This window comes from Myotis myotis, unplaced genomic scaffold (genome assembly GCF_014108235.1).
Source record: "Myotis myotis isolate mMyoMyo1 unplaced genomic scaffold, mMyoMyo1.p scaffold_m19_p_12, whole genome shotgun sequence".
Lineage (NCBI taxonomy): Eukaryota > Metazoa > Chordata > Mammalia > Chiroptera > Vespertilionidae > Myotis > Myotis myotis.
The window spans coordinates 33,977,886-34,049,974 of record NW_023416316.1 but is presented as its reverse complement, the minus strand read 5'-3'; the positions used below and the strand labels follow the sequence as shown (position 1 = coordinate 34,049,974).

The 72,089-nt window shown below is 37.2% G+C and overlaps 1 pseudogene; it reads left to right on the top strand.

Moving 5' to 3' along the window:
- The first annotated feature begins 29,626 nt into the window (after positions 1–29,626).
- On the top strand, positions 29,627–63,238 carry LOC118667725 (annotated as a pseudogene).
- Positions 63,239–72,089: the final 8,851 nt, after the last annotated feature.

The window sequence follows — 72,089 nt, the reverse complement described above, 5'->3', positions numbered from 1 at the left end:
GGCTGCCTAGTTTTATAAATATGGTTTTACAGGAACACAGCCACACCCATTCATTAATGTATTGCATATGAGCTTTGACACAATAACAAGCTAGGGTAGTCGCAACAAAAACAGACTCCATAGCCAATAAGCCTTAAATATTTATTATTTGACCTTTTACTGAAAAGTTTGTCGATCCATGGTCTAGACCCGTGGTCAGCAAACTGCGGCTCTCGAGCCACATGCGGCTCTTTGGCCCCTTGAGTGAGGCTCTTCCTAAGCCTTAGAAGTGTCCTTAATTGGTATAAGCTGGCTCCAATATACCATTTCTTATATACCATCAAATATGAGCTTTGGTTTTGAGCTCCCTATATAAACAAATCCACTGCCATACTGGTAGTATATTTTATTGGCTAACAAGTTACCTATGAATTAATAGCCTCAAACATTAAGCCTTACATAGAAATAATTTTTTAAAACCAAATACTTTAGTATGATTACATTATAAGACTATACATCTATGCTAATAATCTATACTAATAAAAGGGTAATATGCTAATTAGACAAGAGACTAGCCAGGGAGGGCAGTTGGGGGCCATGAGGTCAGCAGGGGAGGGCAGTTGGGGGCGAGTAGGCCGGCAGGCAGACACCCCCCGAGGGGTCCCAGAATGGAGAGGGTGCAGGCCCGGCTGAGGGACACCCCCCATGCATTAATTTTGTGCACCGCTCCACTAGTATATACATAAAGGTGCTTCTTGCAGAAAAAAAAGAACAATTTGGCTCTATCTAAAGGATCTGTGGGACTTGAGAAGACTTGTTTGAAAGGAGATATTAATGAATTTAGAAAAACCAACATTTATTTAAACTTTGAAATGCTGTTTTTACCAGCTGGTTATCATATGCAAATCACCACAGGTTCAATCATAAGTGGTTTTCTAGGGTCAGAGAGTAGGCTTGTGGAGCATAAGTTTGATATTTCCACCTTGTGCCCACTGACAAACATTTACGAGTTTTCAAATAAGTTAAGCATTCAAAGATTGGACACAGCCTCTCTCCATCCTGTTCAACATGGAGCTCCAAGCAAGTCACTAGTACTTGATTATTACTGAATATGAGATTAAGCCCTCAAGCTATCTCTGTGAAATATATCTCAGACTACATAATTTTCCCTGTTTTTATATAATTCAGATTTTCTAAAGAATTATGTATACTCCCAGAATAACTTTTCAAGAATCTTGAGTTTCTCTTGAGAGAAATAGAATAATGCTTAGCATTCCTAAATTTCAACATCAGGCAGGTAGAGACTCTGAGAACATTCAGTAAGTGCACCTAATATTAGAGAAATGCAGAATATAATTGGAGCTTGCAGTGGGAAGCCTCATTTAAATTTATCATAGGCTTGACTTAGTGTAGGCATCCTTGAGTCTACCTATATATTCTTTTACCTGTTAAAAGTATTAAACCAAAAATTATGACTGAGAGAAAGAATTAGAGAGGTCATACAGACTACCAGTATATGGCTAGTAATATTCATCAGACAAAATATGAGAAACCTTTTCACATTACGATTTGTGACCTCGGAAAAACCCAAGCAGCAGCACCTGCATTGAGAAGACTTGACAAAGTGGTTTTCTTTGATCAAAAACATGAACATACTAAAATATGGTCATAGAAGAACTTAAGGCACGGACATGCTCAAATCTGCCCAGTCTGGCATTCAGTCCAGCACCTGAAAAGAAATTATTCAAATACAAAGGAATTACCATGTGAATGATGTTCCTGCACAATTTCTGCATATGTTGCCTTGCATTTTTATCAAGACGACAAACATAAACCAGCGTGAGAAAGCAGGTGCCTTTTTCCCCCAAATCTTTTGAACGTCAGTATTTCCCAGCAGTTAACTGCATGTGATAATGACCAGAGCACAGAAACATTTTGATTTGGATCCAAACTCTTCACCCAGAAGCAGCTTTTTGTTGTTATTTTAAGCCTGGAGCTTTTGATCCAGATTTCATTATATGGCAGATCATTTAAATAAGAAGGCAAGGAGGTTGATTGAGTGGGGGGTGGGGGTGGGGGGGTGCTTCGCAAGATGTTGGAGTCTCAATGGGTATTTCTGCTCAGAGGGATTTCTTTTTTGGAGCCAAATTCAGATCCCACCTACTGAGTTAAAGCAATTAATTATTAACCACAGACATATTAAAATTACAAGATATCAGGCTGACAGCACATTACAACAAGCCTCCAAATTGTGACTTCCCAACCTAATGATGATGATAAGCTAGGACTGAAGGGCAAATTGCTATTGCTTTCAGCTGAAAATTTGAAAGTGCTGTGGCCTGATTACTTGTTATAGAGAACTGCTATTCATTCAGCAGCATTCCTAGCAGAAATAAACGCGGGGTCTGGTATGGGAGCAGCTGAGATGTTAATTCACAAGACCGGGAGCAGAGAGAAGCTGCTAAGTGGCACCGTGGGTCAATGACGCACTACAGCGCTTCACCGTGGGAGACATATGGGTTGATTCTGGCACTGTTCACAAGTGAAAATTGGTTCACCAGTCTTAGCTTGGTCCCTAGTGGACAGTTGTCCTTGTACTAGACCTCCTCAGATGCTGTCCTAATTTTCTGCACAGGAGAGGCTCTTATGTGGAAGAGCGGGAGGATTTACTTGTAAGAGTGCAAACTGGCTTGGCAGAGTCAGAGGAGGAAATGGGCCTGATACCCTCCCTTTCATTCCGGTCCTGCCAGTATCTCATTTTCACAAGCATGAAAATCCATTAAGAACAGCAAAAACAGAAAGGCAATAAACAAGGCCAATTTCCTTTCTAATAAAACGACATCTCCAAAGAGCTAAAAGGTTTGGCATTAATTTATTAAAAAAGGGATACTTTTTTGCAATGGGCTTTGCCCTTAGTACAAGATCCATGAGACAAAAAGCTTAAGATTGGAATAGCTTAGCCACAAATGTTCATTTGCTAGAGTAGTTATATAAGATATGATTATATGTAACTTACCATTATAATACTCATGATTTTATATCAAGAGAATATGTGGAATAATATTTATAATTTTATAATGTATTTATATATTTTAGAAGACAATATTTTTTCACATGAAATCAAAGCCTTCCCTTTATAGACAGTTACTTCATTTACTCCCCCATTAGAGAAAAATCACCAAGAATAAACATTTAAAATTGCAAATAAAATCAAATAATGAGAAAAAAGTTTAACAAAAACTTTATACATAAGGAACTCAAAGGGAAATAGGAGGAAATTATAGAAGTGGATAATACTAGTTTATTTTCCTAATTCAGAAATTATCAAAAGCTATAATACAAATAATGCATTGATGGAAGAATGAAACATAAAAAAGAGTAAGGAGATATATCTATTATAAAAATAGAAGATTTAACATTTAATGAAACTTAGAGGCAAATATCTATAAAAAGACTTTATAAACTGACAAAAAATGAAAACTAAAATATTAAAATAGTTTGTGAATTTCAGGCTGTTCAGATATTTCCAACCTCTATATTATTATTTTTTGAAATTTTTAAATATACCCCCATTAATTCTTCAACTATCATTCCTTCTCAATCTTTTCTTTTCTTTTAACTGATTTGGGGAATGGTTCATTGATTCAATATTAAAAATATATACTCAGTAGGGAGATACTTCAGAGAGAAGAATCTATCTCTACATTAAAATTATAAAAAATAAAACAAACAAAAACTTTCGGAAGAAATATAGATAATATAAATATGAAAACCAAAGCATTTTTTTTTCTTTCTGTATTCTGCTAGAGTCATCATTCACAATGCTATCTACAGCTAGTGCTACAGGGGCCAACTTGTGATCAATGGGGAAAGCCACTAGCTTTGTCTTTCATAACGGTCTCTCTCAGGGCTGTGGTCCTGCCCAGCATACAGCCAACTCTCTGAAAATGACAGACATTTAGAGGCAAAATTTAGCTGGCTATTCTCCCACCAAGTTTTGACAAGAGGGACACAAAGGGAATCTTAAGAAGAGTATAAAATTATCTAAATAGATGCTATAGAGAGATAATTGGAGAGTGGAATTTCAATAAACAAAGAAAGATAGTTAGGCAGCAATGAAGTTGGACACCACTGTGTGGATTCTTAAACACTACTCAGAAACCTAGTAACAGGAATAAAGAGGAAGGGCTCCTGGGTTTCTCAGTATTGCTGGGTCTCCAGGCAATTGTAACAGATAGACAGTAGGTAAATAGACATAGGATGTTGGCAAGAAAAACATGGTTGATGCTATGAGTTTTCATAGAAGCAATATTGCTTCCCAAAGGACATTTGATGATGTCTTGAGGCATTTTTATTGTCACAACTTGAGGGGGAACTACTAATGGAATCTGGTGGACAAAGGTCAAGGGAGTCTAAACATCTTATAAGGCACAGAACAACTCTTCACAACAAATAATTTTCTTGGGTTAGAAAATATAAATTGATTTGGGAATCAAGGGGAGGCAGAGGAGGGCTTACAGGGAAAATTAGAGAATCAAAGCACAGAGTGTCCTGTGAGAGTGTCCTGTGAGAGCAGAAGCATATCACGTGAAGATGGGTAGAAAGGGAGAGAAGGAGGGAGGGGCAACTGAAAGGTGAGAGGGAAGGAGAAGAGAGAAAAGACACAACAAGAATGAAATAACGAGAATGAGAGGTTATGTCCTTAAGTGGTTTATTGTTGTTCTTCTTTCATTATGTAACATTTTAGAGTTGGACCAGTTTGAGGTGTTGACAAATGTGTGACCACAGGAGTAAAAGGCAAATGGTGAAGTTTCACTAGAGACTAGTAATCCAAAGATAATTTACATCACCCAGGATAATGGCCAGGCTAGGGCGGGTGAGAAAGATAGTAGCACAAGTGCTCAAACCTTTAATGAAGGAGAGCTGTAGAGAAAACACTCCGACCCAGCAAACCTACTTTTTTATGTATGGAGTCAACATAAATAAAACACAGTTAACATAAATAAAACACAAGTCATCTTTGAAAGGGAGAATGAAAAGGAAACAGCAAAACAAGTTATTTGCAAATGAAGAATGACAGTGAGTTTTTACTGAGTGGCATTTTCCTAGACTTTATAAAATGAACATTTTTATATCCTAAGAATAAAATCAGTAAGCATGAAAGAAAAAGAAAATAACTGGAAAATGAAATAAACTGTGAAACATTGGGATGTAGTTACTTCACATAGCCCATGAACTAGAACCCAAGTAGTTTCCGAATTTAAAAATTATTTGGTATCATGTGCAAAGTTTGATGTCAATTAGTTTATTAGCATCGATGTCATAAATATTACTTCCAGAGAATGAATGCATTTCTGATCAACCCCTCCAAAAATACTTTGAAGTTTTATTTCATAATTATTTGCACCACACTGATTTCCACATATTATTTGTAATAATAAATCTAAATTTACCTTCACTTACTTTAAGAAACTTGTAAGATGTGCATCTTGTTCTTCCTGACCCTCATGAAGGCCAGGTTGAAAAGATAGTACGATAGAATGATACTGTTCTTAAACTGGTAATTGCAACATCTGGATGTGCCAAATTTCTCAGGCATGGAACACTCTAAATTATGAGTCAAGTCCTGCCCTAAACAATACTATCTAAATTTAATGGAATAAATTCTTCACACCAAATGACATATTTCTATTTGTAGCTTAATCTGCCATATTTTGTATTTGCTTATATACATCACATACAGGAATATCACCTTCTGCTCTTTAAGGCAATCATTACAAACAAAAGTCCTTTTTTAGTCTGGTTAATAGCTGGCAAGTATAGGTAGGTGATATAGTATCCTCAGGCTTATAGAGAGTGAAGGGCTCCTCAGCCCTTTTATGGGGCCAATTGGGTATGTGATGCACCTTTTATGGGGCTAATTGGGTATGAGAATTCAATATATCAGAGGATTCATCCAAATTACAATTTGGTAAAAATAATAATTATTTCATGTCCAACACAACTGGTAACATGGAATCACTCATTACATTGACCAAAATTATATAAACACATATTTTCAAAATAGTACGTAATTAAGGCTATGTTAGCTAAGGGGAATGGTTTGTGCATGTCAAGGGCAATATAGGTTTGTGTTTTTTTATTCGCGTGTTTATCTTTTTGTTGTTGTTGTTAATCCTCACGAGAGAATATGTTTTTCCATTGATTTTTCAGAGAGAGTGGAAGGGAGTGGGAGAGACAGAGAGAGGAAAAAAAAAAATACCGATGTGAAAGAGACACATTGATTGATGGCTTCCTGCATATGTCCCAACTGGGGCCGGGGATCAAGCCTGCAACCCAGATACACGCCCTGGACCAGAATTAAACCTGCAACCCTTCAGTCTGCAGGCTGATGCTCTAACCACTTAGCAACCTGGCTAGGGCTCCTGTGTTTATCTTTTAACCATAACTGAGAATATCAGAGATTTGTTTTTTGAAATAATTCACTAGAATCTTCTTCATCTCTTCCTTTATACTGTTACATAGCATTACCCATACTCTTTCTTGTGCAACATTTTAAAAGAATATGTATACAAATTATGTAAGTGAAAGTTATTCTGCTCTAACTAATGGAATATTACTTTCTAGTGAAAGAAAACTAAAAAAGTAAATATTAATAATATGAGAACCAAACTCCATATATTGCAAAGCAACATGTTAATAACAATTATAATGAAATATGACTAGGTAGAGTTGATACACTAATTTCTCAACCAGAGTGTTTTTGGTCAGTTTTGTATTTTTCCCCTTATATATTACTAGATATATACTTAGTGCTTAATAAATGCTTATTAGAGCAGATTAATTATAGACATTTTAGGTAGAGCTATAATGGTAGTAAATGAATAAAATTTGAGCCAATTGCTTCATTATCACATATGTTTTTTAATAGCAGACCTATTTTTAAAGAACTCTTAGATCATTGCAGCAAACAATTTATCAGGATTATTATTTCCTCAAAGAGATAATTTTTTTAAGATCTAGTATCACCCTGTTGTATAGAAATAATCCTTGAGTGAAGGACATGAGAGTGGATAGCTTGCAAACTGGTGCCTGGAAAATTCTTACAAATATTCTGAGTCAATGCCATTTTAAATTATGGGAAATAAAGAATTGCTAAATTTCCTTTGATTTCTGCCTTAGAGATAGGAGACTGTATCAGGGACTCTAACACTCCAAGATTTCAAAAATTATCTTTCCATTATGCACTATAATAGGGAAGATGATAAGCTTAAGCTAGATGTTGTTATGATTGTTCTTAACTCAATTTTAGTGAAATAATAAATTATTCATGTCATGAAGTAACTGTAGACATTACTTGTATTGGCTATACAGAATGTCAGAAATAGGAATGTTATTTAAAACTGTAGCCTGAATATTAATTTTAGTACAAAAAAAATGATCACTGGTGACAGAATTGCCGAAGGGCATGAGGTATTCCATCTAAGTTCAGGCTTGCCCTAACATTCAAACGAGGTTCCTTAGCTAAAAGAGATATTGGACCTTCAAAAACAAGTCTTAAAAGTAGTTAAAAAAGAAAGAAAGATAAGCCCACTTATAGTTCCCCTACTCTCTAGACCAGGGGGTCCTCAAACTATAGCCTGCGGGCCACATGCGGCCCGCCGAAAACATGCCGCTGCCTGTCCTGCTTAGCAGCCGACTCGTCACGGCCCGCAGTGCGCATGTGTGGAATGTCTGCGGGACAGTGAACTGGCCCCCTGTTGAAAAAGTTTGAGGACCTCTGCAAACCTCTGTACTGACTATGTTTAGTAGAAATATGTGCCCTTCTACATGCCGAAAGGAGATTTGGATGCATTTCTTTATCACAAAGACCACGATTTTCTGTTGCTTTTGTAGGTAAAAAGTCACAATTTGTTTCTGTTAGATGAGCCTCTTTGTTATACTATCTGAGAGGTTTTAAAAAAACAATGTCATATTCATCCAAAGACAGGAAAACGATCAAAACATTACTGACTCAATGTGACAGCTATTTCTAAGAAAGAATTAAAATGGCATGATTTCAGCAATTTACTTTTTTACACTAATACCAGAGTTCATTATTTTATACACCAAAGCATTTTAAACCTCTCGTATGCTTTTAATCTATTACTTACTAGTTGGCAATTACTACTTCATCTTCGGTCTTTATACTCTTAAGAATTTGAACTCATAAACACTGTTCTTATAATTGGGTAAAAAGCACAGGAAACAAAAAATTATCTTTGTCAAGCCCCACTTGTGAACATTTTTATATTCATTGTACTTGTTATATTTTAATATGTTTTAAAATTAAGAGGAATTTGCATTCTCTTCTTGGAAAAGGGAGAGAAATAAATCATTCTCACAGGACTAAATGGGGAAAGTACATGAAAATAATATTTTTTTTAAAAAAAAATCAAGGCAACCATTCATTGTAAAATGCAGTTTAAAAAGTGCCTGAACTAAAGTTAATGCCACCAGGCGTCATGCCCAGATGGAATAGAGTGATGCCACACCATGAACTTACTGGGGTGTCGAAGGGGCCAATTCATATAAGAATCAATAGACATAACAAAAAGTGATAGTGATGTCTCTTGAAAAAGCCATTTTATTTTGGTAAGGTCAGGGTTAAGCTCAGTTCTCTGAGGAGCTCTTATAAGCCATGTCAGGAGACAGTTCAAACAAAGTTAATAGAAGGAAGGAGAAAGCTCAAAAATTACAAGAAAGTACACAGTAAAGTAGGTATCCATGTGTAAAAAAATGACAAATTAAAGAATATTGAACATGTTGAAGTAGGAGCATCAGAAACAGTTGCAAGACGTTGTCATCAGTAAAGTGGAGTTTTTGTGAACTATATCTAATTAATGCTCTTTTTCAGCAGATCACTTCCATACTTCCCTTCACAGCAAGAAGCACGGTCTTAAAAGGGTCAGGATCCAATAGAAAAACTCATAGAGAGTAGACATCTTAAAATCATGTTATAATTATATAGGCAGAGCACACTGTTGAAAAAGGCTAATTAGACCCTTATAAGCTTTTGTAATATAATTTTTAAAAGATTATATTTATTCTTAGTAATATGTAATTTTGCCTACAATTTTTGAAAAATCCAAAATTCATTCATGTAACAGTCAAAAACTTTGATTTCCTCTTTGACTGACATTGTTAAATTCCAGAAAATATTAAACTAAAATGAACATGATCAGATCTTCATTTGTTTTATAAGTGAGAGAAACAGAAATTATTAAACAGATAGTAACAAAGGTACCTATTACAGTATAGGTATAATCAATGTTATGAGGGGAAAAAAACAACATAGTGTACTTTACTTAACATAGAAGTATATAACTACATGCCCATTCTCATATTGTGAATTTTTTAGCAAAATAATTTCTTTAATAAATCCTGAGCTTACAAATAATGATTCTACTAGACAATTATACCACTCTCTTTTTCTGGATATGCTATATATCAAACAGTTAATAGTTTAAAGTTTGAAGAAATATATTAACGATCAGGAAAAATACAAGAAAATATCTTTGCCCTTTGTTTCCCCAATAAAAAAGAATAATACATTCTTATGCTTCAAGATAGTTAGGGTAGTGGAAAGCATATGTTGGCTTTCTTTTTTTGTGTTTTTTTTTTTTCATTCAGAGGAAGTTTATAGAACATGGCCTTAACTTTGTGGTTTATTATCTTTATTTGAAATGAAATATAGAAAGCGCCAACAATAATCAGGCAGCTTGCCATTGAGCCTGTAGCATTTCAAGAACCACAAGGAAGAATGAATCATTTCCATACACCCTTAAACCAGAGTTTCATATCTACCAATGCTTTTTATAGCACTTGGGATTTGTTAATAACTCATTAAGATGATTTCAACATTCAAACATCCCATTTACAATTGTTTATATTTCACTGCCCCCAAAATGATCACTTACCCCAGCCAAATCTTGATTCACTTCCTACCACAAAGTATCTCTGTTTCCACTAACTAGCTGGTTTGTGTTATTCTTAGTGATTGAGTGTTGCATTAACATATTCAATTTTCATCTTTACCTGCCCTGATTTAGTCAATAAAGACACATAACTAAGGCAGTAAATTTGGCAAGAGAGCTGTCTTCTAGGATCTGGACAACATGGAAAGATCCCAGGGATATGTTAAATTATAGACAAGACCATGAAGGGCCATGGCCATTCCTTGTCTGAAATCAGACAGATAGGAAAATTGAGACCAAATGCAGTAGGGCTGTACTTCAAATGAAATGATTTCAAGTCATGCTAATGTCTGGCATCAATTTGAAATTCCTTAAATGAAACCACATGATTTCAGTTTTAAACAAGATCTATAACTTTTAATGATCCAAAAGAAACCTTTGATTGAAGTGCCATAGGGCAATTTAGTGAAAGTCATATAGCATTTTTTTTTTCTAAAACCAAGATTTAGGAAGCAATTGATGATAATCAAGTGCGGATGCTATTAATCACCTTTGTATCAATTCAATATTAGAATAGGTTTTTTCCCCTAAATGTGATAGTTATAGGAAGGCCTCAGTAAGACTGGAAATCCCTAGAAACAAAATTAATTTGAGGCTTATCCCTCTAATGTGCAAAGAAGAAAACAAATATATGTAGACATATAAAGTTGTCATTTATTGAACACAGTATCAAGGCCACACATTACTTTTAATAATGATATCATCTTGGATTTATATGGTGATATGCCTCCAGAGTGCCAGAAATTTTCTATATTGAGGAATAAATTATTACCAACATTAGCAATCATGTTTATAGATGAAGATTTTAATGCACAAAAAATACATAATTTATCCAAGGTCACACATTTCATCAGCATTAAAGTCAGATAAGAATCTAAGTTTTCTGATTTATAATCCCATGTTCTATTCATTTGATTAAGAGTTCTTAACCCAGAGTAAAGAGCTTCAGGGACCTGTGAACATCTTGAAATTAAATGCAAAATACCATCTATACGTATGTTTTTCACCCCTAGGGAGAGGATCATATTATCAAAAGGGGTCATGACATAAAACTTATTAAATTCTACCTTATTGACTAATCCACCTCTGTACTAGATTTCTCTAAAAAGAGATCATATTCATTTCCATAATAAATTTAAAGTTCAGCCAAAGTTTCTAAATGGTATGTTAGCAGTTGGAATACATTAATGTAGCTTAGTAAATAACTTTGCAGACAACAACTGAAGTGATGGGGGATTTGAATCCCTGGGTCCTTCCACATGCCTTGACATTATTCTTTCACATCACAGAATTCAAGAAGCAAATGTTACACTTAAACAGTTATAATTCCTGGTTTTTAACTTTTAGTATGTAATGAAAAATTAATCTTTTGTACTAAAATTGTTCAAAGCATGAGATAATTCTTTTCCATGAATTTGCAACATCAGATCAGCTGGTTTTTACTTATGAGAACAAAACTGAATTTGTTCTTTCCCATTTTCCCTTTTGGAAATGTTGCACATGCACCCATACATGCACACAAATTCTCTAATTCAGAACAAAATAAAGCATTAAATCCATTTTACCTAATTTTCAGAGAGGAAATATCATAGTCTATATTTGAATTTTTAATGCTAGAGAGTAAAAGTTAGATGCAGTTTAAATATTGATATTCATAGGTGCATATAAGCAATTTGGATTTGGTTCTAAATTGAATATATTTACTATTGCTCCATTGGAAATAAAAAGTTGCAGCCCTTACCTGAAATCTTCATATTCATTTAAATAAGATGGTACCAATACAATGCATCCAAACTGAGAGATTAGAGTGAGTCACTCAACCAATTCAGTCAACAGGCAAAGTCACCAGCACTCAGTTGTACCTAATCTAGCCAAGGAATCACATGTAAGGCCTTCCAAGGACTTCTCAGACCTGAACATAATTTCAGGACTAACTGATTTATAAGTCAGCAACCGGGAATCCATAGGTCCCCACATTAGCTTATGTGTCAGAGATCTTTATGTTTCTTCTCAAAACATGGCAAGTGTTTTGATGGCCATCATCAGGAAGCTTGTTCAAGGTTCCAGGGGAAGGGTGAATTAGATCTCTGCTTACACAGTTTACCCACTAGGCTACTGATACATCAAAGATGTGAGACAATGGAATAAACGCTCATAAAAAAATAAAATAAAAAGGTGTGAGGCAGAAGGTTCTTGTCCAGTAGAGTACACGGTTTATTTGTAGTTGCTAAGGGATTAACTTTCACTCCTGTCCCCAGCTCATGACTAAGGCAAAATATTCCCAGAGACATCCTTGGCACAGACACTGGCTTATAGTGGGCAGAGAAGAGGGTTATTTCCCTTTACCCAAAGCAGTGTGGATCACTGAAGGTTTATGAAACTGAAAACAATCACCCCATCCTCCTTTTCTTGAGTAGAGGGGTGGGCAAGGGTAGTTATTAGCCTAAACAAAAACTTGAAATTCAATATCAAATCAAGTCCTAAATTTAAAGATTATTAAGGCAAGGCTTCTTTTTTGTGTCAGATGAGCCTTGCTAGTTCTGGTCCAAAAGTTTCTCTGCCTTGATAAAGAAAAAGGCATGGGGCCAGCTTTCCATTTCTAAGAATGTCTCATTTCGATCGCTGAGATCTGTTACTTACTGAGAAGCACATAAGCCAATATTTCTTGACTTTGAGATCAATGGCTGGACCATAGAAATCAATAGAGAGAATAAGGATTTCTAATTCCTATGATCAATGTCAGGAATAGGGAAGAAATGAAAAGGTCAGTGATAAATCTGAGGTTTACCTGTAATTTTATCAAGGGATGCCTCACAGACAAAAAGAAAGAAAAGAAACCTGGAATAGAGGCACAGAAACTATTTACTGGTCAAGCTGACTGAAATGAGGCTCCAGAAATGGAAGGCAGACTTCATTGTTATATTCTTGACAGCTGGACGTTCTCTGTTATATCTTTATTTCAGAGATGGCAAAATGGGTTTCTTTGCTAAAATATAGACTTCCTGGAACTAAAAAGATAAACATGTCTTCTTTTGGGCAGATGGTGGCAGAAAGCTCTTCTTCAATATGGGAATATTTTATTTATAAAGCAAGTAGTCCCAGAAAGACAAAAAGCTACTAAGACAATACAAGTGGACAAAGATGTGTCTCTTGGTATAGATGACTTAACCAGGTTAGCTAGCCATTTAACGGCAGCATGAATAAATTGTGCATGTGTGTTTGAACAATTAGAGTCAATGTGAATATTTAAGCAATTTTGTTATAATTAAGCTCACTCTTGAAAGGCAATGAAATTTTTATACCAATTAATGGTCACTCTCTCTAACTACAATTTTCACCTTCCTTATAAAACCTCCACCTCTTCAAAGATGTATATTTGTTGTCTCCTAAAGACATCTGGAGAGTCTGTGACCCTATTATCTATGTCATTCCTTATTCATGAAATACCCTTCACCATTTTTCCATTGATCTCAATTATTCCCATTCCTATTCTCAATGAAGCCTTTCCAGAATGCTTCAGTCCTCACTAATTTCTTACTTGATCTATAATAATAAATCAGATTTCTGCATTTGGCATTTATATACATTCTATGTTATTACAAATTTATAAATTTCCTCCTAACAATTTTCTAATTGGTATGGGAAGAGCCATAGAGTCAAGTGATTGTGTTTCTAGTCTCTAATTTGCCACATAGTATATCTTTTCTATTCACCAAGTCCTTTAATCTTTCAAACCTTTAGTCTGCTAGTAAAATGGAAAACAAAATACTTTATTTCCTGTGCTAGGAGAATTGTTAAAAGTAACAAATTAAGCTTGAAATAAATAACATTGATTATCATCATCAACAATATCACATTTTTGGTGTTTTTGTTATTTTCCATTTGGATTATTAGCAATTTTGAAATAACGTTTTGGACTCCTCTGTGCTTCTTCAACACCTTTATCAAAGTCTTTCCTTGCACTTTTACCAATATAAGATACTTTTATGTATCTTTCTCACTAACCTATAAACTCCTAAAGCTAAACCTGTATCACATTTACCCTTGAATTTACCCTTGAATCTCTGGCACTTAGTCCCTGGCAAAGAATACATTCCCATACATGTGAAAAACTGAACCAAATTACTGTACATATCCTCATCACGTCGCATAATGCCTTGCATGTAGTACGTTTAAGTTGCTTTTGTGTTGAGTAATTAAACTAGAAATCATTCATTAACTCTAGTGTATGTTAGAGCTTCTTGCTTGGATTAATTCACGTGAAACTGAATTTACTATAAATGTATATTGCAAACTTGAGAACAACCACAAGAAAAGTAAAAAAAAGAGAAGTATAATTAATATTCTGAAAAAGAAGAGAAAGTGGAATTATATAAAATATTCAATTAAAATTAAAAAGGCCCCCCAAAATAGAAGATAATTACAGAAACAAAGAACAAGGACAACAAAGAAAAAAAACAAAAAAAAAGGCATATATAAATCCAATATAGCAATAATCACTTCAAATGTCAATGTCTAAACACATCAATGAAGAGAAAGAGACTGTCAGGGTAAACAGAAAAATGAGACACAATTATATGTGGTCTACAAGAAACTATCTTTAAATATAAAGACACATATATTTTCAAAGTAAAAAGATGAAGGAAGATATACCACGTTTGTAAATATTAACCAAAAAAAGATGAAATTTCTGACAAAGCCAAATTCCAGACTAAGAAAATTATTAACAATAAAGAGAGTTTATACAAAAAGATGAAGGGATCAATTCTCTAAGACAACAATTCTTATCGTGTACATACCTAACAACAGAGCATTGAAATATGTGAGACAAAATTAATAGAGTTGCACAGAAAAATAGATGAATCCACTATTACAACTGGAAATTTCAACATTGCTCTATCAGTAACTGACAGATCCAGTAGGCAGCAAAGTAGTAAGAGCGTAGTTGAACTCAACAGCACCATCAATCAATTGGATATAATTGATATTTATAGAATATTTCACCCAACAACAGCAGAATACACATGTCCCCAAGCTCACATGGAGCATTCACCAAGATAAACCACATTCAGAGCCATAAAATATACATTCATGAATTTAAAAGAATACAAATCACACAATATCTGCTCTCATAACACAGTAGAATTAAACTAGAAATAAATAACAATAAAAATAGCTGGAAAAATCCCCAAACACTTGGAGAGTAAACAACACACTTTTATATGACAATAGGTCAAAGCAGAAATCTCAAGAGAAAAACACTGAACTACATGAAAATGAATATAAAACTTATCAACATTTGAGGAATGCATCAAAAGCAGTGTTTAAGGAAAAATTTATAGCCTTGAATATATGTACACTAGAAGAAAAAATTTTCTAAAAATCAATAATCTAAGCTCCCACCTTCAGTAAAGAAGATAAAATTAAGTCCAAAGTAAGCAGAGGACAAAGAAAACTTAGAACAGTAACCAATGAAATTGAAAACAGCAATTAATAGAAAAAAATTAAAGCAAAAGCTGGATCTTTGAAAACAATAAAATTCAAAAACATCTAGCTAGACTAGCAAAAATAAATAGAGAAAAAATAATTTTCCAAAATAGAAAAAGAACGTAACGACTGCTCCCCTGTACAATTAACAAGAAAGGAATGAACAATGTATTGTCCACAGGTTTGATAATTTAGATAAAATAGGTCAGTTATATAAAAATATAATCAACAAAACTTTAACAAAGAGAAGTAGATCACATGAATAGGACTAAATTTATTTTTAAACGGAATCAATTATTAATAATCAAAAAGAGGAAAAAAAGCAAAAACACCAGGCCCAGATGGGTTCACCAGTAAATTCTACCAAATACTTAAGAAAGAATTTTTACCAATTCTCTACAATCTCTTCCAGATAATAGAAGATGAGGAAATATTTTCTAACTTATTCTATAATGCCAGCAATATCTTAATACCAAAACTATATAAACATTACAAGAAGGAAAACAATACACAGATAACTCTCATGAACATAGATGCAAAAATCCTCATCAAAATAATAACACTTATTCAAGTCCAACAATGTATAAAAAGACCTATATACTTGATGACCAAATAGGAATAATTCCAGGTATGAAAGGTTTTTTCAACTTTTGAAAATCAATTAATGTAGTTCACTACATCAATGGGCTAAAGAAGAAAATTCATATGGTGATATCAAAAGATGTGAAAAAGCATTCAACAAAATCTAACATTCATTTTTGATAAAAACTGTCAGGAAACCAGTAACAGAGGGGTTCTTCTTCAACTTGATTGAGAATATCTACAAAAATACTACACTTACTATCATAGTCAAGGGGGATAACCTAGAATCTTTCCTTATCAGATCAGAAACAAGTTAAGGATGTTCCCTCTCACCACTCCTCTTAAATATATTCTGCAAGTCCTAGATAAAGCAATAAGAAAAGAAAAGGATATGAAAAGTACACATAAAAGGAAGACGCTGAACTGTTTTAATTGCAGATGATGTGGTTGTCTATGTAAAAATCCCAGAGAGAGCTCCTGGAATTGATAAGTGACTGTAATAAGGTTGTAAGACACAAAATTAATATACAAACGTCAATTGCTTTCCTCTATACCAGCAATGAACAATTGGACTTTGAAATTAAAAAATACAGTGTTTTTATTTCCAACTATATCATAGTATATTTACATTAATGCACTTCAAAAAATACTTTAGTACAAATCTTACAAATATGTACAACATTAACATGAGGAAAACTGTAAAACTCTGATGAAAGAAATCAAAGAAGTAAAACTGGAGAGCTATTCCCTGAGCATGGATGGATATGAAGACTCAATACTCCTAAGATGTCAGGTCTTCCCATCTTGATCTATTGAGTCAACATAGTCAAAACTGGAATCATAGTGTGTGTGAGTTCAATTTCTGTACTTTTATTGAAATATTTTTATGGCTTAGAATACAGTGTATCTTGGTGAATGTTTGGTGTACACTTAAAATGAATGTGTATTTTGCCAATGTTCTTGAAAGTGTTCTTGAAATGTCTACTAAGTCAGGTTGGTTGATTGTTTAGGTTGATAGTTGTGTTAAGGTCTTCCACATTATCTCTGATTTTTTCTACTTTATTGATTATTGAGAGAGATATTTTAAAGTCTTTGTTATTCTGAAGTTGTCTGTTTTTCTTTTCAATCAGTTTTTGTTTTGTGAAGAAATCTTGTTAGGTACAAACTCACTTAATATTGTCATGATTTCTTAATTATTTGACCACTTTATCAGTATCCACTATCTTTCTTTATTCCTGGTAATATTCCTTATTATAAATTGTACTTTGTATTATATTAATAAAACCACTGCATATTTCTTTTGATAATTTTTGCATAGAACATCTTTTGTCATATATTTGTTTTTAACATGTGTATGTTTTTATATTTAAAGTGGTTTTCTTTTTTGTATTTTATTGATTTTTTTACAGAGAGGAAGGGAGAGGGATAGAGAGTTAGAAACATCGATGAGAGAGAAACACCGATCAGCTGCCTGCTGCACACTCCCCACTGGGGATGTGCCTGCAACCAAGGTACATGCCCTTGACCGGAATCGAACCTGGGACCCTTGAGTCCGCAGGCTGACGCTCTATCCGCTGAGCCAAACCGGTTAGGGCTAAAGTGGTTTTCTTTTAGACATCCTATATATAATTGGCTCTTGTGTTTTATCCAATTTGACAAATTCAGCCTCTTAATTGTGTGGTTAGATAATTTGCATTTATTGGTATGATTAGTTGCAAATCTATTTTTATATACAGTATTTTTATTTTATTTTATTATTATTTTTAAGTTTTTATTGTTTAATGTATTACATAAGTTAAATCTACTATTTTAAAAATTGTTTTCTATTAGTTCTAGTTGTCCTTTGTTTATTTCATTCCTCTTTTTTTGCCTTCTTTTTTTATTAATTGAATACTTTTATTATTTTATTTTATATCCACTCTTGGCTAATTATTTATACCTCCTTTAAGTCAAAAGTTGTTATAGGATTTATAGTATATGTCAAGTACAGTCTTTCTTCATGTCTAGTAAAAACAAAAACTTAAAATTCCTAATTTTTTATTAAGTATTTTGAACTAAAGTTTTCACACTTCTATATTTTCCTTATTTTTGCTACTGTAAGTGAAATCATTTCCCTCTATTATATTTTTTAAATAAAAACAACAATGATAAATAATTTCCTAACAAACTAACATTTATTGAACATTTCTATGCACCAGACACTTTGCTAATTTACATGAATCAGGCCATTTAATATGCATAACTCTATAAAGTAAATACTATTCTTATCTCCATTTAATAGCTCATGGAATTGATGAGTAGAGAAAGTGATTTACCCAAAATTACACATTCTTGTGATATTTGAAATCAACAAGTCTAATTATAGAGTCTGCAATCTCAATCAATACATTACATTTGTTGGCACATGGTAAATTTATTAAAGTGTAAAAGTTAATAGTATTTTAGTTTGTTTTCTAAACTTCCCTATGGAAAACAAAATTAGTCCGCAAATGGAAACTTGTTCATTTCCTCTTACTCACTAACTAGCTAATATTTTTGTTTCATATCTTATTGCATTTGCCAGTACTTTCACAAAATTAAAATGATAGTAAAAATAAATGTCTTTTACATTTTATTTTAAAGTAAATGTTTCTACGCTCTTGTATTCAGTTTGTTAGGGTTTTTAACAGTAACAATTAAGCGTATTTAAATCTATAATCACATATTGCATTATAAAAAACAAAAGAATAAAGAGAACAAAATTATTAGGAACAAGTAAAATGACCATTTTCTAACTCAATGAAAAAAAATCATATTTACCTATGAATATAATGGTATGCAATTTGAACATTATTTCCAGTAGAGAATTCAATCAATAATAACATTCAACAAATTTTACTATCTAAAAGGGCTAGAAGATTTTCACAATTTATAATGACTAACATTATCTTCCATATGTCAAGTGTCTAAAAAACAGATTTTTACCTAATGTTCTAATGGTGGCATCATATTGCTACAATCTGTTCTAGACCCAAGTCCAAAGTTCACGTGATAATTTTAATGAAGTACAGTGATGAGTCCAGAACATAATCTTATCAAACACATTAAACACTTTGTAATGTAGCCAATGTATTATTATGTGACATCTGATGAATCTAAAAGGTTAAAAGGTAGATTCTTATAACATAAATATAAGTAGAGGGTGTCCCAAAAAATGTATACACACTCTGAGATTATAAAGTCAGTGTTTGTTAACATACAGTTCATTTTTCAAATTTAAAGAATCTACAGAAATGAGTATGTATACATTTTGGGGGGACATCCTGTATATCGCATGATGCCAGATGCTCTATAGGTTAGGGAAGCTCAGGTACAACTTCTTACATAGCAAAGGAAACTCCAGATCGTGTCTTCTAAATATCCATCAAAATTAGGAGACCCTTAATATAGCACCAGTAAGAATGAGTCTATGTGAGAATGATATTTAAAAACTAAGTAAATGGTAACACTTCACTAATTTCTTCTTCCTTCAGGTGACAGGTAACTCAAGGAAGATCAAAAGAATTGGGCATGTGACTACATCTTAATATACAGACATTCTGTAATTGTTCCACAAGCACATGCTCATCTTGAGCTCCCTAATGAATAGTTATACAGATATATATCTATATCAGTATGGATAGGTAGATATCTATAGGTAGATATTAATATAGATATGCATATACATATATATACTCACAGATATAAGTATACAACATGCATTTTTCTAAAAACAATATGGTTAAAAATCAATGATAGAACCCCAAACATAAAATAGGGCTACACAGATAGATTCCAAACCAAATTTCTGGACAAATTTTCTAGTTATCCTCTAAACGTGCATTACCCAATACTGTAGCTACTAGCTGCAAATGGTCAATGAAATTAATTACAATTAAATAAAATTTAGAATTCATTTTCTTATTTACATTAGCCACATTTCAAGTGCTCAATCGCACATGTAACTAGTGGCTAACATACTGGACAGCATAGATAGAGAATGCTTTCATCATTACAGAAAGTTCTATTACACAGCACTGCTCTAAGGATTAACATAGCCCTCCCTCTTTCATCACTCAACAAGGAGAAAATCTACAAAAGTGTTACAACATTTCAATTCTTCACGCAGCTTTGACCATAAAGACTCAAGTTTTATGGAGGACCTTCAGCCATAGGACAATGGATATTTTGCAATATTAGATGGGAAGTGTTAAAGCAATAATGCCCCCGAGACACTTCTAAATCATTCTTCCCATAGGAATGCTTAATGAGGCTGAAGTGGAAATTCCATGGTATTGAAAATTGGAGGATCGATTTTTTGCTTGTATCTCAAATAGGCAACCACTCTTCATATAAAAAAAAAAGAGTTCAAAACTACATACAATCACCAGAGCAAGGAGAACACATATTGAGCAGAAAGAATGCAGTTGCCAAAGAGAACAAGAGCTGAAGCATTACTCAACTATAGTCAGCATATCCAGAGCTTATTGAAGAGAAGTGAAACCATGGGTACTCAGAAATTAGTTGAGACTCGTTAGTTGAAAACAAGATTTTTAGCAGGGACATAGCAATACATACATATATAAAATTTAATAATAGAGACCTAAAGAAAGAGAAATGGTCACAGAAAAGCAGATGGCAACTCTTGGAACAAACAGCACATAGAATACAATCGAAAGGTACGGCAGTATTTTTTAAGTTATGTGGCTTCAGGTTTATCACCTTTTCTTGAAAAGCAAAGATGGCAAGTTGATATGATTTTTATTTGTGGGGCGATAAATATTTTAAAACTCTGATTTGTGGATTGGGTTCTGTAATTTTCAAAATACAGTACTCACCTCTTATCTGTGGTTTTACTTTCCATGATTTCACTTCCTTCTGGTCACATGGGGCCCAAAAATATTAAATGGAAAATTACAGAAATAAACAACTCATAAGTTTTAAATTGCCCACTGTTCTGAATAGTGTGATTAAATTTCATGCTATTCTGCTTGTTCCAACCCAAGGCTTGAGTCATCCCTTTGTCCACTGAGACTACACTGCATAGGCTACCCAACTATTAGTCATTTATTAGCCTTTTGGGTTATCAGATAGACTGTCATGGTATCAGAATGCTTGTTTAAGTAACCCTTATTTTGCTTACTAATGGCCCCAAAGTTCAAGAGTAGTGATGCAGTTGGATATGCCCAAAGAAGCAGTAAAGTGCTCCCTTTAAGTAAAAAAGTAAGTAGAATATAATAAGATATTTTGAGAGAGAGACCACATTCACATAACCTTTATCATAGTATATTATTATAATTATTTTATTTTTAGTTATTATTAATATCTTATGTTTAATTTATAAATTAAACTTCATCATTAGTATATATATATAGGAAAAAACATAACATGTATAGCAAAGGGCAGTAATGGCGAACCTTTTGAGCTCGGCATGTCAGCATTTTGAAAAACCCTAACTTAACTCTGGTGCCGTGCCACATATAGAAATTTTTTGATATTTGCAACCATAGTAAAACAAAGACTTATATTTTTGATATTTATTTTATATATTTAAATGCCATTTAACAAAGAAAAATCAACCAAAAAAATGTGTCCGTGTGTCACCTCTGACATGCATGTTATAGGTTCGCCATCACTGGTATAGGGTTTGGTACTAGGCATGGTTTCAGGAATCCACTGGCGGTCTTAGACTATATCCCCCACAGATAAAGGTGGAACTACTAATCCTCTTTTTCAGTCTTCAAACATTCCTTAGTTAAGAAATATGTAGTTATCATCCAAACACGATTGGATTGAACGCAACTACCTCTCTATAGGAGTCAAAATTCTTGTCTCTAGAAGAGAAGAGCCAAACCCAAGCCTTTTCTCCCTTTACAGAATTCTGGTGAGGGTTATCTCTGTGTGTTTTGGTATGTGCATGTTGCATGCACACGTGCACTTATTTATGTGTGTATTATAAGCTATGTTACAGAAACTTCTCTATAGATTATAAAGACATCACCCACCTTTGCTTTGGTTGAACTGGAGAGCAGATCAAACTTTCAGGAGGAGACTATAAATCTACTAAGATTTTATTTTTAGCAGCAATGAGAATTACCATCATGCATAAGTTCTTTCTCAAAATGTAAATCATGAAAAGGTCTGTCAGATGATGTCATCCTTTATTATGCTCAAGAAAACTTTGAGATCCCCTGGCTTATTTCTTGCATGTGACCATACCACAGTGGAATATAGCAGATAAAGGAGAAGAAAAATATCAAAGAAGGCAAGCCAAATTCAACTGCCTTTAATTGAAAAATCATTTGAAGCAGATATTTATCATATAGGACCATAGCAACACCAATTGCAATACAAAAGTAACTAAAAAATATGAATAGGGTAAGGACAAATTTGTAAAACATTTCATGCACATTCAACTTTCTGACAGTCATTAAATAAACCCAAGAATGAGGTAGAGTGTCATTTGATGCCCTTTACGGTAAGTAAGATTTAATATCAGTGCAAATTTTATTCCTTCTTATTCACTACATTTTGCAGCTGTATTCTTGGCACTAATTTGTTTCACCTTCTGAGGTCAACCCATATGATTTAAAGCATGTCTCTCTCCTTGTTCCCTACAGTAATTAGTCTGCCTTACTCAAGAATGTTGCTTGCCAAGGAGCATTTTAATTGGGCACAGTTTCTATAACTAACAGAAAGTTAAGGTTGGTGGCCCTAAAGTTTGGTGCCTAAAATATCTAGATGACCCTATATCAATGAAGGTACATTTATCTGGAAATTTTAGGTTTCTTTTAATGGTTATTGAATGGACTTAGTTATCTATAATAAGTAGTGTTATCTATTATCTTAGAGTTACTAACATCTATACCAAGTGATCACACAAACCTCCCAGTAATGATTAAAAACCTACACTCTGACCCTAGATTCCAGACTCTTGTTACATTGAGTTTCACAGGGTGTAGTTACCTGCTCTGCCTCAGTTTTTATTTATTTATTTTTACACACTGAAGCTATTTCACCAAAACCTCACAAAAGTGAATGGGTATTTATGTGAATGAGCATATTTTATTAACATTAGCAGCAACACCTTCAAAGCATTTATTCATGTACTAGAGGCCCGATGCATGAAATTCGTGTACTGGGGGTGGGGTCCTTCATCCCAGCCTGTGCCCCCTCACAGTCTGGGAGCCCCCAGGGAGTGGGCCTAAGCCATCAGTCAGACATCCTTAGCACTGCCACAGAGACAGGAGAGGCTCCCGCCAGTGCCGCTGTGCAAGCCAGCTGTGAGCCCGGCTTCTGGCTGAGTGGCGCTCCCCCTGTGGGAGCGAACTGACCACCAGGGGGCAGCTCCTGCATTGAGCGTCTACCCCGTGGTGGTCAATGCGCATCACAGCAACCAGTCGTTCTGTAGCTCAGTCAATTTGCATATTACCCTTTTATTATATAGGATATTGTATTAGGTGCCATACTGTTGAAATATTTGATGAGCAATAATTACAACTGCAAAACTATACCAATTTACAACCTAAAAAAAATATACCTTATGCCATGTTAGTTAAGAAAATGCAAATTTTTATTTATCTACTCTAGAGCTGTACTCTAACATGGCACTTAGTACAACATAATTCCCACTTAGAGGCCTTTCTGCATTTAATACTGCAGAAGAGATTGCAACCAGAGGCATTAGGGAATAGTGGAGAAGATGCATTTATTTTGGAGCTAAATAGAACTAGGTTTCAATTATGCCTCTGTCAGTTAGTGACTGTGACATTGAGGAAGTCCCTTAACTCTGTTGAGCCTTTTCCTTTGTTTGTTAATCCTCACTGAGGATATTTTTCCATTGATTTTTAGAGAGAGTGCAGGGAGGGTGAGAGACAGAGAGAAATACCGATATGAGAGAGACACATCTATTGGTTGTCTCCCGCAGGCACCCCAATGAGGGCTGGGGATCTAGCCTGCAACCTAGGTACATGCCCTTGACTGGAATTGAACCAAGGACACTTCAGTCCATGGGCTTCTGAGACCTTTCCTTTATCAGTAAAATAACGATATAAAAATCCTACCACATTGTTTATAAGGAGGAAAGAGACCATATGTGCATCATGACTCAAATAGATCATGGCCTCCAGTAAACAGTCAATATATCAGTGCCTTTGTTATTCTTTTAAAGTACCAACACACACACACACAAATCCTTTTAAAGTACACACACAGAAAGAACCTTTTTCAAAAGGTCTGTCTGGCAACACCTCAGAAAACTAGACACACAGCAGCTCTCTGCTGACCTTGCTTGTACTGTAGTACACACAAATGTGGATAATAAATATGTGCAAAGATCTGCCTGCATATCTAAATATCAATCTCCTTTTTAAAGTCAAAGGGGATTCTTCATGTGAACAAGATTTTTAAAAATCAGAGGTTATTTTCTACAATCCTCACATTTCTATGCTTACATTTCATGTAAACTGTAGATTCCATAATATGTACTAATATATCCTTTGAATGTGGACTCCTCATGTTTACCTAAATCTAGTAGATCCACTATTTTGTAAAGGATACAAAATACATATACAAACATGCTTGCACATACATATTCACGGGTGAAACTTTCCAATGATTTTATATATAATTTATGGTAGAGACTTTTGTCCCATTTTTCTCATTTCCTATTATATACAAAAGAGAGCTTGCATTATGAAGCCTATTTCATTCCTTTAAATGCATAATGCATTGAAAATACCATTTGTATTTTCTTAGGTTTTTTGTTTGTTTGTTTGTTTGTTTGTGTTTTTTTTTTTACATTAGACAAATTCTCCCACATCAGAACTTAGAACAGGGGAATCCTCTTCTAATGCATTTGAAATAGTATCACTTCGGAGAATGAATTCACTTCGAGCACAAAGCTAATTTTTATCTAAGCTAGCTCTTTTGCAAGCAAAATAGGGCTATAGAATGAGATAAGGAAAATGTTAGTTCTTTATCACTCATGTAACAAATCTCTTAATAATACAGAATGGCATGTTAGTTATTTCTGGTGACAATATTAGGATGGTAATGAGAAAAGAAAACCATTATATATTCATTCTCCTGATAGGTTTTACAATAAGATTGAAGACAAAGAAATTAATCAATCACACTTGGCCAAAAGGGAAATAGGAATTGTAAGAAGAATCTTAGAAACAGGAACAAAAAAAAATCCACTTTGCTGGAACAAGTTCAATTCCTATCCACTTCTGGAGACTCTTATCAAGCTCTTATCAGAATCTACTTACACTGCTGTTCCTTGCTCTCAAAGTCTCCTATCGATTGCCACCTCATCAAAAAAAAGCTCCTACTGGTTATCATTCCTTAACTGGCCCTACAGTGCAAATACAGGGCCCAGGTTCTCTTGGTTCCCTTCACCATCTCTTATATCAACAATCCCAGAATTAAAGTAGAGGAAATGGCCTGTCATGGGAAAGGAAGGAATCCTAAGTGTGGAGCAGAAACCTAGGATTTAATTATCATTGTCTCAGGAAATTCATTATGTGATGCTTGTAAATACACTAGGAGATATTATTTTGGTGAAATCGATTCTCTTTAGTGGAGACTAGGTATTTATTCTTTATAGTGATAGTGCAATTATCTAAGATTGCAAAATTGAAGCTTATGGGCTTATGTTTATTTTTATGTTTTAAAAAATTGGGCTAGTGACCCAATTTTAAAATATTGTTTGTGACGGTATTAGGAATTCTGAGAACGTTATATGACCTGGACCAATAGAAAGTCTGAATTTTCTGAATGGTGCTTTGAATTTACAGCATTTAACATATACTCCTATAATTTTATAATAATTTATTCTTGTAATTTATCTTTATTGTTGAAAGTGTTACAGAGTCCCCCAATGACCCTTTCTAGCCCGCCCCTGTCCTGCCCCTGCCCCAGGCCTTCACCACACTATTGTATGTTTCCATCGGTTATGTATATATGCATAAAAATTCTTTGGTTAATCTCTTCCCACCCACCCCCGCCTTCCCTCTGAGATTTATCAGACTGTTCCATGTTTCTTTGTCTCTTGTGTCTAGATTTATTTTGTTCATCAGTTTATTTTGTCCATTAGATTCCACATATGAGTGAGATCATAACATCGTTAAAATGTCCATACTACCCAAAGAAATCTATAGAGTAAATGCAATCCCTATTAAAATGTCAATGGCATATTTCACAGATCTAGAACAACTATTCCAAAAATTTATATGGAATCAAAAAAGACCCCCAATAGTCACAGCAATCTTGAGAAAGAATAACAAAGTTGGAGGAATCACAATACCAGATATTAAGTTATACTACAAAGTCACTGTAATCAAAACAGCATGGTACCAGCACAAGAATAGGCATATAGATCAATGGAACAGACAAAACCCCAGAAATCAACCCAAGCCATTATGCTCAATTAAGATTTGACAAAGGAGGCAAGAGCAGACAAGGGAATAAAGACAGTCTCTTCAATGAATAGTGATGCGAAAAATGGATGGATACATGAAAACATAAAATGAAACTAGACCACCAACTTATACCATACACAAGAATAAACTCAAAATAGATAAAAGATTTAAATGTAAGTCATGAAACCATACAAATCCTAGAAAACATAGGCAGCAAAATCGCAGACATCTCTCAAAGCAATATGTTTATAGCTATATCTCCTAAGGCAAAGGAAACTAAGAAGAAAATAAACAAATGAGATTACATCAAAATAAAAAGTTTCTGCACAGCAAAAGAAAACATCAACAAAATGAAAAGGGAGCTCACTGTATGGGAGAACATATTTGCCAATGATACATCTGGTAAGGAGTTAATATCCAAAATATATAAGGAACTTATAATAATTTGTATCCTTTTTAACTGGCCTTTGTAAATTAGGAGACAGAAAAATGACATGATTATCAAAAATAATTCTGTGAATATAGCCAAGGACTCTGAAAAACATTCAAAATTAAACTTCTTTTATGGAGAAAATATTAACATCACCAAGAAAAAAAAATAACCTTAATAAGGAAAGATCCATGACACAGTTCATCTGAGAACAGTCTCTATTTTGGCCAGAGATAGAAACAAAACAAAACTGAAGCATTTAAGTCAAAACTTGCATTTGTCTGGGCTCTGCTGTCTACTGTTGTTTTTTTTTTTTTTTCCCCACTAAGAATAAGGGCTGCTTTGTGATACAAAAAGGCTCTAATTTTCCCAGTGCTTCCCCCACTCCCCTCCACACACACGCACACGCATGGCGGGGGTAGGGGGAGGACATTATTTCCTTCTCTTGTGGTTCAGACAGGGCTGGGTTAAGAAGACACCAACATGGAGCACCACAGGTACTGGAGGTGATTGAAGTGAGGTACCCAGACCAGTGGCATCAATTTCTCCAGGAAACCTGTCAGAAATGCTACAGAATCAGAAGCTCTGGGCTGGAGCCCAGCAGTCAGGTTAAGTGACCCCTGCAGGTGACTCTGATGTCTGCCTGAGTTTGAGAACCTGATGTCTGAACTGTTCATTCAGGACAAAGATCAGGAAAATAGGTGAAAGCACCAGCTCACAGCTATGTCAGCTGTACTTTTTAGTTCTTGTCTAAATATAAAATGTGACATAAAATGAATGCACCATGAGTGCCAACTTTTGATTCTTGGAAGGTATTTGAGCTTATCAAAGGAAACAAATATATTTAAAAGTTTGATAATTCAGTAATTACAGTTTGATATAAAATACATAATATTAGAGGGTGGGTATTGCATGTAAAATATATTTAACAACTTCATTTTTCTTTTTTTAAAAATATATTTTATTGATTTTTTACAGAGAGGAAGGGAGAGGGATAGAGAGCCAGAAACATCGATGAGAGAGAAACATCGACCAGCTGCCTCCTGCACACTCCCCACTGGGGATGTGCCTGCAACCAAGGTACATGCCCTTGACCGGAATCGAACCCAGGACCCTTGAGTCCACAGACCAATGCTCTATCCACTGAGCCAAATCAGTTAGGGCCATTTTTCTTAAAATGCTTATAAATTGGGATTCTTTAATAATGAAGCAAGTTACGTAATAAGTTAGAATTAGTTTAAAAGTATCTACCTGGACTCATAACTATGAGGTATTATGACATGTAATTAAAAAAGGATATACTGCTTCTGTAGGGACCTTGCACACAATCATCGAGGCATGAATAAACCAGGCATCACATCTTTGGACTTTAGCCCATTTGAAGAAATCACTGCTCTCAGTCATAGCTGGAAATATACCAAGGGGCTGAATAAAAGCAATATGGACCTGGAACTTCTTGTGGTCAAAGTAAGTATGCTTTCAAATGTAACCATCAAAGTGTTCACCTCAAAGTTCACTTCAAAGCCTGGTCACAGGAAGTCTCAGATACTTAAACAAATATATGATGTTACTGTCCATTGGAACACAATACACTAAAAGAGCTATAAGTCTAGAATCTGTACCAAAAAAAGGACATAGGCACTTTTAAGTGTGTGCAGGAGTTTCCATTAATATTTACAGGAAGATGTTACATATTTACCCATTGAAAGTATTCAGTTTTAAAATTAAGTATATTCTAAGCTATGATTACTATAATCACCACCTAAGTTACCCATCACAAAATATAGACAGGCCTACAGAAGATAGATTTAGAATAATGTCTTATTCTATTCAGGATTCAGTAACACAATGCCATGTATGGTGGCTTATAAACAACAGAAACTATTCCTCACATTCTATAGCTGAAAAGTTCAAGGTAATGGCACTGTCAGACTCAGTGTCTGGTGAGAGCCCGCTTCCTCATGGGTGGCATGCTCTCCTAGTGTCCCACAGGGGGCAAGGAACAAGGGAGCCTCTTAGGACTTTTTGATAAGGGCATTAATTCCATTTACAGCATAAGGGCTCAGTCCTCAGAACCTAACCTCCTCCCAAAATCCCCATCTCCCAGTATCATCACTTTGGAGTTAGAATTTCAATATATAAATCGGTAGGGACACAAACCATTGCAATGCTGTTGCATTATTTTCAAGTGGAACAGTGATTAAAGTATCCTATCTAATAAAAGACAAAAAGGATAAATGACCGTACCTTTGCTACACTTCCCATTGGCTAATCAGGGCGATATGCAAATTAACTGCCAAGAAAGATGGCGGTTAACCACCAACAAAGATGGCGGTTAATTTGCATATGTAGGCGCAGGAGCAGTGAGCGAAGGTTGGCATGGCAAGCGAAGAGCAAAGAGGGAAGCCCGCCATGCCAGCCTCTGCCACACCCCCGGGGCCCCCAGAGAGTCTGCGGAGAGGACCGGCCTCCCAAGCGGAGAGTCTCCGTGGTCAGACGGCATGGTGTCGGGACTGGAATAAAGACGGAGGTGACTCAGACACCTGGCGGCAGCGTTAGATCAGCAAGCAGGGCCTTTCAGCCAGGACTCCGGGGGTGGGGCGAGGGAGGTGAGCCAGAAATAGAGAACTACAACTCCCAGGAGGCTTAGTGGCCGGGGCCCCGGTGCCTGGCCATGGAATCATATGGGGCGTGTCGTTTTGCTAGCCACTTTAACCTAAAGGTTTGCAAGGTTAGAAGTTCTACGCAGGGAGCCGGGGAGAAATGGAGCTGGAGCAGAGAGAGGGGACCATGGCAGCCGTGGGCTTTGAGGAGTTCTCAGCACCTCCCGGCTCAGAGCTGGCACTGCCTCTGCTGTTCGGTGGTCACATCCTGGAGAGCGAGCTTGAGACCAAAGTGGAGTTCTTGTCTAGGGGTCTGGGCAGCTCCAGCCTCCAGGAGTGAGACGAAGAGGAGAAGGCAGCCCGAGGCTGGCAGCGGCGCCAACGGGAACTCAATCGCATGAAGTACCAGGCGCTGGGTCGGCGCTGCAGGGAGATTGAGCAGGTGAACGAGCGGGTCCTAAACAGGCTCCATCAGGTACAGAGGATAACACAGAGACTCCAGCAGGAGCGGAGTTTCCTCAGGAGGGTGCTGGACTCCTATGGCGATGACTACCGGGCCAGCCAGTTCTCTATCTTACTGGAGGACAAGGGCAGTCAGGGCACAGATGCCCCCACACCAGGCAATACTGAGAACGAGTCTCCAGAGAAAGAGGGGCTGTCCCCACCCAGGAGGATGCCAGCACCCACAGAAGCCAGCAGTCCCGGCCCCTGGCGAGGGGCCCAGCGGGTGGAAGAGGCGGCAAGTGCCATGGGAAGGGCGCCAGGCGGGAGTCCCGCTGACTCCGGAGCTGGCCCCTGTGCAGATAAAGGTGGAGGAAGACTTTGGCTTCGAAACAAACGAGGCCCTGGACTCAAGTTGGGTTTCTCGGGGGCCAGACAAGCTGCTGCCCTACCCCACCCTAGCCAGCCCCCCCTTTGACGGACCCCCCAATAAACAGACCCCATGCTCTCCTCGGCAAAAACAAAACAAAACAAAACAAAAACAAAAACAAAAAAAAACAACTAAGCCCTTCGCCTGCCGCGCCGGCCTCGGCCTCGTCCCCGGGACCCACGCAGTGAGCAAAGAGCTAAGCCCCTCGCCCACCACACTGGCCCCTCCCAGCGAAGAGCGAAGGCCTGGGTTCCGGGTACCGGAGGAAAACTGGTGCCAGTGGCCAGGGGAATGGGCCGCTGAGGGCACAGGCCGGGCTGAGGAATCCACCCGAGTGCACAAATTTTTGTGCACTGAGCCTCTAGTTGGTGATAATGATAGTATATCACATTAAAATAGAGAAAATAGGTTTAAGAATATGTATATTACATATATCTTATTAGTTATTTTCTATATAAAAGGTAAAATTATGTAGTTATGTATGCCTCAGATTATTTTTTATTATACTTTACTGGGGAACAGAACACAATCACATCAATATATGATTAGACTACACATGATAGGGGCAGGAGGAACATGTTTGGGGCTGGAAGGTACTTACTCACACAAGTGGGACATAGAGGAAGAAAACCAATATTAGCACATTAGAAACCATTACAGAGAATGAGGAACTGCAGAGGCATTTTAAAACCTGTGCAGAACTTAAGACTGAAGCCATATGGGAAAACAGTTGTGGATAAAAGAAAAATCAACAAGTTCTCAATTATATTTTTCACCAGTTATATTTTCACCACAAACATATTGTCTGCCTTACAACTGCTCTCTTCATTGCACTCAGCTCATTTTTCACAGCAGAGGTTTGACCCCCAAATGTATAAGATAAGGTTATGGCAAGACTTTTATCTATAGACTTAGAGGCCCAGTGCATGAAAATCATGCCTGGGTAAAGTCCCTAAGCCTGGCTGGTGATCAGGACCAATCCAGGGCCTTCTGGCTGCCGGCCGGGGCCTTCCTTTGTTCTGCACCACCCCTGGTGGTCAGAGCACGTCATAGAGAGCAATCAAACTCCTGGTCTTTCGGTCAAACTCCCAAGGGGACACTTTTATACATATATAAAAGGCTAATACATATTAGCCTTTTATATATTGTATATAGATTCATCCTTTTAGATGTGGATAGATATAAATTCCTTTATGCAAGAATTTTTTTCTGAGAAAGAAAGCATTTCTTCAAGTGAAGGACTCATAATTTCAGAGCTCTACAGCCACTCAGAAGATCACTCCTTTGTAAATGAATTACCTGCCATGCTTTTATTGGCATTATCTGCCTCTATTTCCAACAGATTGGGAAAATGATGGACAAGTTAAAGCAGAGTTCTCCCCAACAATATTTAACTTTTTTCTACATACATTCAGGTTATTAGGAAAGAGAAAAATATGGACTCATATCTTCTGAGAAACCTAGTAATCTCATGGACAGCAAGACTTGACAGGCATAATAGTATGCTGTTCTTTGAAGTTCCATTTGGCAAAGTTTTGAGATTGGCAAATAGTTAATACAGGTCTACTTTCCTTTACTGAAACCTTGGAGCCAGATGTATCTGAGAATTTGGATAAATTTTCAGATGCAAAAAATTTTATGGAACATTTGGTATATAATATGTAACTTCCCACAGATGGGTCTGAGATAGCATCCTATAATCAAACACATTAACATATCTGCCATAAAGTCACACTAAGTTATTATTAACTAGAGGCCCAGTATATGCAATTCATGCACAGGTATGGTCCTTAGGCCTGGCTGGCAATCAGCGCTGATCAGGTTCCTCACCTCCCCACCTCCTTCTTCCCTCGCTCCTTCAGCACCCCACCACAGCCGCTGGCCGCTTGCCATGTTACACACTGCCCCCTCATAGTCAGCGCACATCATAGCGAACGATCGAACTCCTGGTCTCCCAATAGAACTCCCGAGGGGGCAATTTGCATATTAGCCTTTTATTATATAAGATACACTCTGATTAACCTCTTGTGAACTCAAGACAGGTAATGGCTCCAAATTTTAAAAAAAGACAATTTTAGAGATTTTTGAAATTTGAAAGGCAACTAAAAATTGTCAACCTGAAGAACAAAAATCATTGTTATTATTTACTATTATTACTATTGTTATTGTTTATACTGCTTTCCATGTGGCAGACACATAGTAAGTGGTTGAAAAAACACTTATTAAATCCTCACAAGAGTATTTTATATACATAATCAAAACTCATTTTAAGAAATTAAAGTGTCAGACTCCTACAAAGGAACAATCAAGATTCTATTCTATGAATGACCAATCCATAAAAGTTCCCACTATTCCCTTCTTCCTTTTTCTTATTGCATACTGTGTATTTAATGCCTACTATGTGTCAGACATTTTTTTTGACACTCAATAGACAACAAGAAACAAAAATGCTCTGCTCTCATGGGATGGGGGCGTGGAATAGACAAAAATACATTTTAAAAAACTATAAAGTAGTAATAAAAGTAATCCTATATAATAAAAGCCTAATATGCTAAGTGAACGACTGTTAGACTATTCGAGCAGTCACTATGATGCGCACTGACCACCAGGGGCAGATGCTCTGACCAGTAGGTTAGCTTGCTACTGGAGTCCAGCTGGTGAGGACTGGGCGAGATGAGCCAGACACACCCTGGAGCCCTCCCACAGTCCCTCTCCAGCCCCCATCATGTACCGGTGGGGTCCCTTTGGCCTGGCCTGTGTCCTTTGGCAATCTGGGACTCCTCAGGGGATGTTGGAGAGCCAGTTTCGGCCTGGTTCCCACAGGCCAGTCTGAGGGACCCGACCGGTGCACAAATATGTGCACCAGGCCTCAAGTGCAGTATAAGGACATAATAAATAAGGATGTGGAGACACAGACATATTTACTAAAGGGTGAGAGAAAAGGCCTCCCTAAGCACTTTGAGCAGAGAACTGAATAAACTGAAGTAAGTGTGGTAACTGGGGAAGAGCATTGCAGGCAAAGGGAAGAGGAAATGCAAATGGCCTGAGGTGGAGACAGCCAGATAAAATACCAGTGTGTTCCATGATGCCTGTGTATCTCTGTTTGTTGCCAGTATGCCCCTTGTAATACTTGGAACATACTTATAATGAAAAATATTTGATATTTATCTGAAATTCAAATTGAAATAGGTGTCCTATATTTTTTATTTCTCAATTTGGCAACCTTTTTTCAGGTAAAAAATGTGCTTGCCTTAACACAGGGACAGAAAAGAGGCTGAGTATGGAGGCCAATGTGTCAAGAACAGAGTGATCTCAAGAAGGGAAGTATCATGAGCCACATGTTTATATGGAGCACTTGAAATGTGGCAGGTCAGCACTGAGATGTGCTGTGAGTCTACAGCACAACCTCAATGTGAAAGCCACTGTAGGAAATTGAAGGTGAAATACCTCATTAATAATTTCTCATTCTGATGTACTGCTGGATCTGATTTGCTAGAATTTTGTTGTCATCTATGTTCATGAGGGATATTGGCCTGTAATTCTCTTTCATTGTGTGTTGTCTTTATCTGGTTTTGGTATTAGGGTGATGTTGGCTTCATAGAATGAGGTTGGAAGTGTTACATCATCTTGAATTTTTTGGAATAGTCTGAGGAGGATAGGTTTTAGTTCTTCCTTGAATGTTTGGTAAAACTCCCCTGTGAAGCTGTTTGGCCCTGGGCTTTAGTTAGCTGGAAGCTTTTTGATGACTGCTTCAATTTCTTCCATAGTAATCAGCCTATTGAGATTTTTAGATTCTTCCTGATTGAGTTTTGGAAGGTTGTATTTTTCTAGGAACATGTCCATTTCCCCCAGGTCGTCTAGTTTGTTGGAATAGAGTCGTTCATAGTATTTTTAAACAATCCTTTTTATTTCTGTGGGGTCTGTTGTTAGTTCGCCTCTTTCATTTCTGATTTTGTTTATTTGGGTCCTCTCTCTTTGCTTCTTGGTGAGCCTGGCTAGAGGCTCATCACTCTTGTTTATCCTTTCAAAGAACCAGCTCTTGGTTTCATTGATCTTTTGTATTGTTTTTTTTGGTCTCTATGCATTTATTTCTGCTCTGATCTTTATTATCTCCTTCCTTCTGCTCACTCTGAGCTTTTCTTGTTGCTCTCTTTCTAACTCTTTGAGTTGTAGAGTTAGATGATTTACTACCATCTTTTTTTGTTTTTTTAGGTAGGCCTGTAAAGCTATAAACTTCCTCCCCAGGACTGCTTTCATTGTGTCCCATAGATTTTGGATTGTTGTGTTTTCACTGTCATTAGCTTCCAGTATGTTTTTAATTTCTTCTTTGATCTCTTTGGTAACCCAATCATTGTTTAATAGCATGCTATTCAGCTTCCAAGTATTGGAATTTTTTGGATTTTTTTTATTGTAGTTTATTTCTAATATTATGCCATTGCGGTCTGAGAAGATGCTTGATATGATTTCAGTCTTCTTGAATTTGAGGAGACTTTGCTTGTGACCAAATATGTGGTCTCTTTTTGAAAATGTCCCATGTGCACTTGAGAAGAATGTATATTTCATGGCTTTGGGATGAAATGTTCTGAGATGTCAATTAAGTCCAACTGATCTAGTGAGTCATTTAGGATTGCTGCTTCTTTGCTGATTTTTTGTCTAGAGGATTTATCCAGAGATGTCAGTGGTATATTAAAGTCCCCTACTATGATTGTATTATTGTCGATATTTCCCTTGATATCATGATTACATATTGAACTAATAATATTGAAGGTGTATTGAGTCAAAGTATATTATTGAAATTAATTTAAGTTCTTATTTATTAATATTTCCACTAAACCTTCAAACTTACATATGTGGTGCACAGTATATTCCAATTGTATGGTGCCACATGAGAAAGAAAATGGCTGTCTGAGAAAGGAGACCATGGGAAGGACTTTTGATTTTACTTAAGTGGGATGAAAAGGCATTGGAAGTTGTAAGCACAGGAGAGCCATGATCTAACATATTTAAAAATAATCACTGGGATTACTGCCTTCAGTCCCCTCCAATGAACCCCAACTAAGATCACTTAGTAGTAAACACAAATGATTCTCCAGGTGGCTACTATTTATTATCTACAGGGATTATCGCTTACTCTCTCACCTTGTCTCCCGGGTCCCAGGCTAAATTATCACAATGATTGAAATTCACCAACACAACTGACCTGTGGCCTTTTGTTCTAAATCCTGCTTCCAGAGTCACAGACTCAAAACTATTCTTGGAGAAGCTACCAGTGCCAGGTACTATTCTAAGTGTTAAGGATACGGCCGTAAGAGAAGGAAAAAGAAAAAGCAATAAAAACTATGCATCATGGGATTTATATTTCTTTGACCAAAAAAAAAAAATAAAATAAAATGAGTATCTAATATATTAGAGTTAAAGTGGTACAGTAAAAGATAAAACAAGCAATGGTTAGGGATTGAATTATTTTCATTTTAAAAGGAGTAGTAAGTTGGAAGACTTCACATGAAGCAGGGCAATAAGGGACCCACATGGATATTGGGGGAGGGCAGTTCCAGGCACAGGAAACAGGGAATGCATAGGCTCTGAGACTGAGACTTCGTCTGGTGAAAGAACAGCAGGAAGGACAGGGTGTCTAGAAAGAGTGAACAGGTGGGAGAGTAGGAAATAAAGTATGTTTTGACAAAACTATCTACTTTAATGCTCCTGAAGTGCAGTTAGAGGCAATTGGCTTTGCAGAATTGTGATGTTCTGGAAGAGCAAAAATAGTTCTGAATTCTACTCAGGAATAGGCTACTAATACCCAACCACAGGGCTGTCTTGAAACTTACACAAATTTCTTGATTGGAAAAGTCCTTTAGAGGTTTGAGGTGCAATCTGAAGCAAGACAGAGCTGCTGAACCAGATATGGTCCACATTAATGTGGCCCTCATGACCTAGCTTTGTAGCTACAGAATGTACCTAGTACACCCCACAACAGAGATGGTGGATGGCTGTGCCATTAGTGTCCATATCAGAACGTGAACATTAATGTACCCTGAGCTGGCCTAGCCCTCTGGGGGATTGGCAACAAGCACCCAGGGCTACTAGGATTGAGGGTACAGGGTTTTAGAGGAAGTTTCATATAAGAGGCAAAAAGAGCAACTGGTTTGTAAGGAAAGTGAATCAGAGACAAATAGGGGATTTCAAAAAATGTTATGTTCATAAAACAAGACCAGGCTTATGAAAAAAGAAACAGAGAACTGAGAAATGTTATACATGACATTGCCAAATATAAAATTTATTAAACAGACTAATTAGCATAACACCACTGAATGATATGATTAGCATAACACCACTGCATGGGGGGGGGGGGGGACAGAAAGGTGACTACAGGATAAGTGTGACCCAGAGTGACAGGTGTGGGAAAGGAAGGGGTACAGGAGGGCAAAGTTAGACAAAGGCCCTCATTCAGGAACAGGACAAGAAACCCAAAGTGGCTGAAGCTTTGTCCAGTAGCTAATATTTCACAATCAAAAAGGTCAGAGGGAAACAGAGAACCTCTGTGGGTCCCCTAGGTAATTGGGTCCCCCTTATTGTGCATGTGTGTGCAACAGCTAGATGCAACAAGGAATAAGGAGACGTTATGCAGAAGAAGTGATATTTGGAAGGAAGAGAAGACTACTGGGGGAAAGAAATATGAAAGTAAATAAGGTACATGCATTTGAAACACCCAGTTCAGGTTGGCCTATTGACTAGTCAGCAGCAGTCCACTGGACACCCACTGAGACAGATATCGGCCTGCCACGGGAAGTGTGACTCCACTGGTGCCAAATGATAAAATAACTTAACTCAGCACTTCCAGGTGTGTTCTGAGGATGTTGTCCCTTTACCTGTTTTGTGATAACAAGGTCCAATGACCCAACATGTTAGGAAAACACTGCAAACTATATCCTTGCCTTAGAGCTTCCTAATGCATGTTGCATATTAAAGGGTTTGAGAAGTCCTGAGGTAAGAAATCTACAGAATCTTAACACACCATTTCCCAAATTTACTTGGATAAGGAATTGTTTTATTCATGTAACATGTAACACACATGCATATGCATCAAAATTAATGAGCCATGCTGTGGAGGAACAAGCTTCGGTGAACTTGCTGTGCATCCTGGCCTGGGCATGGCTAAAGGAGAGAGGCCAGAGTGCATCTACGCTGTCCTTCCACACCCCCTTCAACCCAGCACATTCAGGGTTTCATGAAGTGTCAGCCCTGCCTAAGATGATGATCTTGAACTAGAACTCACCCAAATGGGGCTTAATACCATGATCTGGTCCTATCCATTTCCTCATCCACATCTTCCACTCTTGCCTAATAAAGAGGAGAGCTATCAGTGATGTCAGAAGAAGAAGGAGGAGGAGGAGGAGGAGGAGGAAGAAGAGAAGGAGGAGAAGGAGGAGAAGGAGGAGGAGGAGGAGGAGGAGGAGGAGGAGGAGGAGGAGGAGGAGGAGGAGGAGGAGGGGGGAGGGGGAGGGGGAGAAGGAGGGGGAGGAAAGAAAAACCTCTCTCCAGCATGTAAAATAATCTATATTATCATCTTTTTCTCCTCTCTTTGCTAAATTCTCCTTTAATAACCAGTTCCAAAAATTAATAAAAATATAAATAACAAAATAAAATGACTATTAAATCACCAAAGGAATAGCATATTACAAAGGAAAAATGTGAAATAAATTCTGTGGCAAGTGAGGTCACTGGCAGCTGGGGGTTCGCAATACATAGAAACCTGACAGGGATGCTTGAAAGGCTGGTCACACTGAAATAAACAGAGTAGGAATGGAGGTTCTAGGAAACAGGATGCCACATTCTGTGCAGAAAACCAGGCCATCAGCGTCTAAGTCTTTTGGCCTCCTCCTATTAGAAATGACTGTTCTCCTATGGCTTTAAATAACAACTCCTGTATTTATGGGTAACACACACACTTACGTTTTCCATAAACATATCCATAGTCTATTTCATTAAGGATGTTTTTTACATTAAATGTTCAATGGATAGTAGATTAACATTATAAGACATTTACCTTAGATAGGAAAATGTCAAAACAAAGAAGAGGAATTTTCTATTTCTTCTTGAGGCTTCTAAGGCACAGGAGGATTTTTTTATTATTCAGAGAAATCTACATGTAAAAAAAATAATAAAAATAACCTAACTCAGGAATTTGATATGCTGTGTCCTGGCTTGTGACAATGACAAACTTTTTTAGCCTAATTGGATTTTGGTTTCTTCATATGTAAAAAGGAACCAGTGATATAAATGGAAGGAGGGGAGTGTCAACAAACAAACAGCAATCAATGGTCTAAATCCATAAATAACATGTTATTAGAGCATAGCCACACCCACTTGTTTATGTATTTCCTATGGTTGGTTTCATTGAGTAGTAGGGACAGAAATGATATGGTCCATAGAGCCTAAAATATTTATTCTCTGGCCCCTATACAGAAAAACAATTTGCTCAGGAAAGTTTCTGCCAGCTCTGACATCCTGCCGATTATCACCCCACAAAAGACGTAACCGTTGTCATTGGAATACAGGTGTTAGGAGCAGAGGAAAAGGCAGGAATAAGTCACCCCAATTTAAATATTTCATGCACCTTTAATGGGTTGCTTTGCCACCCACAGCATTTTGACAATGAACCACACACCAAATTGCTGTAACTAGTGCCAAGAAAACACATTTTGAAAACAAAGCTTGCTTTCTGGTCCTTGACTTATGAAAATGCATGATGTGAATTGCTCTCAAATAAGGTGTGTGTTGTGCTGTGTCTCCAGCTTTGAATCTCAGAAACCGCAGCATTCCTCAGCTCAGCCTCCTCCATAGAAGAGGGAGAGCTTGCCTTGCCAAACAGATGAACAAACTCTGACATTTTATTTATTTTGCTTTCTGGAAACACTCACTCAAAGGGAAAAGGGTCCCCAAATTTTCTGCATCTGCTGTCTGAATCCTTTTTAAAAATATGCCTAAGGAAGCTGCGTGGGTGGCCATGGAGAATGGTTGAATCAGCCTGAATTTCACATATTGGGTGCTTTGAACTGTTCCCAGTGATCAGATTATCCACAGGGTCCTGACCATGTCTGGCAGCCCACTCACAATTGCCTAAGATTTACAACAACACCAAAGGGATTTTCCTGGATGATGTTCTCCCTTAACATTTAACCCAATACATTGAAAGACAAGCTACCATTCTGGTGTTGACATCAGATAAGAATTCATTTAGAAAAATGTCAAGAACATAAAAACTCAATCACCAAGTGATTACAGATACTAAACCTCAGAGTCTCAGAGAGATTCTAAATTTTACAAGAGAACATTTTCCCATTGTGTAAATGTTTTTGAGGGAGGGGTGTGCATATTCTGTTAAACTGTGACATTCATAAGGTACCAATTTTAAATAATAACTGCACATAAAATGAAAAAACACACAAGAGAAGTCAATTATATTGGAATTTTGTAGCAGTTTAATAGGAATATGCTGCTGGTAGATTCTGAGAGATGTTGATGAGTTCTCTGTGACTCAAAGATGCCTCCATTCATTCTCTTATTTCATAAAGGACATTAGACACTAGGATAGACCCTTGTGGGGATTGGACTAGGGCCGTGGTCGGCAAACTGCGGCTCGTGAGCCACATGCGGCTCTTTGGCCCCTTGAGTGTGGCTCTTCCTAAGCCTTAGGAGTACCCTAATTAAGTTAATAACAATGTACCTACCTATATAGTTTAAGTTTAAAAAATTTGGCTCTCAAAAGAAATTTCAATCGTCGTACTGTTGATATTTGGCTCTGTTGACTAATGAGTTTGCCGACCACTGGACTAGGGTTATTTCTTCTCATGAATACTGCATCCTTACCTATTTTTTAATGTTGGGATGAGAATCCTGCAAGACAAGTAAATATTTTTATAAGAAAATAGTTTGGGAAGTTTAAGAAGACTTAGATAACCAGACCATGCTTCTCACCCACAAAGTCTGAAAATTTAGTACACCGATGCCAGGGCTCCATTCCCCGCCATTGTACTCTCTCGAAGAACCAATATGAGAGGGAATTTAAGAAAACATATCCTAAACCATCTCTAGTCTCTGCTTCCTCCAGCACCTTCCCCAGAACCTGAAGATGCTCTTGTGAGGAGAAAGGAGATAGGTAGGCTTTGGATTTTCTGCCACATCAGTTCTCTGTCTCCAATGCAAATACTGAAACACTGACATTGTCTGAGTGCCAACTCTGTTAGGCACTATGACCACATCATTTCAGGTAATTGTCATAATGCTGCAAAGTTGATGTTACTATATAATGATTATCTTTATTTCATGGTTGAGGGGACTTAGGTTTAAACCAAGGGCATTGGTGAAAGTAATAGATTTAGTAGTGGCAAAGACAATATTTGGACTTAACTCGGTTTGGTTCCCAAACCCTTGCTAATCCCACCATACTCTGTGGTGGGGAGAACCTCTCTTCCTTCAGAGCCAAGCATTCAAGAAACAAACAAACAAACAAAACAAAAAAAAACCTTTCCATTTTCTTTTTCCCATAAAGGATGAGAGAACCCTCTGATGTGAAGTGGACAGGGGCTGGTATTCTCTCCAGAAGTATTGGGGCACATGCCCTCAAACCCCAAAGCTTTGCCTTAGAAGCTGCGTTACACCTGGAAAGGCTCAGAAGGATGAAGACCAGTTACAGAAATGTACCACTTCACTGTGTTCCCAGACTTCTTGGAAGTGTTGCCATGTATTTTGCCAACTGATATGCAGAAGTATCTGTGGTACCTACATACTGGTGACTACTGCAGGTGTGATGGTTTGCCCAGTGTGAAGTTGAAGGGCCCTGGCCACCTTAAAGAAGAAATAGGGGCCATCTCTTTGTTTTCATTGTCAACTCTGTCCACTAGGCAGTGACTAACACATTGTTGCTCTCAGGACAGAGCTGGCTCTCCCACATCTCACATCACACAGGAATGATGGTAAAACTGCCACAAATTTCAGCAAGTCAAACATGTGAAAGACCAGGAAAATCAGATGGTGAAAAGTTCAAATTCTATCATCTTCAAAGAATGTGACACATGTACACACACCTATGTATATGTACATATTTGTAGGTAAAGAAAGTATTGGAAAGTAGGCAGTTGAGAATTTGAGCTTCTTCAGGAGGCTATTTTGATGAAAAACTACAAATGATTTATATAATTTAGTTCATTTAAAGTGCTTGAAAGCAATTTCTTATCAATGGTAGGTGAGAAACACTACCCTTTTATATACTGATTACACACTTACTCTCTTTAGAAAAAAATTAAATAGAATGTACAGACAGGAACTTAGCCTAAACTGGTTCATCATAAATTTCAAACATGTGAGACCTGATTTACCATATTTGATTTCTCAGGCATATCTGAGAAAGGGTTTGTACACAAGCACTACACCTTTCCAAAATCAGCATCTTAAAGTACCCCACTTTATTTATTTATTTTTTTAAAGTAAGGCTTCTTCTTTTACTTATTTATGTATTTATGTATTTATTTATCTATTTAAAAATATATTTTATTGATTTTTTACAGAGAGGAAGGGAGAGGGATAGAGAATTAGAAACATCGATGAGAGAGAAACATTGATCAGCTGCCTCCTGCATGTCTCCCACTGGGGATGTGCCCGCAACTCAGGTACATGCCCTTGACCGGAATCAAACCTGGGACCCTTCAGTCTGCAGGCTGATGCTCTATCCACTGAGCCAAACCGGTTTCGGCAGTACCCCACTTTATAGAAAATACCAGGATGCTTGTGAAAATGATGACAGCAGCTGCCTCTGTGTGGGGAAATTGAGGGGCTTGAAACAGGATCGGAGGGAGACTTAACTGTATACTTTTGTGTCTTTTGGACTTTGAATCAGGTTCTTTGCTTATTCAAAATAATTGAAATGAAATTTCTAAATTAGTATGCAGGGTCACTCTTTTATTTACTATCTCTGACAAGGAAGCCATTATTTTATATTTATTCTCCTCATGTATTTGCCATGACTTTCAAAATCTTCAAGAAATCTCATCATTACTTTCCTATCTCTAACCCATGCCCATTTCTTTGGAGGTACCTGCTGTGTTCTTCAGCATGTTTCACATGATAATGCTGTGTGTCTGTATTTGGATTACAGATCTCCAAGGGTGATTGCCACGGGAGGTTGGTTGAGTGTTGGTTCTGATGGCTGACAGCCTAGGTTTGCATTTTGAGTTCTGCCTCTTACTAATTTTATACCGTTGGTCAAGTCACTAAAAAAATCTCTAAAGACTCAGTTTCCTCATTTCTGAAAATAGGATAATAATAATAATAATAATAATAATATCTTATAGAATGGTTAAAATTGTATATGGCTCAATAAATATTATATATAATATTCTTATTATTATGCCTTTGTGTTTAAGAGAGTATATAATTCTCACACTTTAAATTAAATTCAAATAAATTATGTTAGTGTAAAAATATTTCTGACTGAAGCAAATAGAAAATAAGAAGAATATCCTAAAGACAGTAATAAGAATTAGAAAAGATAAGTAAATGGTAGCTGCCATCTAGAAATTACATTTATTCTATTGCCTTCCCCACAGCCAAACAAAGAAGGATGTATAATAAAAACTACTTGAGACCACCTCCTGCCTTATTTTCTCTTGGGTTGCTTTGTTGATACATTGCCAACCAGAGTATGGCGTCCAGGTGCTGCCACTCAGATGTAGTTTTCACCCTGGGTTTTCCTCCATGGCCCTTTGCTTTTTATCTCTGGTTCCTAGTATTCCTAATTACTTGGGAATAATTCCCAGCCCTAGCTGAATCCAACCTCCATCATGAGCCACATGACTTGCTCCCGAGAGGAAGTGAGTAGAAAAGCTTTCATGGTTGGCGTCAGTAAACTTTACTGAATGTCCAACACATGTTGAGTGGTGTTCTCAGGCAATAGGGGGTACATGCATGCCTATGTCCTAGACATAAAAGAAATAATAGACTTGGCTCTATTCCCCTGTAGTCTTGTACAAGGTCAAAATGAAATACAGAAAAGCAAACTCTCTGATATACATGGATGCACTTTGTCTTGTGAACTTTGGGCTGAAACAGTTCTTCCCGCTCCCCTCTCTCCTGTTTCTCAGCAAACGCTTTATCCATCATTTCTATGTTAAATATATTTTCTGGCAGGAAGCTCATCTGGCACACATATTTTAACCAATTCTCAAACAAACAAACAAACAAATAAGTGTGTCTGCCCCTAACCCCCTGTGCGGAGCAGACTGTGGGCGGTCACTCTGAGGTTAGACTGCAGGGCAGGAAATACCCAGCTCACACTATTCAAAGTGCCAAGCAGCCAATTAACTATTACATTCATACATTCTCTTAATCTCCATGGCGGCGCAATTCAGCATTGCCACATATAGAATCTATCCCCCACAGACCTTGGAAAGTGCAAAATGGCCACATAAAAGGAACAGAACAGAATTTAAAAATAAACCAGCAATGAAGCATAATTTTGCCTTTTGTCAGTCACAGATTCTGACCCTTATATCTACATTCACTTTATAGGCTAAGAGTAATGTTAAACATGGTCCAAATGCAAACATTTTATATCCCCTGATAGGAAGGAAAGGGACACCTTGTTTTGCTTGCTGAAACTTGGCTGTTAAACCCAGCAGTAAAATGTTCACAGGCAGACTGTGGAGGAAGAACACCTGAATTCTGGGGGAAATGCATCATTCATCACTTTTTTTCTTTAAATATGCAGAAATATTTTTTCTATCATCTTTGCCTTTTTATAGGCTGTTAATGATGAGAGAACTTGATCAACTGCAGGCCGATTTTCACATTTAGAATGGATAAGAGGACGGCAACAAATGCTAAACACGTGTCGTGCACCACGAGCCAGGGACGGCTTTTTATTACATTTTGTAAACTTGCAGATTGACACTGAGTTGGAAGAGAATTCACATTCACACAAGCATGCCTTATTTTGCACACTACTGCTACTAATAATAAACAGTGAATGGTTGGATTAATCCCTCCTCTCCTTGTGGAAAATATTACTTTTCCTGCCATTTGTTTTATATTTGCTGGAAATTGAGAACTCCTAAGGTCATCATGCACAATTTCCCAAATATTCAAAGCCCAGATTCCCATTAAGGAATACAGGAGACTTATAGATGTGACATCCACTTCCATGAGGGATGCTCTGGGAATGCTGGGTTTGACACTGTTGTCGCTAGTCACATGGCTCCATGGTTCTCAGCTGACACCTGGGGCTGCTGGAGCAAACTCACTTTGGTGCTTCAAGATATTTTAAATTTTAAAGGGGAAACTCAGCTGTCCACCATCACACAAACTACTACTATTACAATTTAATTGTTTGGACTCACCTATTTAAAAATTAGAATGATTAGCTATTCTTATGGATTAGTAGTACATACCATGAAATAATTACCGTGACACTATGGGTATCAAGAAACTTTCTGGAAAGTTTGGGAATCTCTAATCCAGTCCCATTGATATTAATCCTAAATCCAAGAAGATGAACTTATACATGGCATCAGACACTTTCTATGTGCTGGAAAGCAGATTATGAAGAGTAAAGAAACCCTCACAAGTATTAAATAAAATACTTGTGGGGCATGGAGTTATAAGGCAGGGTCTCAGTGGTCTCTTGGCCTCTCCTTTATGCTGATTACTGTTTCCAACATTCTAAGGACTTCCCCTGGAGGGAATGAATAAACAGTTCAAAGCAAGGAGGTAACATAGAACCTGAGCTTTGTGCTGTATGCTGTTCAGCAGAGAATGCTTTGAAAATAAAAGTGAGATGGCATCTGTTGCTTCTCATTCCATCTTTGTTCTCTAATATAACTTTAGAGGAGCTTAAGCACTCCCTTTGAAACAACTTACTCTGGAAAGAATTGTGCAAAACCCAGATGCCAATAATTTAACAAGGATGATGTTCAGTGCAGCCTTTCAAAAGAAATAAGAAGACTGGCCTGAGCGAGCTATTAAGCCTCACAGAAAACTGGGATCTATCTAAGAAGCAAGAGATATTTGGGATCCCAACATCTGTGGCAGTAAATCTGACCCAAGATGCTGTAGGCAGTCTGGAATAGCAAGACCAACAGTTCAATGATAAAAGACTTAAGACTTGGAGTTACAAAACCATTATTAGTTTGGTAATGAAGTCTTGGTAAGGAGGTGGGGAACTAAGGGCAGAGGCAAGCATATCTTTTGATTCCACTATGATGGAGCCATCTTGGTGTCAACTGGGGGATTAATCTGTCTTTTCTGCCTTCCGTTGGCTACTGAATGTGCCATTCATTTCTTTGTAGTTAGTTCTACAACATTCTTAAAAGAGAAAACAAATTTTTAATAACTTAAATCCCAATTATACTCTTTAGCTCTGTCCCATAGAAAATTACATATTAATAACACTGCAGCATCACAACTAAAAGGGAGAATCATACCAGGAACTGGGCAATGAATCTCTTCCTCTGGATCCCTTTTCTGTAGAACTTCAAACTGTGCCCCAGGTGTGTGACTCCCTTTGCTCCTAGGACAATTTCTTCCAAGAAATTTCATTCAGTCCCATGGCTTTAAAGGACTCCCATCTGCTGCTAACTAACTAACTAACTAACTTACTTACTTACTTATTTATTTATTTATTTATTTATTTATTTATTTATTTATTTATTTATTTTATTGTTTAAGGTATTACGTGAGTCTCCTTTTTTCCCCCATTGACCTCTCCCTGCCACCCCCTCCCTCAAGCAAAGCCTCACCCCCTGTCTGTGTCCATTGGTTTTGCTCATATGCATGCATACAAGTCCTTTGGTTGATCTCTTACCCCCTCAGCCCCACACCTTCCCTCAAAGGTTGTACAGTCTCTGCAATGCTTCTATGTCTCTGGATCTATTTTTGTTCATCAGTTTATGTTGTTCATTATATTCCACAAATGAGTGAGATCATGTGATATTTATCTTTCTCTGACTGGCTTATTTCGCTTAGCATAATGCTCTCTAGTTCCACCCATGCTGTTGCAAATGGTAAGAATTCTTTCTTTTTTTACAGCAGCATAGAATTCCATTGTGTAGATGTACCACAGTTTTCTAATCCACTTGTCTGCTGATGGGCACTTAGGCTGTTTCCAAATCTTAGCTATTGCAAATTGTGCTGCTATGAACATAGGGTGCATATGTCCTTTCTGTTTGGTGTTTCTGTTCTCTTTGGATACATTCCTAAAAGTGGAATTACTGGGTCAAATGGAAGTTGCATTTTTAAGTTTTTGAAGAAACGCCATATTGTTCACAGTGGCTGCACCAGTCTGCATATTTATTTTTTAAATATATGTTTTATCTCAGAGAGGAAGGGAGAGGAAGAGAGAGAGATAGAAACATCAATGATGTGAAAGAATCATTGACTGGCTGCCTCCTGCACACCCCACACTGGGGATCGAGCCCACAACCCAAGCATATGCCCTTGATGGGAACTGAACCTGGGACCTTTCAGTCAGCAGGCTGATGCTCTGTCCCATGAGCCAATCCAGCCGGTCCTAACTAAAAAATTTATTTCTCTGACCTGGACCTCTTCCCTGAACTCCAGATTCATGTATCAAATTACCTCTTTAACTATCTCCTACCAACCTGTATATCTAATAGATGTTTGAAATTTAACGTGAGAACAGACACCTTGTTTCTCAGATACCAAACCTGCTCCTCTCCCAGTCACTCTAAATGGCACTGCCACCCACTCAGTTGTTCAAACCAACAATTTATTAATTTCTTTCACTCTTCTATTCCTTATGGCAAATTCACCTGCATGAGTTGTTATTATTATTATTATTATTATTATTATTATTATTATGCCTAAGGCTCTCATAATCTCTCCATGTCTCTCTATGCCATCTGTCATCAGATACTGTATCTTGCCTAGATTAGTAAAATGGACTTGAAACTTATCTCCCTCTTTCATGCTTGTACTGAGCCATCTAATTTTCTATGCATAGTCTTTAAACATAATTGAGATTATTTCACATCTATAGAAACCCCCTCAATGGTTTCCAAATGCAGTAGATTAAGATTCAAATTCCATAGCTACACCTGAGGGTCTTACTTGGTTCATCTCTATAAAACTATCAAAACTCATCTGTTACCAATCTCCTCTTCAACCTTTGCACTCATGCCATACTCATCTTTCTTTTTCTTCAAAGATACCACACTCATTTCCCACCTTAAGCCCACTGTAGTTCTTATGTTATCTTCCTGGAATGTTTATGCTTCTATTCTTCACATGCCTGCCTCCTTCTTGCCATCAGGAGAGGCCTTTGGTGTCCAATTTCACATATCCTCAAGTTACTCTCTATCATCATCCCAAAGCAATGACCACTACTTGAATATCTACCTATTTATTTATTTATTTATTTATTTATTTATTTATTTACTTGTGTATATTTATTATCTTTCTTACCTCCACTAAAACATAAGCTCCAGTGGTATAGCAACTAGATAAAGACTATACTCTTACAAACAACATAAAAACATTTTCTCAATTTTGAATTGATCACATCCAGAATACTCTAGTATTTGAAATGGTATTATATAAAAATAATTTTAAAGAACTGAACTCCTTAAACATAATTGGGCATACATATGAAGATAGTTGAATAGAAAACAAATGTGTGCCCTGGCTGGTTTGGCTCAGCGGATGGAGCATCAGCCTGCAGACTGAAGGGTACCAGGTTCGATTCCAGTCAAGGGCATGTACTTTGGTTGCGGGCACATCCCTAGTAGGGGATGTGCAGGAGGCAGCTGATGGATGTTTCTCTCTCATTGATGTTTCTAACTCTCTATCCCTCTCCCTTCCTCTCTGTAAAAAAATTCAATAAAATATATTTTTTTTAAAAAATAAAACAAATGTGTGCTAGAGATTACTGAGGTATACATGTTAATATATAATTGAAGAATCATTTAAGTTAAAAAAATAACGTGTATAAGATTTTTACAAATAATGTATTTCTAAAGCATAACTAAAAGCTCACAAAATTTTTGGTCTGAAGTATGATAAATGAACATTTGTTTGATTCCTAGAATGATAAGAAAGAACTTATATCAATATTTAGCTTCAAAAGTCTCAGGGAATCATAATTCCCCGTTGATTTATTTTTATTAGATATTTGCTGCCTAAATAAGTGCTTTTCCAGCCAATTGAAGCCTATCTATATATTTCATTTAATAATTTTACTAATTGAGATGTAAAAATTTATGAAATGGTTTACTATTTTCTTCTTTCTTACTTTTTAGGGAGAAAACATGTAATCCCCATTCTTCAAGTTTTCACAAGTAGAAATTTCCCTAAACACTTCCAGCATTTTGAACAATCTTTTACTTTTTACTGTGGATTTGGAATGAGTTATCTGTTTAATAGGCATCAACATTTCTCAGCTGAATTGAGCTAATATTTGAAAAGTACTTGAGAATGAGAGCTTTGACTTTTTTCGCTATCTCCACCAAAAAAAAAAAAAAAAAAAGTGGAAGGTAGTGATTCTGGGAAACTACATCTACAATTTCCCATAGGTAGACTCTATTAATGTCTCAGTTGAGGAACAGGGAGAAATATCAATCCCACTTAACTATCAGACTTTTCCCAAGTTCTCCAATATAGCTATATCAATCACATAGGTGATATTTACATTTCTATCTACTAACTCCTTTGCCAATCTCTAAGCTGTTTCTGAATCTGGGCAGGTATTATTGGTTGGGTTCTATCAAAATCCATCATCCAGTCATTGGCCAGGAACATAGAGAAATAAATAAGGAGGCAAAATAATGCTGGATATTTGAGACTTATCATGTGATGAAGCCAGGATAGAAGACTTTACACCTTGGGCTTTTACAACTATGAAACATGAAGTTCTTGAGCTTGGCATTTATAGTAGTTTATACTGTGCTATGTAGCCAGTTATTAAAATGGTGTAATTACCTTTTTAACTGGCATGCTTTGAAAGTACAGGTTTAGGACTGATTTTAAGAAAATACTGAAAACATATAATTTTTACTTTTGTGGGTCATGGTAGCTTATCAGGACTTTATCCATATCAGTCACAGTCAAGATCTGCTGACCCAGAGTAAAAGCTGCTAGAACTATGAGCTGGTAGGGGCACAGAAATGGCAGTTCAGACATTGCTGGAAGCTGGGTGTGAACTACCATGAGAGTGAGAAAATCCTTGAACCACAGTCTAAGGATGCCCTCATACTTTTGTGGGTTTTATCTTCAGGAACCCCACCAAATTCTCACAGTGAAGAGCTATAAAAAAGATTCTCTCCAAGTTCTAGCAGCAAAAGAAAAATGTAACCGTTGTGAAACACACCAAAAGAATTCTAGGGGGCCAGGGGGAGGGGGTCTACTGTGTTCATGTCTATTTTTTTTCTGCCTTCTGATACTTCAATATCTTGAGGCTTTGTTTACCCTAGACGAACTGACACTCTCAAGGAAAGCCAATTCATAGAAATAATAAAGAGCTCTCCTGAGGATGCAATTTTCAAATGCAAACTAACCAATCCAGAGCCAAGACCCCAATCAACTCCTTTATCACACTCTTACACTCTTGGCCAGAATCCACCTGCCCTCATCACCCATAGCCAGGTGTAGCACAACAGGGTCATCTCTATGCCCCAGCGCCTACCAAAATTATTCAAGCCAATCAATACCAAGACTATTTATCCTGCTTACTCCATTCCTTCCCATGGAAACTATAATAAAAGCTCTTTCCCACAGTACCTCCTCTCTCTGCCTCATGACACACCCCGGTGCTTCCCTGTGTGGCCACTCATGACATGGCCTGCCCAGCCTCCTGGAAACTGTGAGTCATAAACTCTGCTATCAATGGCAAACATCTCCAGGTTGTTGGCCTAACTTTATCTCAATTTTTAAACATCTCTCAAATTAAGATACTATGTTTTAGAACACCTATTCTGCAGGGGAAACAGTTCATTAGCGCTTTACCCCACTCTTCCAATCACTTAGAAGAATAATTACCCAAAGCTGGTTCTTGCTATCTTTCCTGTCTTATATAAGGGGTTGGTGAATATGGGGACATAAGGTAGGAAACATTTGTAAAGGTCACAGCCTTAGAACACAGGCCAACTAAAAGACTGAGATTTAGTCATAAAACACTTCCCATCCTCAGCAATTTACCACCAGGTCAAGAGGACTCCTGTATAATAACAGTGGATTACAGCTGAAAAAGCTGCAAGGTATATATTCTATTTAAAGAGGAGTTCTTAGACAAGTATGAAGAAAGCAGGGGAGATAAAATCAAGGACACTTGAGATATTGGAAGCTTCTGGCACCCTGAGCTACAGAAAACATTAAACATAGATCAACTTCTAGTTAGATCAGTGATTTTCAACCTTTTTCATCTCACAGCACATATAAACTAATTACTAAAATTCTGCGGTACACCAAAAAGTATATTTTTACCAATCTGACAAAAAATAGGTATAATTTTGATTCATTTACACCAGACAGCTATTGTTGTATTGGCTGATGTCATTTTTTTATTTGACAATCGAAGGGAAAAGAGGTCAGTGCCACTGACTAAATAGTCCGATAGTGCATGTTTTAAAAATCTTGTAGCACACTAGTGTGCCTCTTGGGAAACACTGGTCGAAAAGCCACTGAGCTCAATTAACATAAAGACTCACCCTAAATGCTGATATACCTGAGTTCCTATCACCCAATATATCATATCTGACTTTCAACAACAAAAAATCATAAGGCATGTTAAAAGATAAGAAAAAGATATAGCCTGAAGGGGCAAAGGCAGCATCAAAAACAGTTTTGGAGGCTTGAAATTCTGGAGACTGAGATCCCTCTTCTCGGCTTCTAGATGGCCAGCTTCTCTTGTGTTTGAGAAAGAGGTCTCTCTCTCTGTTCCTCTTTTTATAAGGCGTAGTCCTATTGCATTGGAGCACCACTCTTATGACAGCATTTAACGTTACCTCCTAAAGACACAATCTCCAGGTATAGTTACACTGGGGTTTTGAGCTGTAACATATGCATTTGTGGGAAACACAATTCAGTCCACATCAGGAGCATAAATATGTTAAGACATTATATAAAATGAAAACACCCAAAAACAGCAGAATTCACATATTCTTCTCAAGTTCACATGGAACATTTACCAAGATAGGCCATAAATTATTAGAGCTAGAGGAGGGTACAAGTATTGGATCAGCTGCCCCAGATTTTGTTCCTTCATTTTTTTAAAAAACTGGATTAGGCACTTAATTATAAGATACCACATAGCCAGTCCTAAATTGGTTCTGGATTTGTTCATGTGAAAGCTCTAACCAAGGTGCTAGATCTAAAAACCCAACCTTGGAGGGCTATCTAAAATAATAAAAGCATAATATGCTAATCAGACCAAATGTCCTTTCAAAGGAAGCTGGGGCTGCAAGGGAAACCCAGGTCCTGGATGCCAAAAGGAAGCTGGTGCTGGCAGCCGTGGGAAGGAAGGCCTACTCTTGCACAAATTTCGTGCATCAGGCCTCTAGTTTTATTAATAAACAATGAGAAAAAAAAAGAGTCGTTTTAAGGATTTTCTACCAATGTGAGTCAAAGAAGGTAAAACTATCATTGCAAAGAAAGCAATTTAAAATGGTACATCCATGAAATAGTTTCTTTACAAGTCAAGTTTACTCAGGAATTTAATTGGTTTAAATTCCTGAAATAGAATGGTTTAATAAATGTACTTCAGTCTTACTATCAAATAGGGACAGTGAAATGATAAAAATAAAATAAAGGAAGCCAGATACTGATTAAACTACCAAAAGAAAAATATTTCCTTTCTTCTTATATATTTAAAGCGATATATATGTTTGATATGAGGACATATACTTGAAAATAATTATGCCCAAAGTAGGCATTAGAAAAGGGGAATATGTAGTGAATAGCAGATGAGAAGATGTAACGGAGCCTAAAGAAATCTAACAGAGAAAGGGAGGCAAGGTTTCACAGAGCAGGCTAAAATTACACAGTAGAAGCTAAAATTCAAGAAAAAATTAAGGCCAACCTTTGTGAAGATATATATTTAAACTTAAATAAGAACTATTGGAAAACTACCTTTTAAATGTAGAGAAAACTTGGTAAATTGATTACAGCAATGTGGGCAGATCTGAGATCTGGAAAGTCAGGTAAAATTATCCAGGAGTTCCAAGTACATTTCAAAAATATACAGCAATTATAGGCAGAAACACAAGTCTCACTTGTGCCACGAGAGATTGTCTAAGAAATGTAAAATGAAGTAAAAGTACCAAAATGATGAGGCATGTTCATGTGAAGCCAGTCCTTGGTTAGATTTCTGAAGGAAAGCATGCCTTTAGCAACCAACCAAAATTGGGGACTGCACACAGAGTTGCTGGGCATTCCTGTAACTTAGTAGTTTTTCATCAGGATGAATGTGGAAGAGTGTGTTAGGATGGCAAATGACTGGGCTCAGAAGCAAAAGAAATAAGGAAATGAGAGTGCTAACCTTACATATGGTAGAGAAGAAAAGAGACCACAGTAAGGAATGAATATGTTACAAACTGACAGGCAATCAGGTAAAGAGAAGGACATGTCTGCAAAGGGCACTGTAGACTAAATGAGGTGATGGATGAGAAAGCTAAGTAAGGTTCCATAAATTCCAGAAATGTCTAATGACAAGATATGGTGGAGGCTCTTTAACAGGCACAAGTCAGACCTCATTTTTTATGAATGCATAGAAGCACAGGGAACAAAGGAGAATTGGTGAGAAGTTTTAATATACTGAGTGGGAAGAAAATGCAATCAAAATAAGACCTGGTAGGATGTCATTAATGCAAGTATAAAACAAAAAGCAACAAATGAACAAACAAAATAAGCATATAAACAAAAATCTCATAGACATAGACAACCGAATGGTGGTTACCAGAGGGGTTTAGAGGTGGGGGTGAGGGGGACGAAGAGGTCAAAGGAGACAAATATGTGGTGATGAAAGACTAGATTTCAGGGGTGAGTATACAATACAATACACAGATGTCATATTATAAAGTTGTACACTTGAAATTTACATAATGTTATGAAGCAGTGTTACCCCAATACATTTAATAATTTTTTAAATAAGAAAAGAATATCTTAACATCAGTTTTGCAGAGAGTGGGGGGAAAGTGCATAAGTGGCTCAATCCCTGCTTCCCCTACCCAGATAGTTTCAACCTTTTTAAACAAATTTTCTCCTGTTGATTTTTTTTAAGTCGCAAGTCAGAGACTATAGACTACACTGACTTTCTCTTTGCCAACAGGGAACCTTGATGTTTTTCTTTATCATCTTCTCTCAGGTAACACTGAGTCTTTAATATGGTCTTTAGCAACACTGACATGCTGGGTTCTGGAATCATCTAGTTTTGACCAGGATTTCTGCTTCAGGGATGGGAGTTCATTGCATTTGAACTTCATGGGCATGGGGGGAAATAATGTGAACATCAAATGTATCCTATTAGCTTTGGATACATTAAACAGAAGCACATGAGAAACTTGCATTAAAACAATATAGTCTCAAAGGCTCTGAGAAAACAGCAGAGGTTAAAATGTATATCTTAAGAATCTTTCTGACAGAGTCTGACCAAAATATACAATTTAGGAGGATAGTAATATCTCTCAATTTTGAGTTTTTAACTTCCCTGAAATGTCACAAGATGTTACCCCCAACTCCAAACATCATAGGCACATTTAATGCTTTAAAAAAAAGGGGGGGAGACATGTCATACATTTCTATCTCTCTTATCAGTAATACAAAAATCTTTCCAGAAATATCCCAACAGATACTTATGTTTCATTGACTAGAACAATGTCACAGGGTCACACCTTACTGCAAGGAAGGGAAAATGAGTAATTAGCTTTTTCAGGCTTTATAGTGGTGGCAGGTGACATATATAATAGGAGCTGATAATGCCTATTCCAATACCAGTACCTACAACCACAAATATGGACAGTGATGCTTTTAGGGTCTTTTGAATAGGTAAGATTTCTGTCATTCTCTTGGGAAAGTATTTATCATGGATGGTGGTTTTTTCCTTTGTGCCATTTAAAAAAAATTTCTTTGTGTATTCCCACCTGTTTTTAATCTACTACATTACTTTCAATAACTATATAGCTCAGTGGTGACATCTTTATGGGGAGAAAAATAGTTCATGAGCTTTGTCATAGCTTTTCCTCATTTTGAGGATATTTTCTTCTTTTATTTTGATTTCATGTGTCCGTCTAGGGTCATTAATGTTACTATATGTCTGGCTTACATACAAAGGGTAGTACTATTTTTAAAGTAAAAAAGTTCCCATTTTTAAATTATCTTTTAGCTGCGTGGTCATCTTTGAGGTTTTGGGATGTTTGAGATTTTAGATTATTTATGGAGGTTATTCAAAATGTGGTTGCCATTTTAATTTTGTGTTGTCCTTGTTGTGACATTGTTACCACTTTATTTTTTTTTCATCCCATGAAGCTTAGCCAAATGGTGGTAGAAGGTGCTACCCTTATAAATTTAATTCAAATGGTTTCCCAATTTTGAAGTTCATTCAAACTGACCTGGGCTTCATAATAGATTTAACTCCTGCTTTTCTTGAAAATTTAAAAGGATAGCTGTTAAGATTTTATCCCTCTTCAACTTTGAAACAGTCTATTAATAGAAGAGCATTACATTATGATGCAATGTTTGCTTACTTTGCAGAGATTTTTTTCCCCTAAAATGTCTTGCTCTGGATTAGAATTGGCAAAACGTCACATCTGATAGGTATGTTTACAGTATTAACTGTTATAAATGTAACTCCACTTTTTGAAAGTTTCCTGTTTTGTTTGGTAAAAAAAAATAATACTATGCCATGTATGACATTTAATAAGAATTGCATACACAAAGACTTTACGTCAATTTTTCCAGAAAAAGAAATGTTAAGAGAAATTGCCTTTTAAATTAAAAGTTAAATAAATCTAGTCTAAATAAAAAAGGTGCTTTCCATATAAGCACTTTTTCACTTGTCTTAACCATTAATTTTCACATTTTCCACATGCTCCTTACCCATGGGTTATGAGTTGGAGGAGAAGCATAGCAATAACAAACAGACCCCAGCAAAAATGCTGCACGTCACTTTTGCACAAGCCTGCTGCCAAAACAATTAGTACAGAATCTGCCTCTCATTATAGATACAAGGCGGGCCTTTTGCTGTGTGTGTGTGCACCAACTGCATCCCATGGCCAGGCTAGGCGAGCACATGAAACAGAGCTGGCAGTAACACTTAGGCACTTGCTGTCTCAACTTGCTGTTCAGAACTGAGGCTGCCAGACCACTGCTGAAATTGATTGGCGTTCACACTTCATTTGAGTGGGTTTGCTTTTGGACGAAGTCTTCATTTTCACCTTTCTTGCTATTTCCTGAGGAAAATGAGCAATTCTACAAGGCTGGTGTGCTTTTCAATTCTAGGATTGTTCAGTTACCATGGGCCCCAACCTTCTTTATAAAAGGGTCTGCATAGTTAAGCTTATAGGTAAAAGGGTTTATATTCCACTCCTGCATTTTGCATGTAGATTGTTAAACCCTTTTTTCCCTTTCTTTACTTAGCTTAGCAGCTGTGAATGGTTGCTGACTGAGAACATTCGATACATAAATTCATCATTTATCTACAGAACAAGGACACAATTAAACTGGAGGAAATGACCTTATGACAGCTTTCGGGAAGTTGGTACCAGACTTAAAAGGGGAAAGAGTTGTTAACATACCTCTTCCCCATATGAATCTTTCCACTGAGAGGGAACAATCTGTTTTCCTCTCAAGGAGCTGGCACTAGTCAAGTGGATTTTAGAAATGTTACTCTGTAGGCAATTTATTCAAAGCTGTGAAGCATCTTTCAAACATTAACAGACGGTGCTGCTGATATTCATTTGATTTTTTTTTTTTTAAGCTAAAACTCTTGTTCACAATGCCACACTGAATCAGAATTTGGAACCTTCTACACCAAACTTAGGCAATATAAACAACCAGGCAAAACTGTAAAAATCAAAAAAGTGAAAATTGACCTGAATTCTCCAGACTGATTAACTGCCTGGCATGAACTACCGTAACAGCTAGTCAAGTCTTTACTTCATCTCTGCAGGGTTCTCCACCAAAACCGCATGTGACCCAAAAAGTATGAGCCAGCTCAATAGATCGCTTCAATTAAGCGGTAGAGCAAAGATAGGTTCTTTTGAAATAAACTCCAAATCTCAGGAACTTTCCGCGTCCTCTTCCTTCTGCCTGGCAATATTTTTCATTGTTCTACTCTTACCTCCTTTGCTGTTGAATGCCCCTCAAGACCTGGTTCAAAATTCTCAGTGTTTACTGCTTTGATGGCCTCTACTCATTCATTTAAAAAGTGAATGTATTAAAAATATATAATTACTGAATATATAAATGCATATATATATATATATATATACTGGAATACACGATAGCATCTTGTTCTAAGGAGCAAGTTACTTAACTTTGCTTTTCCTGGAACCCTTGGAGATACTTGGATCATAGATTTATTCATTTATAATGTAGTTTTATCATTTCTACCTTCTTCCAGACCCACATATGCTAGCCATATGTGACTATTCACCTAATCCAAGTTGAGGTGTGCTGTAAGTATAATGTACACTCAGATATTAAAATCTTAGAATGTAAAATCAAAATATAAACTATCTAAAAATATCTAATAGTGTTTTATATTATACTGATATAAGTGATAATATTTTGTGTGTTGGATAATGTAAATTATTAAAATTTATTTCACCTGTTTCTATTTTTAAATGTAGCTATTAGAAAATTTAAGATGACAACTATGGCTAGTATATTTCTTTTGACAGAGCTACCTTACATTATGAGCATTGTGAAAATAATAAAGTTTTATAATTTCTGTATTTAAATATCAATTACATAGAGAATGAAGTTGTTTGATAAATATATGTTAACTGAATGTATGCTTGAATAGCCACTGTTAATGCCCTAGAGCTAAGAACAAGGATGCTAATTTGTACAGGCAAAAGCTACTTTAGGAAAAAAAAGATACCCTCTAATTTTGTTTTTTTATTTCTTAAGATATGATAGTTTGAGAACAATTTCAATGTTTTCTCCTTATAGATTATTTGATTTAGTCACCTCTCCATTTCATTTATTTGAGTTCATGATTCTTTCTCAGCTATTCAACCTGGCATATTATACAGAAATGATTTTCCTCAGATACCAACTGACTGCTCAGCAGAAGGGCAAACACTGTGTCTGACTCCTTGCCTGGCACAATCGCTAGCTAGGTTGACATGAAAAAGATGGCAGGTAATAGCACCATGTTCCAGCAAACCTGCTTGTTTACTACTGGTATTCTAGTTAGATGTATGGAAAGCCCCAGGAGACACAAAATCCATTTTTCATGAATTGCATAAAGGAGAGCAAAATCTCTGTGAAATTGATACTGGTTTGAGAAGTCCAAAACTTAGGTAAGATATTATCTCCCATTTTTCTACTAGAATCTAAGTTTAGCCTCTTAAGATATCAGGGCTTGGGAATTTTTTTTGGTGGTGGATGATGGAGCCTTAAGGACTGTGGTCCCAAAATAAATGACTGATCGAGTGATACTAAAAAGATGTATCAGCTAAATTCGACATGTAATTCTAGTTTAGATTGATCCTGAACCAGAAAAAAAAAAGATAATTTATAGGAAAATGGACAGAATTTGAATAAAGTATATAAATTAATATCACATTAATTTTCTAATTTTGATAACTTTACCATGGCTATGTATGTTCATCAACATTCATATTACTACATTTTCAAAAAGTAAATTTACATATTTGATAAAATTCTGATGCCTTGACTTTTCAGTTTTCTAATTTTTAATATTTCATAAATATAAAATATTTATAACATTTACATTGAATTTTATGGACATTCTAGGCTTCTTCTGGTGAGCAAGTAATATTTTCTGTCACTACTTTGATGATGAAAAGAAATTTAATCTGTCGGATACAGTTATTCGTATATATACAGATGAAGTTAAACCAAATATGCCTGGATTCTTCTTTACATTTGTTCTTTTTATCAACTTAAAATATGCATGTGTAGCCCAAATTATCCCTTTAAATTTGCTTTAAAAATTTCAAGTAACTCAGAATCCTGAAGGGATCTCACACTCTAGGTTGTGCGAATTAACTTTTATTCCTGACTTATTTACTCTATTAAGGAACAAAGTGAAATGATTAAATCAAAGCAGAGATGACAAAGCGGAGAGATTGGGACTTTTGCAACTGTATCTGCAACAGATGGTAGGGCCATAACTAGAACAGTGGCAATAAGAATATGACAGAGAGGTCCAATGATAAGAGCCATTTTAGAGGCCATCACACCATTTGAACGTCCACATTGAGGCAGAAAGATCCCAGAAAGAAAGCAAGAGTTGCCAAGACTGTGTCTCAGAAGGTGGCTGACCTGAGAGGGGGAACCCAATAAAGGGTACATAGAGAAGACATTTCTGCTTTATATTGTCAAAGCTCATCATTTAGGAAGTTCTTTTCTTCAATACAGTCTCCATAGGACACATTTTCCATAAAAATTTAGGTATGAGTCTATTATTAGTAAGGTTTGAGAAATTTGTGAATCAATTAAGAGGGCATTCCTGGGAGGCCAGACTCACCCACACAGATCTGCAAGACTGAAAATGTTTCATAAAGACGGTACTCACCGTAAGCCACTGTGGTCTTTAACTTTTCAGATTTTCCATGGGAAGTACATATTCAGCCTTAGAACATTACCACGTAAAGGAAGGGGCAGCTGGTATTTTCCCAACAGATCGTAATTTATTATTTTCCCCTAATTATGGTATTACATAATAGGAAAAAATCCTGACAGAAAAAATTCAAAAAAAAAAAAAAAAGAGAAAAGGAAAACATCATTTATTCTAACATAAGGCACATGTAAAATAACCCAGAAAATAACAGAGTCAAAGGCAGATGTGAGAACTTAAAATGCTATCACAATCAAAGTCTTATTTTCATCAAAAGCTGCCGGCAACTGGCCAATGCCTCCACTAAGTGATGGGCCAAAAAAATCTCCGGCCAAGAAATGAACACCGTGAAAAATACTGCTATTACCTGGAGCTGAAGATGCCCCATCAGGCCAAGCCAACCTGTGAGTACTGAAAGTCAGTGAGTCAAAGTCATGACAGACACCTGTCTGCTATGAATCCCAGGGGCCCTGCCTGGACCCTTGACAATAATCACAACTAAAGGCCTGTCATCGCCTGGTTTTGCCACTGCTGGAGAGTACAGGCCAGTGCCACAGCCACACTGCAGTGTACCTTACTGTGTCAGAACTTGAAATCTGCTGTCGTCCTTTAAAATCTGTTCTTTAAAGCGATTTGCTTTCCTTGATTTCTAAATTCCCTTCAGTGTGAGTTTTCTACCTTAGAAAAAATCCTTGGCTTTGAATTAGCTAATTTACCTTAAGTGTACTGCTTAAATGTACCCTTACTCTAAATTATCTTTAATTTAAATGATATGAAATCCTCCCTTAATAGCTTAGTTCACCAAACTCCAATTTGTATTTTAACTGATGGCGGTGCAGTGGTTTTGCTGTTTGTATTCACTGAGCAATTGGCTATTTTCCCTGAAACACTGAAACCCTTCATCACCTCCTCCAATACACCCCAAAACAGGCCCCTCTCGTCTCTCTCTCTCTCTCTCTCTCTCTCTCTCTCTCTCTCTCTCTCTCTCTCTCTCTCTCTCTCACACACACACACACACACACACACACACACACACACACACTCCAAATAGAAACATTTTATTCCCATATCTTCTAAAAACCAGTGAGCTTGGTTTAGCAAATAGTTGACTAGGTATACAGTTTGAAAGTAATGCCAAGGATCTAGGGCCTAAGAATTAGAAGGGTGGCTTTGTCCTTAATTCTCTGGAAATGCATGTTCATTCTTCTTATGACATCAGCAGCCATTCTGCCCTGCAAAGGGTAACTAACTCAGGCTGTTTCTCTTGTGTTATCATATCACATTCCCCATTAATCCTCCAGATTAAAGAGGAGCTGAACAAGTCCCAGTTCCAGAAGTGTCTCCCCCTGCCAGCTCCTGTCCTTCCCAGATGCAAGTGCCAGAGTTCTGCCGTGGAAACATCCGGCCCTGTTATCCCCGGCTACCATGAGAAGCCAGCCTGGCAGTGGGTGCTTCTGACCCATGAGCACTCTAAGCCTAGAAGCAATCTCCTATATCTGCAGTGAATCTAGTCCTCTGAGGTATTCATGGCAGCTCACAAAGATGTCCCTATACCCAACCTCCATGGTGTGTGGCTGGTCTGTCCAACCAGCCCCATACTGGGACTCTGAGTCCAGGTCTCCAACATGGCTCCCTCAAACTGAAGCCTAACCTTAAGGACCTTGACTGTTTCTGCAATGACCTCTCACAGGATTAGATCCTGCTTCTCAAATCAATCCACAGCCCTGATACTGAGAACTACCACTTATTCAAAGTACCACGAAGTCCTCTAGAATTGAACACCCCGGAGTTGTGTCTCTTAACCCCAGGGTGCCTCAGAATTAGCTTGAAGTTCAATACTATCCCCTCAGAATGAGAGCCACTGCCTTAGACACCAAGGTGCCCAGGCCAATTATGACAGCAAACAATTCTAGTTTGGAAGTTGCTTCAAACTTTTTAAGAAGTGGCTATAAAACATAAAGTCATAAAATGGTATCACAGTATGGAAATTATTTTTGTGAGAATGTATTGCCGTGTTCATCTCACCATGGTTCTTGGCATTAGGAGATCTAGCTCCAACTCCCCTACTCAAGATCCCTCCTGAATTACATGCTATCAGGAACTTTCCAGTTCCCCTGACTCATCAGGTCTGTAATCAAGGCAACCTGTTGTTACTATACAAGGACAAACACCCTAAATCACTTGTCCTACCTCATCTCATAACACAATTGCTGGTTTCTCTCTACTCTCTCTGACTTTTGACTTCAGGATTATTCAGGACTCACTACCAGTGTGGTTAACCCTGCTTCGGCAGCGTAAGGAAGACTCAGTTCTCTCCTTCATCATGAATGCAACTTTCTCTAAAGGTCAAAAACCTTCAGTTACTCTTTTCAAACTATCTCCTCAGGTATGTAAAAGCCTATTTCTGGGTTGTAGAGTTATTGTAACTATTTTTGTCCTTATGTTTTGTATATAAAGATATTTTAACAATAATGAAAGAGGGTAAAAACAAAGTCACTTCCATTTTAACAAAAAGTAAGCCAAACAATATAATCCACCTGATCATCCTGCTCTCTGGAAATCAATCATCAAATTTCTACACGTAGAACCCTCACCAAGTTCCCTATGGCCTTCCCAACTGAAGCCCACTATTTCTTAAACCCTTTTTATGCAACCCCATTGTAGCTAAATTCAGGACACTATAAATGTTAGATCTTTCTCATGGTTCAGTCCTTATGTATAGATTTAGCATGCTACTCTCCTGATCCAAAAGACCCATTGATTTATGGATTTCATAAATTCTAGATAAGTAACTCACATTTAGTGGGGCACATCACACTAGGAGAAGTAACTGAGTATAGGGGAAATGTATGCCTCAACAATAAGTTTCTATATTCTAATTTCAAACCTTATTTGTAAAACTTTCAAATATATATTGCTTCCATAATAAAACCTGTAGAAGGGACAGCTCACTTGTTCGTTCATTCATTTGTCACATGCATACTACATAGCAGGCCTACTCCAGCTATTCTAGCTGTGGGGCAAAGCCTTCCTGCCATGGTAAGAGGTTGAAGACAAACTGGAAGGGGAAAAAAGGGCCAAATTAAAATCTCCGGAACGTTCCACAAGTGGAACTACTACATCAAGTCTCAACTCTGATGTTTTTAAGCAGCCTTCACCCATAGAAAGAAGAATGGTGGCCCTCAAAGATATGTCCATGCCCTAACTCCCGGAACCTGTGAATATGACCTCCTTTGGACAAAAGATCTTGAAGATGTAATTAAATTAAGGATCTTGGGATGAGATCATCCTGCTTTACCTAGATGGGACTTAATCCAATGAAAGTGTCCTTAAGAGAGACACAGAGAAAGAGGAGAAGGACATGTGATGATGGAGGCAGAGATTAGAGTGATGTAGCCACAAGGCAAGGAATACCCAGATCCTCCAGAAGCTGGAGGAGGCAAAGAAGGATTCTCTGCAAGTCTTCAGAAGGAGCATGATCATGCTGACACACCTTAATTTCAGCCTCAGGCCTCCAGAACTGTGAGAGAATAAATTCTGTGCTTTAAGCCACCAAGTTTGTGGCAATTTACTTCAGCAATCACAGGAAGCTAATGAAGCCATACACTCTAATTTGTAGTAAGATTTTCTCACACTACAGCAACAGAGGGGGTGCAAGGTTGATATATAATAAATCCTTAATGGTCTCTCTATATAGTTTAAGGGCTAGGGCTGGGTTAGGAGAGTGGGAAAAGGCAACCCAAACTGATTCAAGATTATTATTCTGCTCATACATTTGTAATCTTACTCTAGGAAATATAGAGTAGATTTTTCTTGTCTAGTCTACCATGAGCTATATCAAACAAGAAAGAAAAAAAAAACATATCACAAAGACTTCCTGATTTGTTTCAGACACAATGTCTTTAATTTTCAAAGGAATTGTTCTCCAAATAATTTCAGAAATATACTTTTACATAGGCTGTACACTTATTGGATCCCTGCTTTTTATTCTTTTCAGGCTGAAGACCTCTCTCATTAATCTCTTTTTTTTTGCTACTGACAAAATATGTGCCTCATAAAGGAATTTTTATATGACAAGAGTGGATTTGGAAAACCATAATTTGTTCTGGAATTATCCAGAGTTCCAATTTTGTTACATAGTAACTATAAATTAAACCACAAACCAAGATTGTAGATACCCAATGCTAAATGCAAAGAAATTTCACATTCAAATAAAAGAAATTTTAAATAAGACTAAAGCATAAGATGGCATAGAAAGTAGTAAAACTAAAATGAAACACAGAAAGAGAACAAGGTTTTATCAGTTATTTTTTTGTGCACTGATCTGAGTACCTAAACATAGCTTGGGTCGCTAATTAAGCATTGAGAAAGATAGATGACAAGTGAGGGAAGGGGAAATAAATAAAACTCTGAGTGAGAATTTCCTGACAAATAAATGTGCCTTGCCAGTTAATTTTCACGTCCAGAGCTGAGCAACATCTGCATCGCTTGCATTTCCTTTCATTTCCCGGACACCAATCACTTGCTCATTTATCATTCCTGTACATACGGTATTATTGAAATGTGCTGATTCATCGCTTTCCATTGGTCAAATAACACCCAGAATTACCTTCCAAATGCTTTGCATATAGAGATGACCAAGAATTACAAATCAGTGAGGCTCCTTTTTAATAACATATTCAGGAAAAGATTTTGTAAACCTGATTTCTTGTAATTTCTCCCATTAGCATGGGGACCATGCTCTCTGCTGGCTCCATGGGTCTGCACACCACTCTCCCTCCACGCCTGTTCATTTTACATGCTTTCATGTGTAAATGGATGAAAATTGCTGTCAATTGAGAGCATTTGGGATCCATTTGCCTTGCCTTCTCTTAAGTAAAAATATAAAAAGAACTGGGAGCAAATAGATGTGACTATTATGTAAGGAGACTTTTTAGTATGTTCTTTGAGTAGTCGGTCCCCAGGAATACACTATCTTATAAGTGAGCCGATCAGACTTTATAAATCAGAACTTAAACTGCCACCCTTCCAGAAAGTGGCTTCTTTCAGAAGTATGGGCACATGTATCGAATGGTCTATATTTGAGTCATTTTTGCAACCCTCTCAGAGTCTAGCAATGTGTCAATTGAAGGTGTCTAGAAATTGTTTATTGATTATAATGGACATGTGCATTTCCCTTTTCCAAGCTGCAGAGTCTCATTTAGAGATGCTGGCAAACTGCATATTTAGTCACCCTGCTGTGTTAGCCCTCCTGAAAGTTTGTAGGACCTCTATAGCAGGACAAGCACGTATCTAAATCTTGTTTTGAGCAACCTGCTGAAGGCAACTGTCCATCACACACAGCTAAAGGCAAGAGCTGAATTTAGTGAGAAAATATGATCTCTTATAAATTTAATCTGAAACATCTCTTAAGATACATATTAGATTCTTTCCTCTCTTTTCCTCCTCCTTTCTCTCTCTTTCTCTGGCAGGTAGAAAATGGAAAAATTGGCATATACAGCACACCTACTGTGTGCAAGATAAGCTTTGTGCTAGGTGCTTTATCTCAATTAATTCAGTTATAATAACAACATTGTCCTTGCAGCAACCTGAGCTCAGCATTCATGCCAGTCCACTGCTTAGTGGTGTAGACTGAATATACAGCCAGATAGCCAACACTTATTGTCCATTATCTTTTGCCTACACTGTGATACCTTCAGCAAAGGGACTCAGTACAACCAAGTGGTCAATAGGCAAATGTTAGAGCTAGTCAACAGTAAGCAAACTACATGGAATCATATTTTTTTAAATAAAACATTAATGGGTAAAGGTAAGAAAATGGCCTATTTATCACTGGGCATCATTCTAGGAACAATCAGACTTAAGTGCAGGTATTGCAGACAAAGGTTGTAAATACTGGAATAAGACTACAGTCTGCTGTCTTGGCCATAGACAAGAATAAAATATGGATGTCAAATCAAGTAGCATGGGAGGTGGGGCATGATCTGGCACCTAAGAAAGATTAAGGTAAACATAGTCACCAGTTCAGACACAAATACAACTGATAATTCCATGGGAATTTATAGTTTTAATCAGTATTTAAAGCAAGTAAAGACTATTAGCCAGATGTACCCCAGTGTGACCTCAATTGCATATGATTTCTATTCTTAAAGGTCTAGGAGAATTTAAAGTAAGCCTAAATCCTAATTCTAGAGCCTGTGTCCTTAGGAGGCAAGAAGGTGCTATACATAACCTTTCCAGAGATATATGTCACCCTCCAAGAGTTTTTGAGAAACACTTTATACCTAAAGAGTCCAAGCCCTGGTTTGTCTTCATTGACTTCTATCCTACATCTTTGTATTCCATGGATTTGAAAAGGTAATTTTAACAGGAATACAGCTACCCAAGGATTTGTCAGAAATATTCCAATTTGTATAGAATGAATGCATTTTCAACTATATTTTCCATTAACAACTAATACAAGGATGAAACTATATCCAACTATATCCTCAAATGGAAAACAAAGGATGCCACTACAATAAAATGACATTTAAGATTCTTAATACTCGCTGAAGTAGTACTGATGAAGTCAAAGGAAGATTTTCCACAAAGGCTGTTGGAGACAAAATCTCCAACATTAAAGAAGCATCCAATATGCAAAATAAAAGCACTGACAAACTTGTTAAGGTACAAAACTAAGACTAGGCTAAAGGAATACCTGCTGCCTTTGTCCACACCTGCCCCCTCTTTCTCCATCTAACTTAGTAGGTGATAAATATTTCAGATTCAGACATTTGGAGAAGAAGATGGTCAAAATAATGTTGAGAGAAAAGGGCATTAAGAAATTATCAGTAATTTCTCTCTCCAGAATCTCCATAGCTATGCTCCTTAACATATTTGTTAAAAAAAAATTTACTGTTAAAGATTTATGAGAGAAACATGGGTTAAAGGGTCAGGGGTCATAAGCAAACCTGTGAAAGTATTTAAAACATAATCCTATATAATAAAAGGCTAATATTCAAATTGTCCCCTCGGGAGTTCGACCGACTGGGAGTTTGACCACTCACTATGACATGCACTGACCACCAGGGAGCAGTGCAGAATGAAGGCAGTCCTTGGCCAACAGCTGGAAGCCAGGGGAAGGAAGGCTCCGATCGGCCCTGATCGCTGGTCAGGCCTAGGGACCCTACCCATGCATGAAATTTCATGCACCAGGCCTCTAGTATAATAATAAAAGACAATGATAGCACATAAAGAAAAATATCAATGGCTTTTTACTTATCTTCAATTCATAAAAAGGTGGTTACTAAACAATACATTTCCATGGTCTATTCCTAGCTCACTAAAAAGCCTGAGAATATTCTTTCCACACAGGTCTGGTCACGTATTTGTTTTGCTCTATTGCAGTACTCTCCATATGCAAAGACATAACATTTGTTTAGTTCTCTATCCTATATTTATATTTTGTTTTGTTTTTGTGTTACTACAGTAAATTTCAATTTCTGTTATGTTAGACCTTAAACTCTCACAAATGTAGAAATGATATCAGTAAAAGTATTTGTATGTCAAATAATAATAATTTAAGAGTGTTTAATTATCTAAGCAAAGACATTGTTAGACTAAGGGGACTCTAATACTTTAGTAGCCTGTGTAAGCAAACCAATGTCAATAAATTGAAACCTAAGGACAACCAATCACAATTAGCCAATTAGGCTGTTCCCAATAAGGTAACTGTGTAGGCTATAGTCAATCAAATAATTTCCTGCTTTATTTCCATCTTCTGTATAATAAAGTCTTTACTCTAGCTCCTATTGGTGGAGCTCTCTTAACCACTTCCAGTTTGTCACTGTCTGATTCAAATCAATTTTTCCTCAAATAAACTCTCAAAAATTTTAATATATGTCACTTTATCTTCTAACAGAGGGAACAAGTGGCTTCTCATTAATAAAAGCACTGATTTCTAGTGGCATACCTGAGCAATGGGAAATCGGTATAAAGCCTCCTGACTCTCATCATAATAATCTACCCACTGAACAAACTGTCCCTGAGTTGTAAAATTAAAATAACTTTTAGCAAAAAAATCTAGGAATATACAATTGTCTTAAATGTAAAAATTCATCTTAAATTCTTGCCTATTTTTATTGAAATATTTTCTGGAAATCTCAAGCATAACTGTGTATGAGTCTTGTATTTCTTAATCTCTGTTGTAATATAAATTTTCTCATCCCACTTTATCTATCAAGGTCTTTGAGTCTCTGTCTTTCTGTCTCTGTCTTTCACCCCTAACCCACAGATTATTTCTAAAAGCAACTAAGTGAAAAATGACACAAAAAACAAAAAAAGTATTTTGTTAGCATTTTCTGTCTATGGTATTTTCTGTCTGTCACATTAAGTGAGGGATTAGAAACTTATTGTTTTGTTTCTCTCTGGACAGTTCAGAGCCCATTCCCAACCAGTTTTCTCCACCACTACTCTTGAATCCTGTTTCTGTGAGAACCACAAAGAAATATAAGCCCCAATGACTCAGTTTCTCTGGGCACTGCTGCAGCGATGGTGTCAAAAGGCATGCAGTGGCCCAGGAACACTGGCATCTCCTCCAAGTTGGGAAACCAGAACATTGCTCCCCATTTCCCTCATTTGAATGAGCCTGTCTGTCCCTGGTGTTCTGTTTCTCAGAGTAACTTCCTCACTGGTCAGAAGAAAATGAAATTAAATCTCATTTTATAGAAAATATGATTTAGGGAACCAAGATGGCGGCATAGGTTAACGCCGGAGTTTGCTGCCTTGAACAACTACTTCAAAAGTGAAACTAAAAGACGGAACGGACATCACCCAGAACCACAGGAACGCTGGCTGAGTGGAAGTCCTACAACTAGGAGGAAAGAGAAACGCATACGGACACTCAGAGGAGGCGCAGTGCTGAAGTCAAATTCTGAGGTGCGGAGTGCGCGGAGCGGGCTGGCGGCGGAGGGCGCGGTTGGCATTTTCAATCGGGAGGGAGTCGCAGACTCTGAGCTCCAGATAAGGGCGAGTCTTTAGGGACCCAGACTCAAACGGGAGAAGCGGGATTGTCTGGCTTCGGTCAGAGCGAGTGCAGCTTTCTCTCCGAGGTCTGCAGCGGTTGCTAGGACTCAGAGAGGCAGAGCCCCTGGGGACAGGACTGAGAGCTGCCATAACTGCTCTCTCCGGCCCACCCTGTTGATCCTGTGCGACCCGCCCCGCCCAAGCCCTGCACAGAGGCATTTGCCGGATAGCCTCAGGCAAAGGCTAGATTAGCACCTCCCTAGAGGACAGAAGTTCTCTCACTGTAGACACAGCTGATTTTCACAGCCACTTGGCCTGGAGGTCAAACCCTCCCTGGTATTAGATACAACAATCAAGGCTTAACTACAAGACTGCGCACAAAGACCACTAGGGGGTGCACCAAGAAAGCATAACAAAATGCGGAGACAAAGAAACAGGACAAAATTGTCAATGGAAGATATAGAGTTCAGAACCACACTCTTAAGGTCTCTCAAGAACTGTTTAGAAGCCGCAGATAAACTTAATGAGATCTACAAGAAAACTAATGAGACCCTCGATGTTATGTTGGGGAACCAACTAGAAATTAAGCATACACGGACTGAAATAACGAATATTATACAGACTCCCGACAGCAGACCAGAGGAGCGCAAGAATCAAGTCAATGATTTGAAATGCGAGGAAGCAAAAAACACCCAACCGGAAAAGCAAAATGAAAAAAAGAATCCAAAAATGCGAGGATAGTGTAAGGAGCCTCTGGGACAGCTTCAAGCATACCAACATCAGAATTATAGGGGTGCCAGAAGATGAGAGAGAGCAAGATATTGAAAACCTATTTGAAGAAATAATGACAGAAAACTTCCCCCACCTGGTGAAAGAAATAGACTTACAGGTCCAAGAAGCGCGGAGAACCCCAAACAAAAGGAATCCAAAGAGGACCACACCAAGACACATCATAATTAAAATGCCAAGAGCAAAAGACAAAGAGAGAATCTTAAAAGCAGCAAGAGAAAGAAACTCAGTTACCTACAAGGGAATACCCATACGACTGTCAGCTGATTTCTCAACAGAAACTTTGCAGGCCAGAAGGGAGTGGCAAGAAATATTCAAAGTGATGAATACCACGAACCTACAACCAAGATTACTTTATCCAGCAAAGCTATCATTCAGAATTGAAGGTCAGATAAAGAGCTTCACAGATAAGGAAAAGCTAAAGGAGTTCATCACCACCAAACCAGGATTATATGAAATGCTGAAAGGTATCCTTTAAGAAGAGGAAGAGGAAGAGGAAGAAAAAGGTAAAGATACAAATTATGAACAACAAATATGCATCTATCAACAAGTGAATCTAAGAATCAAGTGAATAAATAATCTGATGAACAGAATGAACTGTTGATTATAATAGAATCAGGGACATAGAAAGGGAATGGACTGACTATTCTTGAGGGGGAAAGGGGTGTGGGAGATGCGGGAAGAGACTGGACAAAAATCGTGCACCTATGGATGAGGACAGTGGGTGGGGAGTGAGGGCGGAGGGTGGGGCGGGAACTGGGAGGAGGGGAGTTATGGGGGGAAAAAAGAGGAACACATGTAATAATCTGAACAATAAAGATTTAATTAAAAAAATTTGATAAGGACAACTTAAAAAAAAAGAAAATATGATTTAGGTTCTTTTTATGTATATTTTATTGATTTTTACAGAGAGGACGAGAGGGATAGAGAGTTAGAAACATCAATGAGAGAGAAACATCGATCAGCTGCCTCATGCACACCCCCTACTGGGGATATGCCCGCAACCAAGGTACATGCCCTTGGCCAGAATCGAACCTGGAACCCTTCGGTCCTCAGGTCGACACTCTATCCACTGAGCCAAACTGGTTAGGGCTGATTTAGGTTCTTAAACTCATCTTGATTTGCAGGGACACAAGTTTCCCAAGTCATTATCTTTGGGTCAGAGGCACTAATAATAAAGGCAATATTTGATAAAGTAAATATTCACACAGAAAGAAACCATGAAAACTCAGTAGAGAAATTAGTCATTGTTCCTATATTGTCTTTCAGAGAAATGAGATACATTTAAAATGCTGCCCTACACTTTAAGATGGAACCATGATTAATGACCATGTCTCCACTTATCCAGCTAGAAAAAGAACAGCGCAACAAAACAGACATAAGTATCTTAAAAATTGTGGGTAGAGAGGGAAATGTATTTTCCATCTTAAAAATAAAAATTAAACAGGAAAGTAACTGCTGCCTCCTTTCAAAGGGTTAAGCATTTCTGATTAGCTTTGGGTCATGCATTACATTTTGAGTGCCTAAGCTTAAAGACACACTTCATTGAACTCCCATCTAGCAAGCTTCATGCCCATGAAGGTGTTCCTCTTGATTGCTTCTCATCTGGGCTACAAAACGATTGGGTTGGAGACTGACATTGATTAACTGCAAGGGAACCATGTTTTACTGTGACAGCTGCTAGGACTCTGTCAACAAATCAATGTATTTTTTTTTCTTTTCGTCTTAACTCTCCCGTTAGCATCCTGCTGTTACTAGAGATGAAAAACATCTCTATAACTGTCTGCTGATTGACCACTTTCTGATTTGCCAATCACATAAAATGTTTTTATGACAGAAAAAGCTAACCCTTCATTCTAAGCAGCTTTTTGCACACAAAAAGCACAATTTCCTGGAATCCTCTGGGGTGTGGCTGCTGCTCCTATAATTCAGAATCACAATAAAGAGTAAGACATATTTTGCAGAAAAATATCCCTGTACCTCCTGGATTTGATCAGTAAGGTTACAAATGCACTCTGTTCATCCAGTGAATTTGGGGAGTATTTTAACAGTGGTCCCACCCACTGATCTTCTGCTGTCTGGATAAGGTAGTCACCCTTAGATACATTTGATTATGTTGAGATTTAGACTGTATTCTCTAGAAACATACACTGAGACAGAGAATAGTATACACAAGGGAGTACCCTTGAGAGCTACAACTGTAAGGAAGGGAGGGTGTTGGAGCTAGGTAGTGGGAGAAGCTGACGAGCAATATAACTGCAGCTGAGACATCCTGAGGAGCTCCAAGGGTGGAATGGCTCTTAAGAGCTGTGTCACATGAGGAAGGGTTAGGCTTTCATCCCCATAACAGCCAGGTGGGCCTTGTGCAGTTGTCTTTGGGTGGGCATAACCTTGGTTGAGTGAGTTCTTACAGCCAAGGTCAATGCCCAGTGGCAGCTGTGTGCTGTTAGCAAGAGAGAGTCCAAGCAACAAGGGATGGGTGCATCAGACAGGATGGAGGATCTGAACAAGCCATGGAGCTTCCACTGGAAAAAATACAGACTTCTTTTGGCCTTACATGTAAAATTCAACATTTTATTTATGATGGGTCATTTTCACAGGGAAAGTGCATTCTAGGTTTGATGGGGTTTTTTTGTTGTTACTGTATTACTGCATTTGTGTGTGTATGAGATCCTATTTACATCTAACTTAAAATTATTTCTTCCTAAAACTAATAAAATAAGAACTTAGGAAAGATCAAGTCTGATACATTCATTTTACTAATAAAGAAACTTTTTCCATGTCAAAAGGCTGGTTAGTGACACAGCCATATCTAGAAGTAGGTCCCATTCTAATATCCTGTCGAGTTACCATTCTGCTTAATTTAAAAACCTTTGTCCATTTTATTCCTGCCTGTACTGGAAACACTGGAGAGATATGAAAGAAAACCAATGTAGTTTACAATCTTGAAATCATCTTTGCTAAAATATGCTCCATTATTACTGAAAATGTTTTTCTAAGAATAAGATCTGACAACATTTATATTAGCTGTTTTATAATAATCTAATGTGAAACTCCCACTTCCTTTTCCCTGTAGA